The sequence below is a fragment of the Moschus berezovskii genome, chromosome 12, assembly GCF_049115385.1.
Source record: "Moschus berezovskii isolate FMDL1 chromosome 12, NW_MosBer_1.0, whole genome shotgun sequence".
Lineage (NCBI taxonomy): Eukaryota > Metazoa > Chordata > Mammalia > Artiodactyla > Moschidae > Moschus > Moschus berezovskii.
In genome coordinates this window covers 271,426-343,514 of record NC_142471.1, presented here as the reverse complement: position 1 = coordinate 343,514, position 72,089 = coordinate 271,426, and the positions used below count along the sequence as shown (strand labels likewise).

Here is a 72,089-nt window from a genome sequence, read left to right as displayed (position 1 = left end):
GTTTGGCTCCATGGACTATTGCCTGCCAGGCTCCTCTGTCTGTGGAATTTTCCAGGCAAGAATACTGGAGTGGGTTGCCATTTCCTACTCCTATGTCTTCCCGACCCAGGGAGGGAGCCCACATCTCTTGTGTCTTCTGCATTGGCAGGCGGGTTCTTTACCACTAGCACCACCCACTTGCAATCCCATAGTCAAGCCCTTTTCTCAGCATTGGCCCCCTCTCTGGGGCCAAGTTCTTAGCTTCAAACTGAGCCCCATTATGGACACAGTACTGTCTTTTTCATGTCCCTTCCGTATCAGAGGCCACCCCAAACTCCCCCTCCCTCCCCTTATCAAGGCCCCCACACGCCAGCAGGGCTGTTTTCATGCAGTTCTGCAGACTTGTGAGCTAAGGATTTAGAATAAGGAGGTGAGGACCGGCTGCCCCTCAGCAGGGCGGGCCGGCAGGTGGAGACGAGGCGCCTGTGGCACCTCAGTCAGCTGAAGTGGCAGTGGCAGCAGAGCAGCAGCCCAGGGCCGAGCAGGTGAGAACAAGTGAGTTAAGTGTTTTGATTCTGCCCCTGGATGGCGGGCCCTGGAGCAGGGCTTCAGGTGTGGAAGATAGAGGGTCTCCAATGCCTGGACCCCCACCTTCTAGAGATCAGGGTTGAGATGTGGCTTTGAACTTAGAACACTGGTGTTCAAAGCTGGTTCCCACCACTTGGTTAGGGATTCAAAACAAGCCTCCATTTTCTCATCTGTAAAATGGGAACATTGTCCCTCTTGGGGTGGGTAGGGGGGTGAATGAGGCGACAGGTAGAGCACAGGGGCCGGATGGGCTGGGAGTGCTCCCAGACTCGCTGCTGTGGCTGCAATGACCACTGTATTCCGGGGCAGGGTCAGCAAGCTGTTCCTGACAGCCCTATAAAGGGCCCTGTTAGGCTTTGAGGGACCTGGGGTCTGCTTCAGCAATAGGTGGTCCAGGCTCTCACCCCTGATCACTGACATACAGCTTATCAGATATAATTGGTTCAGAACAGTGTTAGTTTTAGGAGCCCAGTATCACGATTTGATGTGTGTACATGCTGTGAAATGATCACAAGAAGTGCAGTTACCATCCACCACCACTCGCAGCTACACATTTTCTTGTGATGAGATCTGTGCTCTCTTAGCAACTTTCACATACACAGCGCAGTGGTGTTGACCACAGTCCCCTTGCTGCACACACAGCCCCAGGGATCGTGTGTCTTAGAGCTGGAAGTGTGCACCTGTTGGCCATCTTCACCTGCTTCACCCGCCCCCTCAACACCCGCCTCTGGCTCCCCACACCCTGTTCTGTTTCTCAGTCTGATTTCTTTTTTCAATTCCACATACAAGTGAGACTACCTGTCTTTCTCTGTCTAATTTATTTCACTGAGCATAACGCCCGCCAGGTCCATCCATGTTGCTGCAAATCCTTTTTTATCAGTTCAGTTGCTCAGTCGTGTCCGACTCTCCGCGACCCCATGAATCACAGCACGCCAGGCCTCCCTGTCCATCACCAACTCCCAAAGTTCACTCAAACTCATGTCCACAGAGTCGGTGATGCCATCCAGCCATCTCATCCTCGGTCGTCCCCTTCTCCTCCCGCCCCCAACCTTTCCCAGCATCAGAGTCTTTTCCAGTGAGTCAATAGCTGGTCGTTAAAAGTCGGATACAATTGAGCGACTTCACTTTCACTTTTCACTTTCATGCATTGGAGAAGGAAATGGCAACCCACTCCTGTGTTTTTGCCTGGAGAATCCCAGGGATGGGGGAGCCTGGTGGGCTGCCGTCTATGGGGTCGCACAGAGTCGGACACGCCTGAAGCGACTTAGCAGCAGCAGCAGCAAGATCCATTGTACGTGTGTATATATGATATATACCTCAGTAAGATCCATTGTATATGTGTACATTTGATATATATCTGAGTAAAATCCATTGTGTATGTGTATATATGGTATATATCTGTATAAGATCCATTGCATATGTGTGCGTATGGTATATATCACATTTCTTCACCCATTCATCTGTCGATGTAAGTGTAGTTTGTGTCCATGTTATGAAACACACGTTTTGTTCCCAGTGCACAGTGAACCAAAACAAACTGAAACCTAAAGTTTGAAGCAGAGAAAGGGTCTACATCTGTACAGAGAACTGGTAACAGGGCCAGGAGGGCAAGCAAACGCAAGGTGTTCTGCAGCACCTCAACTCAGCCTCCTGCTCCCCTTGTCACCCCCGCCCCCATGGGAGTCCTTCCAGGGCCCACTATTTTGTGTGTGTGTATTTTTTTACTGCATCACAGGGCTTGTGGGATCTTAGTCCCTGGACCGAGGATCGAACCCTGGCCCCTGACAGAGAAAACGTCTTGTCCTAACCCCTGGATGCCAGGGAATTCCCCCAGGGCCCACTTTTCACGTACAAACCAACCTCTTTAACTAGGCTCACACTCTGAACCACTGTCCACCTGCCCTGCTACCCAAGGTCAGGTTGTAGGACACTTGGGGTCCCCTAACCCCAGAGCCAATGAAGTTGCTTAGCCCAGCCAGCCTTCAGCCTGCTCACCCTGCCTGCCATTCCATCTTCAGCAACGCAATGAAGGCTTCCTCTGTCCACAACTCCAGCTCCTCCGCCTCCTGACCTCCCCACACTCCCTGTGTGGTGAAGCCCCTCTTCCAGGACTGTGAGGAGAGACTTTCATTTCAATGGCAGTTGTTTCCTGATCAGTTAGCCTTACTGACCCTCAAAGTTTCTACTAAATATTTTATTTTACACCAGCCTATGAGACACTTTGTAGACATAGTAAACAAATGAACAAGTGAACCATGCACCTTTTTACAAAATCAAGTACAAAATATTAAGATGTATTAGAATTCCTTTTCCCATAGAATCACAGGCTCCATCAGCGTGGAGGGCATATAAAGATCACGTGGTTAGGACCAAACTCCTACGAGGTCCTAACTACCCATCTCCCTAAACTGAGGGCTCAGGTCCAGGCATGACCGAGAACCACTCTCTGCCTTTGAGTGGAAATTGGTTGGTTTTTCAAATTAAGCTTTTACAGTTGTCAGCTTAGCAGGAAAGTTCTTGGTTCCAAACTCCTGTTTCTGCCAATAATCAAATTACACCACACGTGAGAAGGCCTGTTCCCCGAGTTATTTGGTTAGAATCCGCAGATGGTAACAGGGAAATGTCACTGTTTCAAAACAAGCTGTGTCTCTGGGAAAGAGTGGGGTGGTGCCCCTGGAATGTATCCCTTCTGAATCCTTTAGTCATTAGATTCCCAAAGAAGCACCCAGAAGGGAGAGTGGGCTGGAGCTGAGCTGGGCTGTGCCCCCCAGACGTGAGGGGGGGAACACCAGACAGCTGTGGTCCTGGGAGCAGCCTGACCCTGAGAGCCACAGGAAAGGTCCCCTCCAAGCCTGCTGTCCAGCCTAGGGTAAGGCTCAGCAGCTGTAACTCAGGGCCCACGGCTGAGGGGCAAAGGGAAGCTGGCCCTCTTCACGCTGGGTCAGGAGGCGGACAGTCCAAGGCTGGTCTGGAGCCTCCTGTCCCTGATGCTCTTCGATCCAGAGGAGTTGCTTTGTCCACAGGACAGAGTGAGCTCCAACCTCAGAGCTGTCGTTTCCAGATCAGGACAGAGGGAGAAGCAGAAAGGGCCTGCTTCGCTCTCCTAGGACACAGTCTAAAGCTTGTGCAAATCACTCCCATCCCCTCTGGAGGGAGAGCCTGGTCACACAAGCATCCTTGCTGCAGAGGAGGTGGGAATTCTGTAGTCTTGGGCGGCCAGTGTCCAGATAAAGGAGGGTGTCCGGTGCTCTGGGAGTGGACAAGGTACTGGGAGCCCTTGGATGCCTCAGCCCACTGCCTCTAATGCTCCCTCCCACCACCCGACCCATCTCTACCCTGAGCTCATATTGTATGAAATTGTCCATTAGACAAACTGCATGAAGGAAATAATTCAGAAACCAGTTGAAAATCATGGGCAAGGGGGTGCTTTTCCTGAGTTTTGCTGACAAATCGCTGGCGGGGCTCCATCACTGACACTGAGGCTTTCTCCCCACCCCACTTTCACAGGGCCCTCTGGGCACCGGCAGCCCAAGACATCTTGGTGAGTGGAAGGAGACTGTGTCCCGCCCTGCTCATGGATGCCCTGCTCTTTAATACAAAACCCATACCTCCCTGTGGGACTGTGATGGACAAATAGAGTGACCAGAGGCAACTGTGGCCCAGTCAGCCCCAGCCCACACCTCACAGAAGAGAAGACAGTCTGTGAGTGATCACAAAGTTCCATCATCAGAGTCAACTACTTTCCAGCCCTGAGGTGGGGATGTTTCAGTTTGGAGACACAGGGCACAGAGCACCGGTGTGGATGGTCCTGGAAGCAAAAGGGCTGGCCTAGGCCCCTCTCCCCAGCCTGGCTCCTGACCTCTGTCCTGTGTGTGCCTGACACTCCAGCCTCCTCCTGCCAGATTGCCTGCTCTCCAGTCCCTGTGGTCACACCCACACATCAGGACAACTCCCCCCATCATGTGGAAAGGGAGAGTCAGGAAACGCAGCTGCACAGGGACTTGATGACACTGCACACAGGCTTTCACGGGACTTTATCCTGTTTATGGGCATCTCAGTCATGATTAACACAGGCCCCAGAGACCAAAAGTTTCCCTCAGCCCTTCTGAAGATGTTGGGTAATGTCAGTGGAGGGACGTCGTACACTCTTTCTGCATTTCGGCCCTGCAGCGCAGCAGTTGTTGCCGTTGGGAGTCGTTGTCCCAGTTCTCTAAATGCAACTAATGTCTTTGCATTTAGTTGTTCTGATTTACTTCTAGTACCACATGACTGCACGCTTCCTAGAGTGGAAAATACCCAGCCTCAATTCTGTGCAGGGAGGATGCAAAACTGGAGGGAGCACCAAGTTTATCAACAGAAATTGGAAGAACCAAGGAGTTGACAAGAGCTCTCCCCCTTCCCCTCTCACATGGAGGACAGCAGAGAGGGGTAGGGAGACACGTCCAGGAGAGGCAGTTCAGTCTCTGCAGTTTCAGGTGAGAGCAGAGGGGTGGGCCTGCAGCCAGGCGGGCCCTCTTCTGGTCACCCAGGCCGCTTCAGACCGTGCTCTGAGCTGGCCGGAGTTTTGGATACGATGCTTCTGAAGTCCGTGGAGGTATGGGATACCCTCCTGATTCGAATCTTGTCAGAGGATTCAACCCCTTGACCACTGCCAGGGAGTGCAACCTGACCTTTCTTCTTGGGTCATCCATGGACTTTTCCTGGACTCCGTTTGTTACGCCGCCTCTTGCTGGGCAGACTATTATAAATCTGCATATTTTCAGGCAAACCTGCTCTTTCTGGCTGTGGCCAGAGGAAAGTGTCTGGGGACACACTCTCAGGCTGCCCAGTGTGGGAGGAGCTCCTGGTGTTGGACTCACCCAGGGGCAGCTGCTTCCCTCTGGGACTTCAGTCCTGCTGCTGGTGCTGCTGATGGAGCAAAGGCCTCAGGGCCACACGGGGCGCTGGGCTGGGGATGGCGGGCCTCTGCTCCAGGCTGGGTGGAGACCGGCAGGCTCCCTGGTGTTCCGCCCTGACACCTGGTCCTCCTGCAGTTGTATATTTTCTCCCTACTTGAGCCACGTGGTGTGAGTGTGGACACCTCAGGCCTTGGAGAAGGCTCAAGTTATGGCTGCTGAAGTCAGTGGGAGGGGAGGGCCTGGCAGTGATGGAGCAGCCCTCCACCTTGTGTTCCCCTGAGGTCAGTGGGAGGGGAGGGCCTGGCAGTGATGGAGCAGCCCTCCACCTTGTGTTCCCCTGAGCCCGCAGTGCAGTGCCTGCTGCCTGTTCCCTGAGTCATGGATCAGGTCCCACCTCGCCACCAGAGTCCTCACCACTGTCCCCACTGGGCCTTCTCTCAGGGTGACACACAGAATGGCCGGAGTGGCTCCTTCTGCCCAGGTTCACCCGTGGATGCCTCAGCAGTCATTTAAGGTGCTTTTGTCACTGGGGTTGAGGACCATTCCGTTCAGTTCAGTTCAGTCGCTCAGTTGTGTCCGACTCTCCGCGACCCCATGAATCACAGCACGCCAGGCCTCCCTGTCCATCACCAACTCCCGGAGTTCACTCAAACCCCTGTCCACAGAGTCGGTGATGCCATCCAGCCATCTCATTCTCCGTCGTCCCCTTCTCCTCCCGCCCCCAACCTTTCCCAGCATCAGAGTCTTTTCCAGTGAGTCAACTCGCCGCATGAGGTGGCCAAAGTATTGCAGTTTCAGCTTTAGCATCAGTCCCTCCAATGAGGACCATACTTTTTAGCAAATTCCTCCTCTGATGACAGACACAGGGGAACGGGGTGTTGCCCTACGGGGATTCACAGCCACAGCTCTGAGAAGTCCTGTCCCCAAAGGGCAGAGTCCCGGTCACCATGGAGTAGAAATCTACTCCCAGACTCCACACATCCACCACAGGGCAGTCGGAGCCCTGTCCCAGGAAGAGTTCTCAGGCAGCGTCAGTGCAGCTGCCATAGAAAGTGTTGAGCTTCCCACTCTCATCACACTCATTGCTGAGGCCAAAGTCTGTACTTTTCACGGACTACTTGGTGTCAAAGAGGAGGTTCCCTGGCTTCAGGTCCCAATGCAGGACGTGCCTCTGGTGGCCATGCTTCAGGGCAGAGACCAGCTGTCCGAGCGGGCCTTGGGTGTCAGCCTCTGTCATGCCCTCACGGTCCTCCAAATGGCTGCACGTGTCCCCCTCACTGAGGCCCTGCATCTCCTGGAACAAGGTCTCCTCAGTGTTGATTACTTCAAGCACTTTGACGATGTTTTCAGGGTTTAGAGCCTTCATACTGTTCACTTCCCGGAAGAGTCCTGGAGGCTGGAGGAGCTCTGCTGACTCTGCCTAATGACCTTTAAGGCAAACTCTGTCCCAGTCAGAACGTACTGGGCCCACTTTCGCAAATCAACCTTTACCAATAATGTAAAGAATCGCAGTTCTCAATAGAAGCCTTGTTCCTTGAGACGGCTGTGAGGCCCAGCATCATGGTGATCTGCTGACTACACTGACGGCCAGCACTAACTAGCAATGCTAACTGTATTAACTATGCTAACTATACTCCTGCAGCAGGGAGTCCTCCAGGTTGGAGTGAAAAACCCTGAAGAAACTGTGATGAATTCATATTTGGTAAAAGTAGATAGGCAGGCAATTAGAAAAGCTAGTGCTCTTGCCTAGAAAATCCCATGGACGGAGGAGCCTGGTGGGCTGCAGTCTGTGGGGTCGCTAAGGGTCGGACACGACTGAGCGACTTCACTTTCACTTTCCACTTTCACACATTGGAGAAGGAAATGGCAACCCACTCCAGTGTTCTTGCCTGGAGAATCCCAGGGACGGGGGACCCTGGTGGGCTTCTGTCTACAGGGTCACAAAGAGACGGACACGACTGAAGTGACGCAGCAGCGCAGCAGCAGCATCCTCAGGACTTCCCTGGTGGTCCAGTGATTAAGAATCTCTGCTGCTAACTCGAGAGGACTAGGTTGAAACTGGTCTAGTCAGGGAACCAGATCCCACACGCCACAACTAAGACCCAGTGCAGCCAAACTAAAAAAGAAAGCTAGTCCTATTTTAACTTTGGTTTGCAGCTCCACTTTTTGTTTTCTCTTTGATGACATTAAAGTTTAAGAATTTGTCTGCTTTTGGACATGATCTAAAAAGATTTAATTTTGTAACATTGGTAACTGAAAGGGGGTGGAGTCAGAGCTGTATAGGAACAGATTTTTTGTTACTGAAATTAAACTTAAACTGAATTCAGTTCAGTTCAGTTCAGTTCAGTCACTCAGTCGTGTCCGACTCTCCGTGACCCCATGAATCACAGCACGCCAGGCCTCCCTGTCCATCACCAACTCCCGGAGTTCACTCAAACTCATGTCCACAGAGTCGGTGATGCCATCCAGCCATCTCATTCTCTGTCGTCCCCTTCTCCTCCCGCCCCCAACCTTTCCCAGCATCAGAGTCTTTTCCAGTGAGTCAATTCGTCGCATGAGGTGGCCAAAGTATTGGAGTTTCAGCTTTAGCATCAGTCCTTCCAATGAATACCCAGGACTGATCTCCTTTAGAATGGACTGGTTGGATCTCCTTGCAGTCCAAGGGACTCTCAAGAGTCTTCTCCAACACCACAGTTCAAAAGCATCAATTCTTTGGCAATCAGCTTTCTTCACAGTCCAACTCTCACATCCATACATGACCACGGGAAAAACCATAGCCTTGACTAGACGGACCTTTGTTGACAAAGTAATGTCTCTGCTTTTTAATATACTGTCAAGGTTGGTCATAACTTTCCTTCCAAGGAGTAAGCGTCTTTTAATTTCATGGCTGCAATCAGCATCCGCAGTGATTTTGGCGCCCCCCAAAATAAAGTCTGACATTGTTTCCACTCTGTCCCCATCTATTTCCCATGAAGTGATGGGACCAGATGCCATGATCTTTGTTTTCTGAATGTTGAGCTTCAAGCCAAACTTTTCTGAATTAGAGTGTTGTAATTTCAGGATGTTATTTGCAATTACATGGTAATGACAAAATAGTTACCAAATATCCACAAAAGGAAATGAGAATGGAATTAAAATGTTTCACTACAAAAAATTAACTGCAAAAGAAGGTGATCTTGCAGGACATGAGGGACAAAAAAAGTCATAAGGCATACAGAAAAAGAGCCAGATGACAATTACTGATTACTCCTTCAGACAATTACTCCTTCAGTATAAGTAATTACATGTAAATGGATTGAACTCTCCACTTAAAAGATTGGCAGAAAGGATAAAAATACATGATGCAACTATTTGCTATCTATAAGAGACTTTAGAACCAAAGACAGAAAAATGTTGAACAGCAAGGGATAGTAAAAGATGTGCTGTGCTAAGTCATTTCAGCCGTATCCAACTCTTTGTGACCTTATGGACGGTAACCCACCAGGCTTCTCTGTCCGTGGGATTCTCCAGGCAAGACTACTGGAGTGGGTTGCCGTGCCCTCCTCCAGGATATGTTCCTGACCCAGGGATTGAACCTACATCACTTATGTTTCCTGCTTTGGCAGGTGGGTTCTTTACCACTAGCGCCACCTGCGAAGGGATAGTCCATGAAAACAGTAACCAAAAGAGAGCAGCTGTGCTGTACTAATATCAGACAACATAGACTTTAAATCAGAAAAGTTACAAGAGACAAGGATTAGGAGGTTCAATACAGCAAGAAGACAAAATCGCAACCATTTACACACCCAGTGACACCATCAAAACACGTGAATTAGAAACGGATAGAACTGAGGGGAGACATAGTTCTACACAATAGTTGGAACCTCCAATACCCTACTCTCAGCAATGAATAAACAACCAGACAAGATGAATGTATAGGTAGAGAATGTGAACAGCACAATCAGCCAATTAGGTCTAACAGACAAACACTCCTGCAGACACCCGTTCTTCTCAAGGGCTTGTGGGGCCTTCTCCAGGACAGACCATAGATTAGGCCACAATTAAGTCTCAGTAGATTTTACAAGGTAAATCTCATAAAAATAGCTTCTCTAACCACAGTGGCATAAAGTTAGAAATCAGTAACAGAAGGAAAAGTGGAAAATTCACAAATTTGTAAAAATTTATTTTTTTTTATTTCAATTGGAGGCTAATTACAGTACTGTATTGGTTTTGCCATACACTGACATGAATCTGCCCCGGGTGGCCCTTGTGGCAAAGAAGAAAGCACAGGGGAAATCAGAAAGTGCACAGAGATGAAGGAAAATGAAACAATACATTCCGAGAATCAGGAGAGTAGTGCTAAGGGGAAACTTATAGCTTTAAACACATTATAAAAATCTCAGTAACCTCATGCAATTAAGGGAACTAGAAAAAGAACAAACTAAATGCAAAGCTGGCAGAAGGAGGCTAATAAAGATTAAAGCAGAGACAAAATAGAGACTAGAAAAAAACAAAATCAACAAAACCCAAAGTTGGTTCTTTGGAAAAATTAACAAAGTAGACAAACCATTAGCTAGACTAAGAAAAAAGGGAAGACATTATTAAAACCAAAAATGAACATGGGGGCATAAAAATCATTATGCATGCTATGCTAAGTCGCTTCAGTTGTGTCCGACTCTATGTGACCCCATAGATGGCAGCCCATCAGGCTCCCCTGTCCCTGGGATTCTCCAGGCAAGAACACTGGAGTGGGTTGCCATTTCCTTCTCCAATGCATGAAAGTGAAAAGTGAAAGAAGTCGCTCGGTCGTGTCTGACTCTTAACGACCTCATGGACTACAGCCTACCAGGCTCCTCTGCCCGTGGGATTTTCCAGGCAAGAGTACTGGAGTGGGCTGCCATTGCCTTCTCTGAAAAAGCATTATAGAGTACTGTAAGTAATTGTTCCCTAACAAATGGGATAACTAGATAAAGTGGACAAATTCATAGAACTACAAACCCTCCCAAGACTGAGTCACAAAGAAATAAGAGAATCTGAATAAACTCATAATTAGTCAGGTGATTGAATCACAAAATTCTCTACAGAAAAACTTTTGGGTCCAATTGGGGGTGGGTCTGAAAGCAACACTGGCCTCATAGGAGGTGGTGAATCCTACCAGACATTAAGAAAAGAAGGAACACCAATTCTCCTCAAAATCAGTCAAAAGATTCAGGAGATAGAACACTGCCTAATTCCTCCTATGAGGCCAGTTGGTCATCAAAGGAAATTGAAAAATATCCAGCAGAGGGGTTCTTTGCCCAGTGACTTGATCTGGTTCCTGTAAGATCTTAGTACTTCGCTTTAGTCCCAGCCCTTGATTTCATAGGGGAGTAGGGGAGTTGAAGGTTGACTCAAACACTGTAGGCTGGTGATTTAATCAGTCGGCTCATGTGCTGAAACCCCAGGAGGACAGAGTTTGGAGAGCTTCCGGGTTGGTGAAGTTTGAAAATTTGGAGAGTGGAGCCCTCAGGGGGCACAGAAGCTCTGTACCATCTCCCCACATCCTGACTCCAGCGCCTCTTCCATCCACTGCTCCTGAGTTATAACCTTTTAAAATGACTGCTGATACAGTTGAGCACACTGGTTCCCTGAGTTCTGTGAGCTGCTCTAGCAAATTAATCAACCCAGGGAGAGTCGTGGGAGCCTGGTTTATTGCCTGTTGGTCAGAAGTACAGGTAACAACCTAGGCTTGCAGTTGGCATCTCAAGTGGAGGCTGGTTAATGGGACAGAGCCCTTAAATATTTACAGGTAGACAGTGTTGTGGCTGAGTTGAATTGTGGGATAGCCAGCAGGTGTGTAAGAGCTGCTGGGCATAGAGAACATCCCCCATACCACGCACACACAAACACACACACACAAACCAAAATTGAGTACTCTAACCATTACCCTGTAGTTCACAGTGTGAAACAGACCCTGTTGAGTGCTTAGGACACAAGCACTCTTCAATATGTCTGCTGCTCCATTAAAAAATTGAAAAAAAAAAATGATGGCAGGAAAGGTGAAAGTGAGATCGATGCTATGAAAGAAGCCATGAAGTGATAACTGCTGAAGTTGTGTACGTGGGAAGGGGGGGTCATTATACTGCTTTGCCCTCTTTTGTGTATATTCAAAGTTTTCCATAAGAAAAAGTGAAAAAACAAAATAAAAAAAAACCCACAAGAATATGTGAATGTGGTACCTGCATCATTGGACTCCTGCTGAGTCAGGTGGTGAGTGGGGCATGGGATAAACCATGGCTACTCCGAGGTGGGCTCACAGGGCTGGACGCACTGTCCAGCCCCTCAGCCAGGACACAGATATGGGTTCAAATCATACCCATCTTCATGATCACGCACCCTTTCTTGGGTGAGAGACCTCCCCCCAGAGAATCTGATCAAAGCCAGGATCCTCACTCGTGGTCATCATGGACATGCTCAACTGCATCTCCAGTCAGGGGGCCCGTGTGCACTGGCCACGCAGGAAGCATGGGGTGGGCGGGGGTGGGCATTTGGGACAGCTCACTCTGACTTCACAGCCTTTGGGTGCCCAGCTTGCTGTCTTTTATCCCTCTGGGGATGTGCTGGCTTGGGGAAACAGCTGGCCAGTGTTCTCCTCAAGGTCAAGAAGATAAATAGCACAGGAGATATGCTATGTTTCCTGATGTGCTCTGTTGAGAGAAATGAGGTTCGGTGTAATCAGCGTAGGGATGGGAGAAAAGGGAGAGATTCGTCAGAGGGTAAAAGTTGCAGTCTGTAGGCTGAGTCTAGAGAGGCAGCGCACAGCAGGATGACTGTAGTTAATGAGCCTGCATTGTGCGGGGGAAACTCGCCAGGAGAGTAGACCTGAGGTGCTCAGACCACACCAAAAAGGGGCAATTACCTGAGCACATGGACAGGTTAGTTAGTGCGCCTGTACTGATCATTCCACTATGTACATAGACACTAAAACATACTGTGCTGCAGTACACCTGAAATTCTTGGACCCAGGGTGGTCAGTGGCAGCAATGAGGCCAAGTTGACCTCTATTCCTGGGTATACTCCAACACCAGCTCCAGCCTTCCCCAGACGCTCTTCCTGGCAACTCCAGCAGGGCCTCTGCCTCAGCCCCTGGGTGGCACGTTGACCAACATCCAATGGCCATTGAAACTTTACGCACTCACTGAGGACCAGTGGTGGGACAACCAGGGCATGTGAAGTCAAGTGAGTCTTAGGAAGCATTACTATGAACAAAGATAGTGGAGGTGATGGAATTCCAGCTGAGCTATTTCAAATCCTAAAAGATGATGCTGTGAAAGTGCTGCACTCGGTATGCCAGCAAATTTAGAAAACTCAGCAGTGGCCCTAGGACTTATAAACCGGTCAGTTTTCATTCCAATCCCAAAGAAAGGCAATGCCAAAGAAAATTCAAACTACTGCACAAATGGACTCATTTCACATGCTAGCAAGGTAATACTCAAACTCCTTCAAACTAGGTTTCAACAACACATGAACCAAGTACTTCTAGATGTACAAGCTGGATTTAGAAAAGGCAGAGGAAGCAGAGATCAAATTGCCAACATCCTCTGGATAATAGAAAAAGTAAGGGAATTCGAAAAAAAAAATCTGCTTCATTGACTATGCTAAAGGCTTTAGTTGTGTGGATCACAACAAACTGGAAAATTCTTAGAGAGACGGGAATAACAGACCACTTTGCCTACCTCCTGAGAAACCTGTATGCAGGTCAAGAAGCAACAGTTATAACCAGACATGGAACAATGGACTGGTTCCAAATTGGGAAAGGAATATGTCAAATATTGTCACCTGCTTATTTAACTTATTTGCAGAGTACATCATACAAAATGCCAGTTTGAGTAAACTCAGGGAGAGAGTGAAAGACAGGGAAGCCTGGTGTGCTACAGTCTATGGGGTTGCAAAGAGTAGGACATGACTTAGCAATAGTCAGTTCTAAAGCTGGAATGAAGATTTCTGGGAGAACTATCAACAACCTCAGTTATGCAGATGATACCACCCTTATGGCAGAAAGCGAAGAGGAACTAAAGAGCCTCTTGATGAAGGTGAGAGAGTGAAAAAGTTGGTTTAAAACTCAACATTCAAAAAACTAAGATCATGGCATCTGGTCCCACCACTTCATGGCAAATAGATGGGGAAACAGTGGAAGCAGTAACAGATTTCATTTTCTCAGGCTCCAAATTCACTGAGGATGGTGACTACAGCCACAAAATTAAAAGACGCTTGCTCCTTGGAAGGAAAGCTATGACAAACCTAGACAGCATATTAAAAAACCAGAGACATAACTTTGCCAACAAAGGTCTGGTCTAGTAAAAGCTATGGCTTTTCCAGTAGTCATGTATGGATGTGAGTTGGACCATAAAGAAGACTGAGCACTGAAGAATTGATGCTTCTGAACTGTAGTGCTGGAGGAGACTCTCAAGAGTCCCTTGGACAGTAGGGAGATCAAAGCAGTCAATCCTAAAGGAACTCAACCCTGAATATTCATTGGAAGGACTGAAGTTGAAGTCCAATAGTTTGGCCACCTGATGCAAGGAGCCAACACATTGGAAAAACCCCTGATGCTGAGAAACACATAAAGCAAGAGGAGAAGAGGGCAATAGAGGATGAGATGGTTGGATGGCATCACTGACTCAATGGACATGAGTTTGAGTAAGCTCAGGGAGATAGTGAAGGACAGGGAAGCCTGGTGTGCTACAGTCTATGGGATCACAAAGGATAGGACGCGACTTAGAGACTGAACAACAACTCCTGAAATTCACACAATTTTCATTAAACACAAAGGAGATGAGATCTGTGACGTGAGTGGCCAGCAGTTCACCTGAATGCTGCGACTTCAACAATGGCAGAAATGATTGTCCTGCCAGGGTCAGGCCCAACTTGCCATAGGACAGTTGGCTCTTGCTTCCTCACTTTTGGAAACCAGCCCCCAACCTGTGAAGAAGCCCAACAGACATGGAGGAGGATGAGGCCCTGCCACCAGCCCAGATGAGCCCTGGACAGCAGCCACCATGAGTGAGACATCAACTGAGGTCCCCTGTGGCAGTGAGGGGCCATCCCCCAGCCCTGCCCAAAGCATGTAGTCCAGCCTGAATATATGATGCTTGTTTAAAACCACTGTGTTTATGGGTGGTTGATTTCACAAAAGCAGGTACAGGAACACAGCCTCCCCCTTGCCCCACGTCTGCTTCAAGCCCTCCAGCTCCCCTCACCCCATTACAGATGGAATGTTCATGTCCCCCAGATTCACTGGGTCCCAATCCCCACTGTAGTGGTGTTTGGGGATGGGAGACCTGTAAGGAGATGCAAAAGTTGAATGATGTCCTAAGGGTGGGACTTAACCCAGTAGGGCTGGAGTCCTTACATAAGAGGAGGGCACTCCAAGCCTCCCTCCACCATGTGAGGACACAGTGAGGGGGTGGCCACTGCCAGGCAGGAGGATAATCCACACCAGACCATGACACTGCTGGACTGTGACGTGGGACTTCCAGTCTCTAGAGCTGTGGGAAGACACCCTTCTGTTGTTCAAGTCGCCCAGGCTGTGGCCTGTGTGGTGGCAGCCACAGCACATAAACCACACAGCCCTCCAGCCTTGAAGACTCACACACTCTTCCTCCTACCCGGATATTTCCTGCAGCTCACACTCAACAACTGTGGTCCTGTCTCAGGGAAGTGTTGGGAGGTGGGGTCATCAGACAGGCCTCCCTCCATATTCACCCTTCTCAATGCAGCCTGCCCACCCCCTCCTTCAGCACGGGTCAGTCCACAGCTGCAGCTTTGATTTCTTTGAGTAAAGGTTTGATAAATGCTCCCCTCCTCGCAGGTCTGCATGGGACCTGGCACACAGACATGCCCCATTGTTAGAAAAGACACTAAACTTGACTTTGGAAGTAAAGCACTCTTTGACCCAGTCTACTCCTGGTGTAAACACCAGTGAAACATGGGACATGGCTTGGCTGGGTGTCCCAGAACCCTGAGCTAGAACAGGCCTTTGTGTCTCATCAGGAGAGTAGATGCATGTGGCCTGTCCACACGAGGGACACTGAGTAGCCTCAGGAACACTTGACTGACCATTTGGAGCAGCAAGGAGCAGGCAGCCAGTCCCCAAAGTGGGGAGGTGTCATAGTCCATCTGAATGAGGTAACACAGAAAAACCCAGTGCCTTGGCTGAGAGGTGCCTGCATGGGAATCAGACTATGAGACTGAGTAGGGACAAGATTGTCACAAATGTCAGGGTGCCATCACCCCGGGGAAAGGGCTGTTTTCAGGAGGGATGCACTGAAAATGCCCAATTACTGACTTGGTATGAATACCCCTGTCTACACTGTGGTGGAGCTTTGAACTGTATACAACATGTATGCACACACGTGTAGAGATAATTTTTTTTCTGTATTCTGTGTGTGCATAACAAGTTTTAATGGAAAAATGAACAATTGTTCAACAAAGTGGTGAACTGTTATTTTTAAAAGGAGGACAGAGCCCGAAATTTGCTCCTCAAACTCCCAGGTCCCTCATCACTCACGATGAACCTGGGCTCCCCTGATAGTACCCACCTACCTTGATCTCACCAGTAGCAAAGGCGTGACCAGCAGGTAGATCCCAGCTACCTGAGTGTAGAAAACTAAGATTATGGCATCTGGTCCCATCACTTCATGGCAAATAGATGGGGAAGCAGTGGAAACAGTGGCTGACTTTATTTTGGGGGGCTCCAAAATAACCGCAGATGATGACTGCAGCCATGAAATTAAAAGACGTTTACTCCTTGGAAGGAAAGTTATGACCAACCTAGACTGTATTAAAAAGCAGAGACATTACTTTGTCAACAAAGGTCCATCTAGTCAAGGCTATGGTTTTTCCAGTAGTCATGTATGGATGTGAGAGTTGGACTATAAAGAAAGCTGAAGGCCGTAGAATTGATGCTTTTGAACTGTGGTGTTGGAGAAGACTCTTGAGAGTCCCTTGGACTTCAAGGAGATCAAAGCAGGCCATCCTAAAAAATATCAGTCCTGGGTGTTCATTGGAAGGACTGATGTTGAAGCTGAAACTCCAATACTTTGGCCACCTGTTGCGAAGAGCTGACTCATTTGAAAAGATCCTGATGTTGGGAAAGATTGAAGGCAGGAGGAGAAGGGGACAACAGAGGATGAGTTGGCTGAATGGCATCACCCACTCAATGGACATGAGTTTGGGTAAACTCCGGGAGTTGGTGATGGACAGGGAGGCCTGGCATGCTGCAGTTCATGGGGTCACAAAGAGTCGAACACGACTGAGTGACTGAACTGAACTGAACTGACCTGAGTGTAAACCCCATTTGTAGAAGGACCAAGGACTCCTTGCCCAGCAATTCCAGGTGGGCAGCAATTCCAGCAAGGCCTTAGCACCTGGACTCTAGCAGGTGATGGAGACTGGGATGGCCCACAGACCCTGTGCTCTCTGCCTGCAACAAGGCCAGACCAGGCCCCAGTCAGCTGGAGACTCCACAACCATTCTTAAGACAGTTCTCAGGACAGGAAACGCAGGCTCCTCCTCCAGCTCCCCCAGTTCAGCGTCTGTTCACTTATTTAAACCACCATATTGATAAACAACTGACATAGAAAAAGCTGTACACATTAAATATAAATGCCCCAATGACTCTGGAGATAAGTATACGTCTGTGAAAACATCACCAATCTATGCCATAAATATACCCATCATGTCTGAGTTTCCTCCCCCTCTTTATTTATTTGTGGTAAGAACACTTAGCCGAGAGATCTACCCTCTAGGCCAAGTTTTGAGTATATAATATGGTTTTATTAACTATAGGCACGCTGTCATGTGTATCTCTAGTACACCTGACACTATGTACCCTTTGACCATCACCTCTCCTTTTCCCCCACCTCTCTAACTCCTGGCAACCACCCTTCTACTCTCTTCTAAGGGGTCTAGCTATTTTATACTCCTCATATAAGTGGTACTATGTAGTATTTTCCTTCTGTTTCTGGCTTACTTCACTTAGCATAATGTCCTCTAGATTCATCCATGTAGTGGCAAATGGCAGGATTTCATTCTTTTTTTTTAAAGGCTGAGTAATATCCCTTTTTATGTATATACCACACTTTCTTTAGCATTCTTTGGGTAATGCACATTTAAATTGCTTCCATGTTTTGGCTATTTAAACAATGCTGCAATGAACAGGGAGTGCGGATACAACTTTGAGATCCTGATTTCAATCTCTTTGTGTATAAACACAGAAGTGGGGTTGCTGGATCATATGGTAGCTCTATTGCTAACATTTTGTCTGGCTTTTGTGTCAGGATTCATAAAATGAGTTTGGAAGTGTTCTTTCTTCCATTCTTGGAACAGTTTGGTATTAATTCTTCTTTCAATTTTTGGTAGAATTGCCTACGAAAATCTGACCCTGAGTTTATCTTTGTTGAGAAGTGCTTGGTTCGATCTCTTATTTATTACTAGTCTTGGTTTTCTAATCGATTTTTACTTGGTTCCATCTTGGTAGGTTGTATGTTTCTAGGATTTATCCATTTCTTCTATGTTGTACAATTTCTTGATATATAATTGCTCACAATGGCTTGTAATAATTTATTTCTGTGGCATCTTATAGTGTCTTCTATTATTTGTGATTTTATTAAAATTTTCTCTCTTTTTTATTAATCTTGCTAAGAGTTTGTCAATTGTTTTATCTTTTCAGAAATCACCTCTTAGTTTAATCTGTTTTTTCTACTGCTTTTGTATTTTCTAATTTTATTTATTTATGCTTTCACCTTTATTTTTCTTTCCTTCTTCTAACTTTGGGCTTGGTTTATTTTTTTGTACTTCCTTGTGTAAATTTAGGTTATTTGAGGTTTGCTTTTGTGATGGTAGGTATTTATTGGTGTCTCTTGGTACTTTCTATTTGTCTCAAGATATTTTCTAATTTCCCAAAGTTTCTTTTTTGATCCAAAGTTATTCAAAAGGGTGTTGCTTCACTACCATTTTTCTAGACTATATATATATGTGTTACTATGCAATATTTGTTTTTCTCTTCCTGACTTACTTCACTGTATATAATGGGCTCAAGATTCATCCACCACAGCTCAACTGACTCGCATTCATTCCTTTTTACGACTGAGTAATATTCCATTGTATAGGTACCACAACTTCTTTATCCATTCATCTGTCAATAGACATCTGGGAAGAGAAAAGAAGAAGACTCTCCTTATGCTATAATTTTGGTTTGGCTCAATGTTTTTATAATAAGCATGTGTCATATTTGCAATTTAAAATAATGTTAAAATATATTAATGTTTAAGTTTATTAAAATAAGTTTAATAAAAATTATTTTCATATATTTATGAATTTCCCCATTTTCCTTCTCTTACTGATTTGCAATTTAATTTCATTGTGATTAGAAAAGATATTTGGGGTTATTTCAAGCACCTTAAATTTGTTAAGACCTGTTTTTTGATCTATAATGTGATTTATTCTGGAGAATCTATGTGTGCTTGAGAAGAAGGTGCATTCTGCTGCTGTTGGATGTTCAATATTTATCTGTTTGGTTCATTGGTTTACCAGTGATGTTCAACTCTGCTGTTTCCTTATTGATTTTTCTCTGGATGTTCTATGCACTGTCAAAAGTGAAGTATTGAACTCTCCTACTATTATTGTATGGCCATATATTTCTGCCTTTAGATTTGTAGATGTTTGCTTTATATATTTAGGAACTCTGATGTTGGATGCATATTTATTTTTACTTATAGCTATTTTTGAAAGTATTTTTAAAATTCTAGACTAAATAATTTATGATTTTTTTGATTTACACATTTACAGCCAAGTGATAAAGAATATATTCTTTCCATCACAAAGAAGGTTACTACAAGATATTGAAATAGTTTTCTATACTATACAGTAGGTCCTTGTTGTTTATCTACTTTATATATAATACTGCATATATATATATATATGTTGATTTCAAATATAAGTATTTGTCTTTCACTATCTGACTTATTTCTCTTAGCATAATGCCCTCCAAGTCCATCCATGTTACTGCAAATGGAAAAAAAATCATTCTTATTTATGGCTGAGCAGCATTCCAACGTGTACATATGCCACATCTTCTTTGTCCATCCATCTCTTGTGGACACTTAGGTTGGTTCAACTGCTTGACAATTAAATAATGCTACTGTGCAGTCAGACCTCTCCAACATGACCCGTCTGTCTTCTGAAAGAATGTGGTCCACTGGAGAAGGGAATGGCAAACCACTTCAGTATACTTGCCTTGAGAACCCCATGAACAGTATCAAAAGGCAAAATGATAGGATACTGAATGAGGAATTCCCCAGGTCGATAGATGCCCAGTATGCTACTGGAGATTAGTGGAGAAATAACTCCAGAAAGAATGAAGGGATGGAGCCAAAGCAAAAACAATACCCAGTTGTGGATGTGACTGGTGATAGAAGCAAGATCTGATGCTATAAAGAGCAATATTGCATAGGAACCTGGAATGTTAGGTCCATGAATCAAGGCAGATTGGAAGTGGTCAAACAAGAGATGACAAGAGTGAACATAGACATTCTAGGAATCAGTGAACTAAAATGGACTGGAATGGGTGAATTTAACTCAGATGACCATTATATCTACTACTGTGGGCAGGAATCCCTTAGAAGAAATGGAGTAGCCATCATGGTCAACAAAAGAGTCCAAAATGCAGTACTTGGATGCAATCTTAAAAACGACAGAATGATTTCTGTTCGTTTCCAAGGCAAACCATTCAATATTACAGTAATCCAAGTCTATGCCCCAACCAGTAACGCTGAAGAAGCCGAAGTTGAACGGTTCTATGAAGACGTACAAGACCTTTTAGAACTAACACCCAAAAAAGATGTCCTTTCCATTATAGGGAACTGGAATGCAAAAGTAGGAAGTCAAGAAACACCTGGAATAACAGGCAAATTTGGCCTTGGAGCACGAAATGAAGCAGGGCAAAGGCTAATAGAGTTTTGTCAAGAGAACGCACTGGTCATAGCAAACACCCTCTTCCAACAACACAAGAGAAGACTCTACACATGGACATCACCAGATGGTCAACACCGAAATCAGATTGACTATATTCTTTGCAGGCAAAGATGGAGAAGCTGTATACAGTTAGCAAAAACAAGACCAGGAGCTGACTGTGGCTCAGATCATGAACTCCTTATTGCGAAGTTCAGACTTAAATTGAAGAAAGTGGGGAAAATCACTAGACCATTCAGATATGACCTAAATCAAATCCCTTATGATTATATAGTGGAAGTGAGAAATAGATTTAAGGGACTCGATCTGATAGATAGAGTGCCTGATGAACTCTGGACAGAGGTTCGTGACATTGTACAGGAGACAGGGACCAAGATCATCCCCATGGAAAAGAAATGCAAAAGAGTGAAATGGCTGTCTGAGGAGGCCTTACAAATAGCTGCGAAAAGAAGAGAAGTGAAAAGCAAAGGAGAAAAGGAAAGATATAAGCATCTGAATGCAGAGTTCCAAAGAATAGCAAGGAGAGATAAGAAAGCCTTCCTCAGCGATCAATGCAAAGAAATAGAGGAAAACAACAAAATAGGAAAAACAAGAGATCTTTTCAAGAAAGTTAGAGATATCAAGGGAACATTTCATGCAAAGATGGGCTTGATAAAGGACAGAAATGGTATGGACATAACAGAAGCAGAAGATATTAAGAAGAGGTGGCAAGAATACACAGAACTGTACAAAAAAGATCTTCACGACCAAGATAATCACGATGGTGTGATCATTCACCTGGAACCAGACATCTTGGAATGTGAAGTCAAGTGGGCCTTAGAGAACATCATGACGAACAAAGCTAGTGGAGGTGATGGAATTCCAGTGGAGCTATTTCAAATCCTGAAAGATGATGCTGTGAAAGTGCTGCACTCAATATGCCAGAAAATTTGGAAAACTCAGCAGTGTCCACAGGACTGGAAAAGGTCAGTCTTCATTCCAATCCCAAAGAAAGGCAATGCCAAAGAATGCTCAAGCTACTGCACAGTTGCACTCATCTCACACGCTAGTATAGTCATGCTCAAAATTCTCCAAGCCAGGCTTCAGCAATATGTGAACCGTGAACTTCAAGATGTTCAAGCAGGTTTTAGAAAAGGCAGAGGAACCAGAGATCAAATTGCCAACATCCGCTGGATCATGGAGAAAGCAAGGGAGTTCCAGAAAAACATCTATTTCTGCTTCATTGACTATGCCGAAGCCTTTGACTGTGTGGATCACAATAAACTGTGGAACATTCTGAAAGAGATGGGAATCCCAGACCACCTGACCTGCCTCTTGAGAAAGCTGTATGCAGGTCAGGAAGCAACAGTTAGAACTGGACATAGAACAACAGACTGGTTCCAAATAGAAAAAGGAGAACGTCAAGGTTGTATATTGTCACCCTGTTTATTTAACTTATATGCAGAGTACATCATGAGGAACGCTGGGCTGGAAGAAGCACAAGCTGGAATCAAGATTGCTGGGAGAAATATCAATAACCTCAGATATGCAGATGACACCACCCTTATGGCAGAAAGTGAATAGGAACACAAAGGCCTCTTGATGAAAGTGAAAGAGGAGAGTGAAAAGTTTGGTTTGAAGTTCAACATTCAGAAGACGAAGATAATGGCATCTGGTCCCATCACTTCATGGGAAATAGATGGGGAGAGAGTGGAAACAGTGTCAGACTTTATTTTGGGGGGCTCCAAAATCACTGCGGATGCTGATTGCAGCCATGAAATTAAAAGACACTTACTCCTTAGAAGGAAAGTTATGACCAACCTAGATAGCATATTAAAAAGCAGAGACATTACTATGTCAACCAAGGTCCATCTAGTCAAAGCTATGGTTTTTCCCGTGGTCATGTATGGATGTGAGAGTTGGACTGTGAAGAAAGCTGATCGCCGAAGAATTGATGCTTTTGAACTGTGGTGCTGGAGAAGCACCTTGAGAGTCCCTTGGACTGCAAGGAGATCCAACCAGTGCATTCTAAAGGAGATCAATCCTGGGTGTTCATTGGAAGGACTGATGCTAAAGCTGAAACTCCAATACTTTGGCCACCTCATGCGACAAGTTGACTCACTGGAAAAGAGTCTGATGCTAGGAGGGATTTGGGGTGGGAGGAGACGGGGGCGACAGAGAATGAGATGGCTGGATGGCATCACCGACTCGATGGACATGAGTTTGAGTGATGTCCGGGAGTTGGTGATGGACAAGGAGGCCTGGCGTGCTGTGACTCATGGGGTAGCAAAGAGTCGGACACGAGTGAGCGACTGAACTGACTGAACTGAACTGTGTAGTCAGAGAAGAAAAAGAAATAAAAGGAATGCAGATTGGAAAAAAAGAAGTAAAGTTCTTACTGTTTTCTGATGACATGATACTATACATAGTAAACTCTAAAGAAGGTATCAGAAAATTACTACAGCTTATCAGTGAATTTAGCAAAGTTGCAGGATACAAAATTAATACACAAAAGTCACTTGTATTTCTATATACTAACAATGAAAAATCAGAAAGAGAAATTAAGGAATCCATCCCATTTACCATTGCAACAAGAATAATTAAAAATGTCTTGGAATAAACTCACCTAAGGAGACAAAAGAACTGTACACAGAAAATTATAAGACATTGATGAAAGAAATCAAAGACGACATAAACAGATGGGGAGATACTCCATGTCCCTGGGTAGAAGAATCAATATCGTGAAAATGACTGTACTACCAAATGCAATGTACAGATTCAATGTGATCCCTATCAAATTACCAGTGGCACTTTTCACAGAACTAGAACAAAAAATTTCACAATTCATATGGAAACACTAAAGACCCTGGATAGCCAAAGCAGTCTTGAGAAAGAAGAATGGAACTGGAGGAATCAGCCTTCCTGACTTCAGATTATACCACAAAGCTACAGTCATCAAGACCGTATGGTACTGGAACAAAAACAAATATAGACCATTGGAACAAGATAGAAAGCCCAGAAATAAACTCATGCACCTATGGGTACCTTATTTTTGAGAAAGGAGGCAAGAATATACAATGGGGCAAAGACAGCCTCTTCAATAAATAGTGGGAAAACTGGACAGCTACATGTAAAAGAATGAAATTAGAACACTTCTTAACACCAAACACAAAGATAAACTGAAACTGGATTAAAGACCTAAACATAAGAACAGAAACTATAAAACTTAGAGGAGGGGAGCACGGGAAGATGGCAGAGGAATACGACGGGGTGACCACTTTCTCCCCCACAAAATCAGCAAAAGAACATTTGAATGCTGAGTAAATCCCACAAAACAACTTCTGAATACCGGCAGAGGACATCAGGCCCCCAGAAAAGCAGCCCATAGTCGTCGAAAGGAGGTAGGAAATAGTATAAAAGATAAAAAGAGAGACAAAAGAGGGAGGGACAGAGATCCGTCCTGGGAAGGGAGGCTTAAAAAAAAAAAGAGAGAAGTTTCCAAACACCTGGAAACACTGGCGAGTGGAACCTTAGAGGGCCGCATAACTGGGAGACAAAAGACGTAAATAATTAAAACTCACAGACTAAGTGCCCAGAGGAACTCTCACCGGAGAAGCGGCAGAGACACCTCCGCCCCCCACTAGCAGGCGGGGGCTGGGCAGGGAGGCGCAGTGGCGGCTCCTACAGGGAGAACCGGGCTTGAACGCCCCAGGGCAAACTGAGGGCGCGAACGTAAAATAGCAAAGCAGAAGCTGCAGCTAAAAGGCAAAAAGGCTGAGAAAAGCCCCAACCCAGGACTCCGCCAGCCCCACCCACAGAACAAAGCACTGAGCAGAGCAGGCTGGCAGTGGGCGGCCCAGCCCCCAGCCCCCGCCGGGACAGGCAGGGAGGACAGCCAGCGCTGGAAGGGGCAGCTGCGGCCCCAGAGAGGTTTCCCATACCAAGATGCAGGCAGACTTCCTTGCTGGCCAGGACTTCTTGGGTTCGGGCCAGTCGATATCCACCTGAGAAACTGCGCTGGTTGTACTCCCAGAAAACCGAGCAGCAGGGACCGGGAAGGCAATAAGTCGCAGCAACCGTGGTCGCCAAACGCCTGGTCACCTGAGCTGCTCGGACCAGGGAAGGCACAAAACGCAGGCCCAGCCAAGTCTGTGCCTTTATGGAGTACCTGAGGACCTGAACCTGAGCCACTCAGACCTGGGAAGTGCATGCAACCTAGCGCTGGCCACAGACAGCTCCCGGCAGAGCAACCTAGAGCCTAAGCAGCATAAACAGGGAAAGCACACATGCCTCGAGCGGGAGCGTTCCCAGTATAGCCGAGACACTGCGAGCACTCCCCACAGGTGCCAGGGATATTTGTTAGCTGCGTTCCTCCCTCCCCACAGCAGGAATGAACAGGTGAGCCGGGGGGAAAAAAAGTGTCCACCACCGCATCCTGGTGTCAGGATGGGAATTAGACACTGAGGAGACCAGAAAACAGAAGAGCTTTTTCAACAGAAGGAACTGCCTTGGAAGTAACAGAGGGAGAAGCCTTGAGCCTACTGCAAGAATAAGACTGAAAACCAGAGGCAGAGGCTTAAGTCCAAACCCTGAGAACACCAGAGATCTCCTGTTCCAGAGAACATAAATTGATAGGTACTCATCAAATGCTTCCATACATACACTGAAACCAGGCACCACCCAAGGGTCAACAAGTTTTAGTGAAAGACGTACTATGCAAACTATCCAGCAACACAGGAGAATAGCACTGAGCTTCAATATACAGGCTGCCCAAAGCCACTCCAAACCCACTGACATCTCAAACTCATTACTAGACACTTCATTGCATTCCAGAGAGAAGAAATCCAGCTCCACCCACCAGAACATCGACACAAGCTTCCCTAACCAGGGAACCTTGACAAGTCACCCATCCAACCCCACACACAACGAGGTAACTACATAATAAAGAGAACTCTACAAACTGCCAGAAGACGGAAAGGCCACCCCAAACACAGCAATATAAGCAAGATGAAGAGGCAGAGAAATACACAGCAAGTAAAGGAACAGGATAAATGCCCACCAACACAAACAAAAGAGGAAGACATAGGGAACCTACCTGATAAAGAATTTCTAATTTTAATTGTGAAAAATATGATTCAAAATCTGGAAAGCAAAACGGAGTTACAGATAAATAAACTGGAGAAAAGGATTGAGAAGATGCAAGAAATGTTTAATAAGGAATTAGAGGAAATAAAAAAGAGTCAATATACAATGAATAATGCAATAGATGAGATCAGAAACACTCTGGAGGGAACAAACAGTAGAATAATGGAGGCAGAAGACAGGATAAATGAGCTAGAAGATAGAACTGTGGAAATAAATGAAACAGAGATGGAAAAAGAAAAAAGAATTAAAAGAAATGAGGACAATATTAGAGACATATGGGACAACATTAAATGCCCCAACATTCGAATCATAGGAGTCCCAGAAGAAGAAGACCAAAAGAAAGACCATGAGAGAATACTTGAGGAGATAATAGTTGAAAATTTCCCTAAAATGGGGAAGGAAATAATCACCCAAGTCCAAGAAACACAGAGAGTCCCTAACAAGATAAACCCAAGGCAAAATACTCCAAGTCACATATTTATCAAATTAACAAAGATCAAACACAAAGAACAAATATTAAAAGCAGCAAGAGAAAAACAACAAATAACACACAAGGGGATCCCCATAAGGATAACAGCTGATCTTTCAGCAGAAATTCTTCAGGCCAGGAGGGAATGGCAAGACATACTTAAAGTGATGAAAGAAAGTAACCTACAGCCCAGATTACTATACCCAGCAAGGATCTCATTCAAATATGAAGGAGAAATCAAAAGCTTTACAGACAAGCAAAAGCTGAGAGAATTCAGCATCACCAAACCAGTTCTCCAACAAATACTAAAGGATCTTCTCTAGACAAGAAATACAGAAAGGGTATATAAACTCGAACCCAAAACAATAAAGAAAATGGCAATGGGATCATACTTATCAATAATCACCTTAAACGTAAATGGGTTGAATGCCCCAACCAAAAGACAAAGGCTGGCTGAATGGATACAAAAACAGGACCCCCATATATGTTGTCTACAAGAGACCCACCTCAAAACAAGGGACACATACAGACTGAAAGTGAAGGGCTGGAAAAAGATATTCCACACAAATAGAGACCAAAAGGAAGCAGGAGTAGCAATACTCATATCAGATAAAATAGATTTTAAAACAAAGGCTGTGAAAAGAGACAAAGAAGGAAACTACATAATGATCAAAGGATCAATCCAAGAAGAAGATATAACAATTATAAATATTTATGCACCCAACATAGGAGCACCGAAATATGTAAGACAATTACTAACAAGTATGAAAGGGGAAATTAACAATAACACAATAATTGTGGGAGACTTTAATACCCCACTTACATCTATGGATAGATCAACTAAACAGAAAATTAACAAGGAAACACAAACTTTAAATGATACAATAGACCAGTTAGACCTGATAGATATCTATAGGACATTTCACCCCAAAACAATGAATTTCACCTTTTTCTCAAGCGCACACGGAACCTTTTCCAGGATAGATCACATCCTGGGCCATAAATCTAGCCTTGGTAAATTCAAAAAAATTGAAATCACTCCAAGCACCTTTTCTGACCACAATGCAGTAAGATTAGATCTCAATTACAGGAGAAAAACTATTAAAAATGCCAACATATGGAAGCTAAACAACACGCTGCTGAATAATGAACAAATCATAGAAGAAATCAAAAGAGAAATCAAAATATGCATAGAAATGAATGAAAATGAAAACACAACAACCCAAAACCTCTGGGACACTGTAAAAGCAGTGCTAAGGGGGAAGTTCATAGCAATACAGGCACACCTCACGAAACAAGAAAAAAGTCAACTAAATAACCTAACTCTACATCTAAAGAAACTAGAAAAGGGAGAAATGAAGAACCCCAGGGTTAGTAAAAGGAAAGAAATCGTAAAAATTAGGGCAGAGATAAATGCCAAAGAAACAAAAGAGACCATAGCAAAAATCAACAAAGCCAAAAGCTGGTTCTTTGAGAAGGTAAATAAAATTGACAAACCACTATCCAGACTCATCAAGAAACATTAGAAATGAAAATGGAGAGATCACAACCGACAATACAGAAATACAAAGGATTATTAGAGAATACTATCAGCAATTATATGGCAATAAAATGAATAACTTGGAAGAAATGGACAAATTCCTAGAAAAGTACACCTTGCCAAAACTGAACCAGGAAGAAATAGAACATCTGAACAGACCCATCACAAGCACGGAACTAGAGGAAGTAATCAGAAATCTTCCAGCAAACAAAAGCCCAGGTTCAGACGGCTTCACAGCTGAATTCTACCAAAAATTTAGAGAAGAGCTAACACCTATTCTACTCAAACTCTTCCAGAAAATTGCTGAGGAAGGGAAACTTCCAAACTCATTCTATGAGGCCACCATCACCCTAATCCCAAAACCTGGTAAAGATCCCACAAAAAAAGAAAACTACAGGCCAATATCACTGATGAACATAGATGCAAAAATCCTTAACAAAATTCTAGCAATCAGAATCCAGCAACACATTAAGAAGATCATACATCATGACCAAGTGGGCTTTATCCCAGGAATGCAAGGATTCTTCAATATCCGCAAATCAATCAACGTAATACACCACATTAACAAACTGAAAAATAAAAATCATATGATTATCTCAATAGATGCAGAGAAAGCCTTTGACAAAATACAACATCCATTTATTTTAAAAACCCTCCAGAAAGTGGGAATAGAAGGCACATATCTCAACATAATAAAAACTATATATGACAAACCCACAGCAAACATTATCCTCAATGGTGAAAAACTGAAAGCATTTCCCCTAAAGTCAGGAACAAGACAAGGGTGCCCACTCTCACCACTACTATTCAACATAGTTCTGGAAGTTTTGGCTACAGCAATCAGAGCAGAAAAAGACATAAAAGGAATACAAATTGGAAAAGAAGAAGTAAAACTTTCACTATTTGCTGATGACATGATCCCCTACACAGAAAACTGTAAAGACTCTACCAGAAAACTACTAGAGCTAATCAATGAATACAGTAAAGTTGCAGGATATAAAATCAACACACAGAAATCCCTTGCATTCATATACACTAATAATGAGAAAATAGAGAAATTAAGGAAACTATTCCATTCACTGTCGCAACGAAAAGAATTAAATACTTAGGAATATATCTACCTAAGGAAACAAAAGACTTGTACATAGAAAACTATAAAACACTAGTGAAAGTTATCAAAGAGGACACTAATAGATGGAGAAATATACCGTGTTCGTGGATTGGAAGAATAAATATTGTGAAAATGAGTATACTACCCAAAGTAATTTATACATTCAATGCAATCCCTATCAAGCTACCAACGATATTTTTCACAGAACTAGATCAAATAATCTCACAACTTGTATAGAAATACAAAAAACCTCGAATAGCCAAAGCAATCTTGAAGAAGTAGAATGGAACTGGAGGAGTTAACCTGCCGGACTTCAGGCTCTACAACAAAGCCACAGTCATCAAGACAGTATGGTACTGGCATAAAACAGAAATATAGATCAATGGAACAAAATAGAAAGCCCAGAGATAAATCCAGGCACCTGGGGCTTCCCGGGTGGCTCAGAGGTTAAAGCATCTGCCTCCAATGCGGGAGACCTGGGTTCGATCCCTGGGTCGGGAAGATCCCCTGGAGAAGGAAATGGTAACCCACTCCAGTATTCTTGCCTGGAGAATCCCATGGACAGAGAAGCCTGGTAGGCTACAGTCCACGGGGTCGCAAAGAGTTGGACATGACTGAGCGACCTCACTTTCACTTTATGGACACCTTAACTTCGACAAAGGAGGCAAGAATATAAAATGCAGAAAAGACAGTCTCTTTAACAAGTGGTGCTGGGAAAACTGGTCAGCCACTTGTACAAGAATGAAACTAGAACACTTCCTAACACCATACACCAAAATAAACTCAAAATGGATTAGAGAGCTAAATGTAAGACCAGAAACTATAAAACTCCTAGAGGAGAACATAGGCAAAACACTCTCCGACATAAATCACAGCAGGATGCTGCAAGACCCACCTCCCAGAATATTGGAAATAAAAGCAAAAATAAACAAATGGGACCTAATTAAAATCAAAAGCTTCTGCACAGCAAAGGAAACTATAAGCAAGGTGAAAAGACAGCCTTCAGAATGGGAGAAAATAACAGCAAATGAAGCAACTGATAAAGGATTAATCTCCAAAATATACAAGCAGCTCCTGCAGCTCAATTCCAGAAAAATAAGTGACCCAATAAAAAAAATGGGCCAAAGAACTAAACAGACATTTCTCCAAAGAAGACATAAAGATGGCTAACAAACACATGAAAAAATGCTCAACATCCCTCATAATCAGAGAAATGCAAATCAAAACCACAATGAGATACCATTTCACACCAGTCAGAATGGCTGCTATCCAAAAGTCCACATGCAATAAATGCTGGAGAGGGTGTGGAGAAAAGGGAACCCTCTTACACTGTTGGTGGGAATGCAAACTAGTACAGCCACTATGGAGAACAGTGTGGAGATGCCTCAAAAAACCGGAAATAGAACTGCCATATGATCCAGCAATCACACTCCTGGGCAAACACACTGAGGAAACCAGAACTGAAAGAGACACATGTACTCCAATGTTCATCGCAGCACTGTTTATAATAGCGAGGAAATGGAAGCAACCTAGATGTCCATCTGCAGGCCAATGGATAAGAAAGCTTTGGTGCATATACACAATGGAGTATTTTTCAGCCATCAAAAAGATTGCATTTGAATCAGTTTTAATGAGGTGGATGAAATTGGAGCCTGTTATACAGAGTGAAGTAAGCCAGAAAGAACTGCAATACTTTGCCCACCTCATGCGACGAGTTGACTCACTGGAAAAAACTCTGATGCTGGGAAAGGTTGGGGGTGGGAGGAGAAGGGGACGACAGAGAATGAGATGGCTGGATGGCATCACCGACTCTGTGGACATGAGTTTGAGTGAACTAAGGGAGTTGGTGATGAACAGGGAGGCCTGGCGTGCTGTGATTCATGGGGTCGTGGAGAGTCAGACACGACTGAGCAACTGAACTGAACTGAACTGAACGCATATATATGGAATTTAGAAAGATGGTAACCTTAACCCTGTATACGACACTGCAAAAGAGACATAGGTATATAGAACAGTCTTTGGGACTCTGTGGGAGAGGGTGAAGGTGGGATGATTGGGGAGAAAGGCACTGTAGTATGTATATTATCATATGTGAAATGAATCACCAGTCCAGGTTCGAGGCATGATACTGGATGCTTGGGGCTGGTGCACGGGGATGACCTGGAGGGAGGATATGGGGAAGAGGGAGGTGGGAGGGGGGTTAAGAAAGGGAACACATGTACACCCGGGGTGGATTCGTGTCAATGTATGGCAAAACCAACCAATATATTAATGTAAGGCAAGTTGCCTCCAATAAAATAAATTTTTAAAAAAACTTAGAGGAAAACATAGGCAGAACAATTGATGACACAGATCAAAGCAAGAAGTTCTATGACCCACCTCCTAGAGTAATGGGCATAAAAACAAAAGTAAACAAGTGGAATCTGATTAAACTTAAAATCTTCGGGCGGCCCTAAGATGGCAGAGGAATAGGATGCGAAGACCACTTTCTCCCCCACAAATTCGTTGAAAGAACATTTTCACGCTGAGCAAACTCCACAAAACAACTTCTGAATTGTTGAACTACTTCAGAGGACATCAGGCACCCAGAAAGGCAGCTCATTGTCTTCAAAAGGAGGTTCAATTCAGTTCAGTTCAGTCACTCAGTCGTGTCCGACTCTCGGTGACCCATGAATCACAGCACGCCAGGCCTCCCTGTCCATCACCAACTCCCGGAGTTCACTGAAACTCATGTCCACAGAGTCGGTGATGCCATCCAGCCATCTCATTCTCTGTCGTCCCCTTCTCCTCCCGCCCCTAACCTTTCCCAGCATCAGAGTCTTTTCCAGTGAGTCCACTCGTCGCATGAAGTGGCCAAAGTATTAGAGTTTCAGCTTTAGCATCAGTCCTTCCAATGAACACCCAGGACTGATCTCCTTTAGAATGGACAGGTTGGATCTCCTTGCAGTCCAAGGGACTCTCAAGAGTCTTCTCCAACACCACAGTTCAAAAGCATCGATTCTTCGGCGATCAGCTTTCTTCACAGTCCAACTCTCACATCCATACATGACCACTGGAAAAACCATAGACTTGACTAGACGGACCTTTGTTGGCAAAGTACTGTCTCTGGTTTTTAATATAATATCTAGGTTGGTCATAACTTTCCTTCCAAGGAGTAAGAGTCTTTTAATTTCCTGGCTGCAATCATCATCTGCAGTGATTTTGGAGCCCCAAAAAATAAAGTCTGACAATGTTTCCACTGTCTCCCCATCTATTTCCCATGAAGTGATGGGACCAGATGCCATGATCTTTGTTTTCTGAATGTTGAGCTTCAAGCCAAACTTTTCACTCTCCTCTTTCACTTTCATCAAGAGGCCTTTGAGTTCCTCTTCACTTTCTGCCATAAGGGTGGTGTCATCTGCATATCTGAGGTTATTGATATTTCTCCCAGCAATCTTGATTCCAGCTTGTGCTTCTTCCTGCCCAGATTTCCTCATGATGTACTCTGCATATAAGTTAAATAAGCAAGGTGACAATATACAGCCTTGACGTACTCCTTTTCCTGTTTGGAACCAGTCTGTTGTTCCATGTACAGTTCTGACTGTTGCTTCCTGACCTGCATACAGGTTTCTCAAGAGGCAGGTCAGGTGGTCTGGGATTCCCATCTCTTTCAGAATGTTCCACAGTTTATTGTGATCCACACAGTCAAAGGCTTTGGCATAGTCAATGAAGCAGAAATATATGTTTTTCTGGAACCCTATGCTTTCTCCATGATTCAGCGGATGTTGGCAATTTGATCTCTGGTGCCTCTGCCTTTTCTAAAACCTGCTTGAACATCTGGGAGTTGATGGCTTACATATTGCTGAAGCCTGGCTTGGAGAATTTTGAGCATGACTTTACTAGAGTGTGAGATTAGTGCAATTGTGCGGTAGTATGAGCATTTTTTGGATTTGCCTTTCTTTGGGATTGGAATGAAGCCTGACCTTTTCCACTCATGTGACCACTGCTGAGTTTTCCAAATTTGCTGGCATATTGAGTGCAGCACTATCACAGCATCATTTTTCAAGATTTGAAATAGCTCCACTGGAATTCCATCACCTCCACTAGTTTTGAACTAGTGTGATAAAAGAATGCAGACAGACAACTAGTAAATCCGAAAAAGCAATACTGATCACAATAAGAAGTTCAACAAAGCCCCAGACCGAGCCCCTGACCCCAACCCCCACGACGGTCGTCTGGTTTCCTGGAAGGCGAATGTGGAGGGGCTCGCCAGCCCGCAGAGGCAATCCGGGTCTGCAGCGGGAGTCCGGGCGCCGGCCACCCAGGCCGGGAGGGGAGGGGCTGGAAGGCATGCGACCCGCTCTGAGCGCGGTGGGATGCCAGGGGCCCGAGGTGGGTGGGGCTTGCGGGGGTGGGGGCGGGGGAGGGGCCCGGGGGCTGAAGGAGAGGGGAGGAAAAAAAGCCTACAGCACCCGGTATTCCCAGGCGGTCTCCCATCCAAGTACTAACCAGGCCCGACCCTGCTTAGCTTCCGAGATCAGACGAGATCGGGCGCGTTCAGGGTGGTATGGCCGTAGACGGAGGCGGCTGCCGCCAGGCGCCCTAAGAAGCCTGCGCTGCGCCTGCCTTGCGCTCTGACCCGCCGGTCGGGCCAGCCGCTCACAGCTCTCCACGGAGCGCGCGCTGCACGCGGGCCTCACCCCCCGCGACCGGACTCCGGGCCGGCCGAGGCCGCCCCGCCCCCACGCACACCCCCACCCCCGGCCAGCACCCGCCCGGCCCGGCCCGGGGGCCCACAGGGCTTCAGGGACCCGGAGCGGCCAGCGGGGCGTGCGGGACAGGGGCGTGGGGTGGGGTGGGGGTGTGGGCTGTGGGATGTCTCGTCGCCATCCCACCCTGGGACCCTCCACTCCCGCCCCAGCCCGGCGGCTGCCGCCCCCGCCCCAACCCCCATCGCCTTCGCTGCTCAGGGCCAAGTGCCCCGGAGGTCTCTGGCTCCGCGGCCCGAGGTCCTCCGAGCCTCCTGCGGGCCTAGGCGCGCAGCCCAGCCGTGGCCCTGAGCGCCCATCCTGCCCTGCACCTGCCCCGTGCCAAACCCCACCGGGAGCCCCCAGCGCGCTTGACCGGAGCGCCTCAGCCCCGCCCCTTCGCCCTCCCCAGGCCCGCGTCGCCCCGCACCCGCCGCCCGCCAAGCCCACCACGACCTTCCCGAGAGAGCAGACGAGCCACAGGCAGACACACGGACAGACACACAGACCCTCCTCGCACGCACCCACGCCAAGTGAGACAGCCGGCCGGCGCAAGTTCCTCAGCCAGAGCCACAGCCACAGCCACAACCACAGCCACAGCACCCGTGAGAGGCCGGCGCCAGAGGAAGGCTAGGGACGGGAGGCCGGAGTCAGGAGAGACAGAGAAAGAGAGACGGAGCTACGGAGACAGACGCCAGACGGCCAGAGGCAGATGCAGACAGACTGACAGACACGCGCGCAGGCACACACCGGGAGGCACCAACGGTGACAGGGAGCCACGGAGCGACGGACAGAGAGGCGGAAGACGGGAGACAGACACCCTGGCGGAGAGAGGATGGCATCCGACCCGAGACAGACACCCTGGCCCAGACCCTGACACACCCCAGAGAGAGGCCGCGCGGAAGCAGTGCTTCCCCAGGGGAGGGGGCGGGCCCCGGCTGGACGCGGTGCCCTGGGGCTGGCGGTCACCCGTGGGTCCCCAAGACTTCCTCGCAGCCTAGGTCTCAGAGGTCCCCTTGGCCTTGGCTACCTAAGGCGAGACCCAGCCCCCGCCCCCAGGCCAGAGGTTGCGAGTGGGAGAGGGTGTGTGTGAGTGTTCGGTGGGCGAGGGTGGGGTGGGTCGACTGGGGCCCGGGTGGATCCCCGGAAGGGAGGGGGGAGGGTGTGGGGGCCGGGGGTTGGGAAGCCCGTGTGGTCCTCTAGGTGTCTCTCTCTCCCTCATTGTCCGTCTGTCTCCGTTACCTGTGGTTTCGGGCTCTTGAACCGTGTAGGCGGCGGGGTGTGTCTGCGTGTGGGTGCGGGTGTGTGTGTGTGGGGGGGGGTGTGGGTGTGTGGGGGTGGGTGTGTGTGTGTGTGACGCGCGCGCCAGCGCTAGTGCGGGAGTCTGCGCGGTCGCCTGCAAGGATGGGGCTGGGGGGCTGGGGGTGGGGCTGGGGCTGGGGCTGGGGCGCGGCCGCGCCCGGGATTGCCTGAGGCCTGCCAAGGAGCCCCAGACCGAGCCCGCGCCCCCCAACCCCCCACGACGGGTCTTCTGGTTTCCTGGAAGGCGAATGTGGAGGGGCTCGCCGGCCCCGCGGAGGCAATCCCGGTCTGCAGCGGGAGTCGGGGCGCCGGCCACCCAGGCCGGGAGGGGAGGGGCTGGAAGGCATGCGACCCGCTCTGAGCTCGGTGGGATGCCAGGGGCCCGAGGCAGGTGGGGCTCGCGGGGGTGGGGGCGGGGGAGGGGCCCGGGGGCTGAAGGAGAGGGGAGGAAAAAAAGCCTACAGCACCCGGTATTCCCAGGCGGTCTCCCATCCAAGTACTAACCAGGGCCGACCCTGCTTAGCTTACGAGATCGCGCACGGAAGACTGAAATCAAAGCAGACTATGTAACACTTGAGATTTTAGAAAAGGATCCACAGAATCCCGATGATTCAAATAGAGCTTTAGACCGAAGCCCAGGAGAACCAGGCAATCATCTGGATATCCGATCCTCAAGAGAGGACGTTTGTCTTATCAAACGAGGGCAGCTCAGAGATGCAGAGTTCAGTGCTGCCCTGCTTCACCAGACATCGTGTCCACGGGTTCCAGAGCCAGGATGAGAGTGTGCACCAGCTTGTCTGTATCCTGGTCCAGCTCTTTCTTTGCATGTACAAGACAGACTCTCCCTTTTTGCTCCAGATGTTGGCCCTCTTTCTGCACCAACGAGACTCGCAAGTTCTAATGGGCTGCCTTTGAGAGAGCGATTAGTCCGCATTTTAAACAATGACATCTGGTGGGACTCGTCCGAGAATGTTTTTGATAATTGAGGTCCTCCTGACCCATTTCTGTCACTGGAATGTGAAGTAGCTGCAGGCACTTTTCTTCAGCCCCATCATCCATGCTGGGAAGGGATCCATTCATGAGAAAGGACCTCATCAGTAAACCTGTATGAAGCCCCAAGATTACTTCCTGCAGGGAATTTTCCCAGCTTTTCATCCCCTAGTAGCACAGAGGAATATGCACCCACCAGGGGAGTGTCTTTGTATTTTTGCCCAAGCGTGGCTTCTGAGGTGTGAGTTGTCTATGGCTGAGTTAGCCTTCCAGAGAGTCTCCTTGTGAAAGTTCACGCCAGGGTAATCGTGTTAATAATGTTTCTATCACTCTTCTCAAGACATTTAAAGTTCTTTTTTCATTTAACAGCTGTTGTTTAAGTAGTTGTACATTTGTTCAAAGTGAAGCTTGATGGAATTATACCTCTTAGGGTAGTATTTTGTAAGTAGTGGAATGGTTTTATAAATTAGAATCTTATGAATGAGATATTTCCATCTTATTGTTCTCTGTAGGTAGTGGAAGATTTGATTTTGATTTGACTAACCAGTCCACCAGAACATCAGCTAGAGTAGGCACTTTGCATGAGCAGCTATGCACATTTAAAATTTCAAAGCCTGTTTTTCTCTGCTAAGAACTCGGTTTTCAGTATAGCATTGAGAAAAATTGGAGGGTTGTTTGAAGTTGACTAAAGTTTTCATTGGGGTTGAAAAGTAATAAAGAATGAATAAAGTGGTGGCACAAAATGTCTTTTTGTTTTAGGGATGCAGCCGGGGTGAAAGAGGGTTAAGTGCTCATATATCTAAGGAGAGGGACCATTTGGTTACTTCCATGTCCTGACTACTGTAAATAGTGCTGCAATGAATATTGGGGTGCATGAGTCTTTTTGCATTGTGGTTTTGTCTGGCTATATGCCCAGGAGTAGGATTGCTGGATCATATGGTAGTTGTACTTTTAGCTTTTTAAGGAACCTCCATACTGTTCTTCACGGTGGTTACACTAACTTACATTTCCATCAATGGTGTAAAAGAGGGTTTAAAGGGTTTAAAGAGGGTTCCCTTTCCTCCACACCCTCTCCTAAATGTCCATCAGCATACGACTGGATAAAGTAGATGTGGTGCATGTATACAGTGGGATATTTCTTAGCCATAAAAGGGATGAAACTGTGTCATTTGCAGGGACTGCATGGACCTGGAGACTGTCATACAGGGTGAAGTGCGTGAGAAGGAGAAAATCAACTGTCGTGTATCAGTGCTTGTGTGTGGGATCCAGAAACACGGTGCAGGTGGTCTCGTTTGCAAAGCAGAAGTGGAGACCAAGGGGCAATGGGGCACGAGATGAATTGGGAGAATGGGACTGACATGTGTACGCTACTGATACTGTGTATAAAGTAGGTAACTCATGTGCACCCACCGTAGGGCACAGGGAACTGCACTCGGTGCTCTGTGGTGATGGAAATGGTGAAGAGACCCCTAAAGGAGAAGGTATATGTAAGCATACAGCTGATTCGCTTTGCTGTAGAGCAGAAAGGAGCACAGCATTGTAGAACAACTATACTATAATAAAAATTATTTTTAAAAAAAAAGAGGGGCAGACCAGCCATGCAGTCCTTCCTGAAGGGAGTTCCAAAGAACAAATTTCATCCCACGTGGCCCATCACTCCTGTTCTATATGCATTGGAGGGTGGAGGAATTAGTGGGTCTTACTAGGCTTCTCTGGGGAGAGCTGAAGGGGGGTCTGTTTCTCCCTATTCACACCCGCTGTGTGTTCCTGTGTGCTAAGTTGCTTCAGTCATGTTTAACTCTTTGCAACCCCATGGACTATAGCCTGCCAGGTTCCTCTGTCCATGGGACTCTCCTGGCATGAGTACTCGAGTGGATAGCCATTACCTTCTCCAGGGGATTTTTCTGACCCAGACATCAAAACCCCATCTCTTATGTCTCCTGCACTGGCTTGTGGGTTCTTTACCACTAGCACCACCTGGGAAACGCATTCGCATCTCCTTCACGAGGCCAAGCAAGGGGATTCTCAATAACTCCTGGAGGCATGTCCTGTGTTGGAGGATACAGCAGCTGGGGTCAGGTTCACACCTAGACAGAGGCTGGTTACAGCTTTCCATCAGGTCAGGGCACTGAGAGGACAAGGGCAGGAGCAAGGAGCGCTTTCCGCTGTCTTTGGAACAATGGTGGTCCTTGGAAAGCAACTGGGCTTGTGTGTAATCTCAAGCTTCTGCCCAGGAGACATCCCTGACAGTCCAGTGGTTAAGACTTCACCTTCTAATGCCTGGGGTAGGGGTTCAATCCCTGGTCGAGGAGCCAAGATCCCACATGCCCTGTGGCCAGAAAAACCAAAATGTAAAACAGAAACAACATTGTAACAAATTCAATCAAGACTTTAAAAATGGTTCGTGTAAAAAAATATAAATAAAGCATCTGCTTGGGGGATCAGCCTGTGCCAAAGTGGCAACCCAGAAGCCAGAGTCTGTGCTTTACTGGAACAATGGGAGACCCCCTCACATGAGGAATCCACCCCCAAGAAAGACTAAAGAGAAGGGACTACAAAGAGGAAGAGCTACTGTGTGTGAGTGCTAAGTCTCTTCAGTCATGTCTGACTGTTTGCAACCCCATGGGCTGCAGCCCACCACGCTCCTCTGACCATGGGATTCTTCTGGCAAGAATGCTGGAGTGTGTTGCCATACTCTCCTTCAGGGGATCTTCCTGACCCAGGGATCAAACCCACGTCTCTTCCATCTCCAGGATTAGCAGGTGGGTTCTTTTCCACTAGCACCACCTGGGAAGCCCAAGAGCTACTAGCATTGAAAGGTTGTTGCTGAACCACAAAAGATGCCGGGATTCTTGGCCTCCAGAGGAGAAGAATTCAATCCAGGGCCAGAGATGAGGCTTGATCACTCAGAGCATTTGTGTAATAAAGTTTTATTAAAGTATAAAAGAGATAGAGAAAGCTTCTGACATAGACATCAGAAGGGGGCTTAAAGAGTGCCCCCTTGCTAGTCTTTAGTCGGATGTTATATAGGTACTAGCAGTCTGCTAATTAGAGAAAGGAAATGTCTCAAAACTCAGAGAATGACACCAGGCCCCTCACCCACAACATGCATTGAGATAATACTGGCATCAGGTGAGTCATCCCAGGCCATGAAACGATTGACATGAATCTTGAAGAAAGGCAGATTTCCAAACAAATATATAGTTTCATTAACATAGATTAGGATAACAATGTATGAGTATAACATACTGGTTTGTCAAGTCAGTTCGGAGCCTTTAGGTGGAACTGACTTGAAGGCAGAGTCTAGGGTAAATACATAGTACATGAACATACCTTAAGACAAACATTTCCATAATAAAAATGCATTGGTTAGCTCAAGGTTTGAGAAAAGTTAAGTTCTGGTGGAACCAGGTGTCATTATGGCAACACAGAATTAATTTTAAGAGAAACCTCTTTTTAAGTTTGTATAGAGAAGGGGAAAAAACATAACACTGGTTTGTTTCCTCCTGCTGCTTAAGAGAGAGAGAAAAAATGTCTGACACTTGCAGCTTATTTCCTCCGTTTGGAGACCCCTGGCCTTCCTGCCTGTTACCCTCTCAGTATCTGGATATCTGGTGCCCAGAAAAGGCTCTGACCACAGGTTGATATCAGTCAAGGAAGACTTTTCACACACCACACTCCCTTTAGCTTTCCTCTTTTTCGTGCTCCCATCCTGAGCAGGCAAGTGGGGAAGGAAGAAAAAATATAAAAATCTCCCCTCACCTCCACTGCCTCCCAATCCACATCGCAGGTTTCTAAACTCAGATTACATCAAGAGTTTTAAATTAAATGGGACTGAAGTTTTCATTCCAATTTTATTAAACATTTTAATACCCCCAAAATGAGACTGTGATTTATTCTTAATACTTTAAAAGTGATTGAAATGGCTGTAGGATTGGCTTCAAATATCATCTAGTTGAGAAACAGAAATGTTAAGGAAAAGACTGTTTCAATATTTTACTCCCGCTTGGTTTGGATTGTTAAATATTCTTATTATGGTAGTAGTGAACATCTTTGGACATGGACCTTGATTCTTCTTTGAAGCATTTCCTGAAGATAAATGCCCAGATGTGGGGTAATTGCTCAAAGGTTATGAAATCATTATGGCTTCAGATAAGCAATACTAAACTGACAACCCATAAGTTTACCAAAGTAAACTGCTACTGGCAATGTAGGAAAACAAATTTTATGCCAAATTTTACTGTACCATGTCACCCTTGTGAGATGAGGTCCAGGTCAGGGTCACAATAATAGAGAGGACGAAGTAGAACAGTACTCAGAACTCAGTTTCTCTTTGCACCTATGACCATATATATAGGGGAAAATTGCAAATATTTATACAGATTTTGTTTTGCAAAGGCAAAGATGTGATTACATAGTACATATTTATATCACTTGGTTGTTAGTATTTTCCAATATCAATATACAAAGTTCTGTCTTATTCTGTTGATGGATGTCCCAATTTCTTTTAACAAAACAGTAATATATGCTAAAAAGAAAATGTCAGGGGAAAGCCACATTACATTTCTCATAATTAATTGATTAATTTTTACAAACACTAGTCTTTTTTTCTTGCTGCCTCTTTTCTTTATTGTTGCATTCTATAATACACGTTATTTTCAAGGTACTGCGTTATACACTGTAGGATTCACTCATTTAATATACAGATACTGTACATACAGTCACCAATGAAACAAACATAGCATCTGCCTTCTGGAGGAGTTTCCAACCTAGTGGAAACTTTCAGTTTCTACTTTGCCTTCTGAGGATAAGCTTAATCAGTTCAGTTCAGTCGCTCAGTCGTGTCCGACTCTTTGCAACCCCATGAATCACAGCACGCCAGGCCTCCCTGTCCATCACCAACTCCCGGAGCCCACTCAAACTCATGTCCATTGAATCGGTGATGCCATCCAGCCATCTCATTCTTTGTCATCCCCGTCTCCTCCCACCCCCAATCCCTCCCAGCATCAGAGTCTTTTCCAGTGAGTCAACTCGTCACATGAGGTGGCCAAAGTATTGGAGTTTCAGCTTTAGCATCAGTCTTTCCAATGAACACCCAGGATTGATCTCCTTTAGAATGGACTGGTTGGATCTCCTTGCAGTCCAAGGGACTCTCAAGAGTCTTCTCCAGCATCACAGTTCAAAAGCATCAATTCTTCGGCGATCAGCTTTCTTCACAGTCCAACTCTCTCATCCATACATGACCACAGGAAAAACCATAGCCTTGACTAGATGGACCTTTGTTGGCAAAGTACTGTCTCTGCTTTTTAATATGCTATCTAGGTTGGTCATAACTTTCCTTCCAAGGAGTAAGCGTCTTCTAATTTCCTGGCTGCAATCAGCATCTGCAGTGATTTTGGAACCCCCAAAAATAAAGTCTGACACTGTTTCCACTGTCTCCCCATCTGTTTCCCGTGAAGTGATGGGACCAGATGCCATGATCTTTGTTTTCTGAATGTTGAGCTTCAAGCCAAACTTTTCACTCTCCTCTTTCACTTTCATCAAGAGGCCTTTGTGTTCCTCTTCACTTTCTGCCATAAGGGTGGTGTCATCTGCATATCTGAGGTTATTGATATTTCTCCCAGCAATCTTGATTCCAGCTTGTGCTTCTTCCATCCCAGAGTTCCTCATGATGTACTCTGCATATAAGTTAAATAAACAGGATGAGAATATACAACCTTGATGTACTTCTTTTCCTATTTGGAACCAGTGTGTTGTTCCATGTCCAGTTCTAACTGTTGCTTCCTGACCTGCATACAGGTTTCTCAAGAGGCAGATCAGGTGGTCTGGTATTCCCATCTCTTTCAGAATGTTCCACAGTTTATTGTGATCCATACAGTCAAAGGCTTCAGCATAGTCAATGAAGCAGAAATAGATGTTTTTCTGGAACTCTCTTGCTTTCTCCATGATCCAGCAGATGTTGGCGATTTGATCTCTGGTTCCTCTTCCTTTTCTAAAACCTGCTTGAACATCTGGAAGTTCATGGTTCACATATTGCTGAAGCCTGGCTTGGAGAATTTTGAGCATGACTTTACTAGCGTGTGAAATGTATGCAACTGTGCGGTAGTTTGAGCATTCTTTGGCATTCCCTTTCTTTGGGATTGGAATGAAGACTGACCTTTTCCAGTCCTGTGGCCACTGCTGAATTTTCCAAATTTTCTGGCATATTGAGTGCACCACTTTCACAGCATCATATTTCAGGATTTGAAATAGCTCAACTGGAGTTCCATCACCTCCACTAGCTTTGTTCGTAGGGATGGTCTCTAAGGCCCACTTGACTTCACATTCCAAGATGTCTGGTTCCAGGTGAGTGATCACGCCATTGTGATTATCTTCGTTGTGAAGATCTTTTTTGTACAGTTCTTCTGTGTATTCTTAATACTTAACCCCAAATGCATGTTATATCCAATAAAGTTTGCTAGAACGTTGGCTACTAAGTAATAGTGATCTTCCTAGTCGCTGACACAAAGTGAGACATTTAAGCAGTAATTGTAACACAAGTTACAACTGCTGAGGAGATGCAACTGGAGGCACAGTTTGGGAGATGGAGAGCATTTTTCCTATCAGTTCAGTTCAGTTCAGTCGCTCAGTCATGACCAACTCTTTAAGTTCTCTTTAAAGAGATACTTCATAATGTAGAGAACTATGTTCTCCACATTATCTCATTAGTCAGCAAAAACTGAATTTCAAAGCACTGTTTTCTATCATGTATTTCAATATAGGTGATGATGTAATGCCAAACGCAATTCAGGAAAATAAGTTCTCTCAGGAGAACAGAGCCCATGGGTAAGGCACACAGCTTTCTGACTTGACCCACTGCCATAATTTAGAGGGTCTAGAGTCTACACTCCAGAATGTATATGTGTATGTATATATATATATATATATACACACACACATATATAATATACATACATATGTATACACGTACATATACATCCTTATACATAGGTATGCATAATAGATATATGTATATATATATTGCCATTATGGTTTATCCCAGGAGATTGGATATAGTTCCCTGTGCTGTACAGTAGGACCTTGTTGTTTAATCCACCCTGTATGTAATAGGATCCCACTGATCCCAAACTCCCACCCTGTCCCTCCTCCACCCTGCTCCCCCTTGGCAACCGCAAGTCCGTTCTCTATGTCTGTGAGTCTGTTTATGTTTCGTAGATAAGTTCACTTGTATCATATTTAAAATTTTTATCTATGTATTTTTGCTGCTGCTGGGTCTTTGTTGCTTTGCACGGGCTTTCTCTAGCTGCAGCAAACGGGGACGACTCTTCATTGTGGTGTGTGCGCTTCTCGCCGTGGTGGCTTCTCTTGTTGGGGAGCACAGGCTCTAGGTGCGTGGGCTTAGTTGTGCCACAGCATGCGGAGTCTTCCTGGACCAGGGATCCAACTCACACCCTCTGCATTGGCAGGTGGATTCTTATCCACTGTGCCACCAGCGAAGACCTGAGAAATATTTTATGTCCCACATATAAGCAATATCATGATGTTTGTCTTTGTCTGACTTAGTATGATCATCTCTAGGTCTGCAAATGAGATGCGTATTATTAATATTCTTATTTTTTAGGTGAGGAAACTGAGTTAGGGAAGGTAAGTCACTTTACTTCAAACAGTGAATTAGTAGCAGGGCTTGGATTGGATCCAGGTGCAAAGTCTAATCTAAAATTTGTATTTTTAACCACAATATTAAAGGATTTAGTGACAGGCTGAGAAATCTCAGGATACAGACTCTTTTGGTTTCACAAATAACAGGTACCCAGAAAACCATCACAGAATCCAGTGTCCAAACTCAGAGCTATGTCTATGAACTCCTTCCCTTCACTTTATGGGGTTTCTCTGATTTCTATCAGGGCTTTCCTGATAGCTCAGTTGGTAAAGAATCCACCTGTAATGCAGGGGACCCTGGTTAGATTCTGAGATTGGGAAGATCCACTGGAGAAAGGATAGGCTACCCACTCCAGTATTCTTAGGCTTCCCTTGTGGTTCAGCTGGTAAAGAATCCAACTGCAATGCAGGATACGTGGATTCGATCCCTGGGTTGAGAAGATCCCCTGAGAAAAGGAATGGCTATGCACTCCAGTATTCTGGCTTGGAGAATTCCATGGACTGTATAGTTCATGGGGTTGCAAAGAGTCAGACTCAACTGAGTGACTTTCACTTTTTTTCTGATTTCTAAGATGTAAGGATTAAGGACGTGGTGGGCTGTTTTCCAGGCGTATCTTTGGGCCAAAGTATGTCTGCTGGGCAGCCTCCTAGGCCCTCCGATGGGCTCTGTTCTCCCAGGTTTCCGCATTTGAATGCCTCCCACCCCTGGTTTCCCTCCCTGGTGGTCCAGCAGTGGTGACTCCCACCCTTCGTTTTCCTCCCTGGTGGTCCAGCAGTGGTGACTCCCACCCCTCGTTTTCCTCCCTGGTGGTCCAGCAGTGGTGACTCCCACCCCCGGTCTCCCTCCCTGGTGGTCCAGCAGTGGTGACTTCCACACCTGCTTTCTCTAATTCCTGTTCTGATTCAATGAAGTACAGATATTGTTTTGGGATCTCTTGTTTAGTTTCTTTCATCCATATCCTTTCCTCGATGACCCGACTTTCCTATTTTCCTTTTTCCTGTTGGTCAGTTTCCGACATTTTGAGCATTTATGTTTACACTATCCACATCTATGTTAAATTTACATGAAATGACCCTTGTCATCTACACTTGAAGAAATGGGCTATTTGTCAACATACCACTTGCCAAGGTTTTGTTTTTCCTACAACTGCCTTCTCTTGATGGGACATTTATGAGCTTCTTTTCAAATACTGAGATCTGAAGACTTGCCTGAATTTTCTCCAGTATTGTGTTTCCCGGCATCATCTGGAGTTTTCTGTATCCTTTGGTAGTTCGGTTCTACACAGGCAGAATTTGGGCACCAAAAGGGATGCCTTTTCTCGTACTTTAAGCTAATAACTATTTTTCCAACCACATTTGCTCACAGAATCGAAACTATTGTCAAAATCCATTAGCTGAGTGCTGAGATCCCTGATGACTTAAACTTTGATGGAGTGAGAAATTAATCCATTTCTGCCTGGAAGGTTTCTGTTAGTGCTACCAGATGAAGGAGCCTCACCAGAGCTTCTAATCGATAAACAGCAGGAATGGGCAGCCGGACAAAGCCATCTCTGGTGGGACTCCGGGCCATCAGAGAGCATGAGGGCTTCTGGGGTTGGTGTTGGCACGCTTGTCCCCCCTTTCAGGAAAGGACACTCTTACAATACTTCATTTGTAGGTGTCTGTCTAAGGGTGGGGTCCCTGAGACAGAGACGTGAGTGAGCTTTGAGAGAGTGCTCTTCAGGAATAACCTGCTGGGGAGCAGAGGAAGGGGATGGGAAGGGGATGGGAAGGGGAATGAGTGGAACAAGTCAGTGGCAACAGTCTCACTTGCCGTTGGTCCATGGTGCTCGGGAGCGGACACAGTGCCCTGGGACTGCCGCAGCTTGAAGGAAGGGGCTGGGCTTTTTTTAATTAGTTAATTTATTCATCTTTGGCCGCACTGGGTCTTGATTGCTTCGAGGGGGCTTTCTCTCTCTGCGGTGCACGGCCTTCTCACTGTGGTAGCTTCTCGTGTTGTGGAGCGCAGGCTCTTGTGTGAAGGCTCAGTGGTTGCGGCACAAGAGTTCAGTTGCCCCGTGGTAAGTGGGCTCTTCCTGGACCAGGGATCAAAACCGTGTCCCCTGCATTGGCAGGCAGATTCTTAACCACTAGACCACCAGGGATGCTCTGGACTATTTTTTTTTTTTTTTGGAACTCCTTATCAGTTACCTGCTACTGCCCTCTCCCCGTCTATCAACTTCTAGGCATCCTCTGCCCACCTGATGATCTTCAGCCAAGTATTAATATAATCCCCGGCAAAGCTGCTTAGATGAGCTATTATCTGCTATACTTGCAGCCACTGGGGACTGGACACATCAGCTGGTCAAGGGTGTTGGCTGTTGTGGTTCCCAGGGGCACCCGCTTCCTGGACTGATGATGACTCCCAGCCACGTCCTCACATGGCGGAGAGAAAGGGAGGTCCCACCCTCATGACCTGTCTAACCTAATTACCTCCCAAAGTCCTTACTCCCTGACAACGTTACATCAAGATTCAGGGCTTCAGTGTATGAACCGGGTGAGGGACACAGACATTCAGTCCATAACAGCAGGAAGATGGAAGGAAGGACAGAGTCAGCACCAGTGGATGCCTGCTCTTGGCTCACCAGGTATAACTGTGTCATGTGGCCACACACGAGTGGCTACATGAGCTACAAGAGTGGCTGAGAAAACGAGATTTTGCATTTCTGGTCTCAACAATAGAGGTAGGGAGGGGACCATGAGGCTGACATTGGAGGCTGGGCCAGATCCCTAGCAGTATCTCTGTGGAGCCTTTACTTGTTGACACTGTTTTCTGAGGAGCTGCTTATTGATGACTAAACGTGGGCAACCTTGCTAGTTTCCTTAAAAAGAAACGAGAGATGCTAATGAGCTTTGGGGAACTTGCTGTCCAGGGAGGGAAGTCGATCAGTAGGTCAAAACCTCTATTCAGTGTGACAGAGGCTATGAGAAAGGCCTGGCTCCTCCACACTGTCCCACAGAACAGGAGGCCCAGAGGATGGACTCGGTCAGTTGACTTGAGAGAGGCAGTTGGTTCATCACATACTGAAGTAATATTCTTGGTGTCGAATGTGACTGGGGTGAGGAGTATGTGGGAATTGGAGGGGATCCGTCACCTTGCAGGTTTGGAGAATGGGTGGCGGTTAGATCAAGTTTATTGCGGCATGTGGAGTCCAAGTGCACTTACAGAACAGTTGACAGGAGCTGTCCAGCCTGCAGCTGGAAAACCAATGGCTAACATCAACTCAGCTCTCACTCTGGGTCAAGTTCTGGGAGTCAAGCTCTTCACATTGACGAGCTCCCCTAACTCTCACAGCATGACTGGTCCCTAGTACATCCTTCCCATTTTACAGAGGAAGAAACTGAGGCTTAGGAAGAGTAACTCATCTAAGGTTACACAGCCCTAAGTGACGGCACCCAGTGTGTGAGCCTGTGTGCTAAGTCACTTCAGTCATGTCCAATTCTGCAATCCTATGGACTGTAGCCCAGCAGGTTCCTCTGTCCATGGGATTCTCCAGGCAAGAATACTGGAGAGGGTTGCCATGCCCTCCTCCAGGGGATCTTCCTGACCCGGGGATCCAACCGACGTCTCCAGAGTCTCCTGCAGTGGCAGGTGGGTTCTTTACCACTAGCACCACCTGGGAAAGCCCGATGACACCCAGATCTGAGCCCAAATGGTCTGATTCCAGTGTCTGCTCTTAACTCTTGATTAATTCAGCAGACATCTCCTGAGCATCAGTTATGTGTCAGACGCTGTTCTAGGTGCAGGGGATACAGTGTATAAGACAGACAAAATTGTGGCCCCTATGGAGCTTATCTTTAAGTGTAAGTAGCAAATACAATATTGTATAATACATGAATCTTATTATAACATAATAAAATCAATAAGAATATTTATTTTAAAATAAACCACCATTTTATAAACTGCATGTAGTAATAATGTCACTATGTAGCAAGTCTTTACTTTAGTGGTAATGCTGCTTGCAGCACCCTGCCTCCTGGCATAACTGGGGCCCAGGGTGGAGTTTGGGAAGCACAGGATGGGTCCTGGGGCCAACATGGGGATGGAGCTGACACTTCTGTGCTGGTCCTACAGCATGAAAACTTGGGATGCCTGTTTCCAGAAGGGACATCCTGGCTGGCTGGTGCTTCCTTTTTGTTTGTCTGTTTGTTTTTCCAGCCTCACACAGCTTATGAGATCTTAGTTCCCCACCAGGAGTTGAACCCAGGCCCTCAGCAGTGAGAATGCAGAGTCTTAACCACTGGACCACCAGGGAAATCCCCCCATGAATGGTGCTGGTTTTGATGAGAGCTTTGTCCTGGGAGGATCAGAGATAAGTGTACATAAGACAACCAAGCCATGGAGTGCAGCAGGACAGGGCAAGACTGAACTCAAGGTCAGACATTACAGTGGCAGCTCTGGGACAAAACTCAGGTGTTTTATCAGAAATCTAGCACGCGGCTAAAGATACTCAGCGTGGGTCTGAGTCTGAAACCATCTGCCTCTTTCTGTTTTCTTTCCAACCGCAGGGTCATGATCAGAGATAGGCCTTTATATGGCAAGTTCTGTTTTGTTAATTCCATGAAGTTAGATCTCATTTTAGACTTTAGAGAGCCAAGCTATAGAGTCATACCATAAATCTTATGACAGAGGGATGGAACAGCTTTGAAGAAAAGGAACTGTAACCTACTGTACAGCCAAGGAAAATAACATAGCTACAAAGTTCTATGCCCATAACACTTTGTATTTAGGGGTCAGGTCTGTTCAGGAAGTTAAGGGAATTATTTAAATCATGCACTGAGTTTGCTATCAAATAGGAGCAAGTAGAAGAATTAAAGCGGGAAAAAAGGTAAAACAGCTGACTAAAGTGAAAAGGAGAGAAATTTATTGAGCAGAGTGACTGAGATCTTAGAGTGTCGTCTGGACAGATATGAAATGAAAAATGAGATCGTGTTCTTTTTTATCTTTGTGCAAAAACTGGAAAACTGTTACTGGCTTTGTGTTGAGGTTTCACCCATTTTGCTGCTTTCGGGACACTGCTTTGCTTAAACACTTGTTCGTGGCTGCATTGTTTTCTCCCCCCCCCTGTGGTGTTCAAAAGAATAAACATTTTCTTACAGATTAAGGAAAACTTCCTTCTTTCTAGAAAAAATAAAATAGTATTTTTTAAAAAAGAAAATGAGATCTTAGAGGCTGGATGAGACCTATCTAAGAATGGACAGGAGAAGCATTCATGCAACCCCCTTCCTAATGAAGAGGTTGCTGTGTGTCTGCTCCAAGGTCAGAGACGGTCACTCATCCCAGGGAGGAGATGGGACTCGTTTCCCCAGCAGTCCTTGACTTTGGGACACGATTGAGGGGCGCCTCTGTAAAGCTGCAGGGTGCCCTCCCGATGAGAACCCTGGGTAAGCTCCCTCGCGGACTGAGACTCCTGCACAGTGTTTGCACAGGTGTGAGTGACGAGGACCGAGAAGACGGAATCCTCAGGCGCTGAAGCGTGCATCGGAAACTGGCACTGTTATCATCCTCGCAGGTGGGAAAGCAGGAATTGCCTGTGCCGGGTGGGAGCTTCCTAGGGAAATTTATGGAACTGGGGTTTCCCTACAGGGAGAGGCACAGAGCATGTAAGACATCCTCCAGAGGAGCCAGGCAAGATGAAAATAAACCAGGTCAGTCCTGAATCCGTTATTGATCTGAGGAGGGCATGCCTCCTGAGTGGGTTTGAATAACTCAGGAAAGTGAAGCTAGATAAGATTTGTTTGAACATTATATGCTTGGAAAACGATTGACTCCCTAACTTGGTATCACATACTCTGAGGGATCCAGAGAGACAAACCCAAGAGGAAGAAGTTAGAAAGACAAGTGTCTGGGTCAGAAAAGCACTATGAAAGCAAACAGAAAGAAAGCGCCAGGCCAGCAGAAAGATATGGTTCTACTCCCCATAGGGAAGGTGAGGGATCCTTTAAGAAGCAGGTTAAGCTGCTATCATCTCAGCTGTAGCGTTGGGAACAGGGGGATGCAGACACCAGAGGCCTGTCACACTCAAGCAGGAAACAGATAGATGAGAAGGAAATATTAAAGGCCCAGAAATTTCAAAAGCAGAAAAAAGAGAGGGTCTTGAGGAGCATACCATACAAGATGCTCTTACTGGACCCTTGGATGCAGGCTTCAGAGCCACCCCTGAGCAGCATCCTGGGGATGCTCAGAGTGAAACTGGCCAGACTCATTGAGGTTGTGAAAATAACCAAGAGACCACCCAAATGAGAACAAACAGAGGCTGTTTCCAGAGTCTGCTATAGCAAGGGGATCGCCCATCATCACTTGTGTTTGCCAGCAGCTCAGGGAGGCAGGGGATGGGGGAGCTTTACAGTGAAAAATAGGGAAGACATCAAGAAGGCAGGAGGAGAGGGGATGACAGAGGATGAGATGGTTGGATGGCATCACCGACTCGATGGACATGAGTTTGAGCAAGCTCCAGGAACTGGTGATAAACAGGGAAGTCTGGCGTGCTGCAGTCCATGGGGTCGCAAAGAGTTGGATATGACTGAGTGAACGGAACTGAACAAGAGTGCTCTGACTGGAGGTTGAAGGCACAGGGAATCTGGAAGCGGGCTAACCAGAAGTGGAGCACCTTATGTTTCTACTCTGGGGAACAGAGTCGGCTTTCTCTGGTTGCTCATGAGTTGGAACTGCGAGCAAACATTTGGGAAGCTGGTGGTCGCTGACCAAGTCTTGGTTGTCTGGGATGATTGCTGCAGAGCTTCGTGATTTGTCTTCCTAGACTAATTGCTGCAGAAGTTATGGGTCAGAGTTCTATTTTCCTCTATTGTCTGGCCATTTGTCTGTTTGGTCTCTTAAGAGTGAAACTGTTGTAGAAAGCAGATTGTACGGACCTGCACATTTCCATAGTAGGAACCCCATGACTTGGATAGTAAATGGCTGACCACAAAAAATGTAGAGATTTCCTGGTTCTCAGCATTTTTCTGGCCTTGTACGTGGCCCTGGGCATGTACAGAAATGTGTACATGTGTGAAATCATCTGGACTTCCTGGGATGTTTTTTTCAGAGATCTTTACAGACTTTGCTTTTCCTTTTAAGTTTCTTTTCAGCTTGTTGTCTGTCCCAACTGTTATTGCCGCCTCAGGCAAGTGCAATATTAAACAATCGCTGCTGACTGTTTTTGATAAATACCCCTGAGGAGAAGGTTACTCACTCGGAGTAAGCGCTGAGTCAACTCCCATAAAGACTTGCTTAATGACAGTGTCCAGGGAACTGCAAGAGAGGTCAAATAATAACAATTCTCCAGAGTGCTGATTTGGGGAGGTCCAAGGCTATCTGCTTCCCCCAGTGGCTGCTAGTTTTCACTTTGATTGTGGAACTGTGGTTTTCAAGGTTACTGTGAAGCTGGATAGGGGAAGGGATGAGAAGAGAGCAAGTTAAAATGACACAATCCTGCCTATTTTTACCAAGATTTGGTTCTTTTCCTTGGTTGTTGCAAACCTTTTGTTAATTTCCAGGGTTTCGGAAAAGTTGACTTTCACAGTTTTGCTGATTCATTGCTTTTCTGGAGAAGCAGATTTTCAGAGGTCCTTACTCTCACATGTGATAGCTTTGGTGCTGCTTCCACTGAAACGCATGTGCTTGCCTTCCTTCCTCAAACCTGTAGCCATCCGTGTTCCAGGCTCTTTCCACCACCACCCCTTTCCAGACTATCTGGGTAAACTGTTAGACATTGCCCAAGAGTCAAGATTGATCCATCCCTTCACCATCTCTTTGTCCAGGCAAAGTGGATAATCAGATATACTACTTCAACTTTTGCCCAGGTAAGGATTCCTCGATATTTTTTTCACAATGTTTTAGAGAGAATCAGTAATATTTCTGTTTGACTTGTGCCACAATATTTTGTAGACCGTCTGTACACCAGACTTGAGTATTGTCTTCCTCAAATGTTCATAGGAAAGTTCCACAAGGCTGTAGGTATAGATTAAGAGAGAAAGGGCAATGCAGAAAGAGTGATTGCTATGGGCGTCTAAGCCAGTACAATGTACTACTGCTTTCAGGGCCTGGTTAAGCTCAGTCTTGGATAAGCCATTTTCATTTGATGATGGATGAATGCTATGTATACCCACCTTTATGGTTGGTGGTCAGATAATGACGGAAATTTAGTGATGGGAAGCTCAGACAACAAGGTCACTTGATACCCCATGCCAACAACTATTTCTCAAAATTAGGATAATTATAGGCAGAAGAATACATGGCATTACTCTGAATTCTATACGTATCTGCCCTAGAACGCTCCAATTAGGGTTTACCAGATGTCCCGTTGTTGTTGTTTAGTTGCAAAGTCATGTCTGACTTTTTGTGACTCTGTGGACTATAGCCTGCCAGGCTCCTCAGCCCATGAGATTTCCCAGGCAAGAATACTAGAGTGGGTTGCCATTTCCTTCTCCAGGGGATCTTCCCGACCCAGGGATCAAACCCAGGTCTCCTACATTGGCAGGTGGATTGTTTACCACTGAGCCACCTGGGAAGGCCAGATGTCCCATTCAGTTCAGTTCAGTTCAGTTCAGTTCAGTCGCTCAGTCGTGTCCAACTCTTTACGACCCCATGAATCACAGCACACCAGGCCTCCCTGTCCATCACCAACTCCCGGAGTTCACTCAAACTCATGTCCATAGAGTCGGTGATGCCATCCAGCCATCTCATTCTCTGTCGTCCCCTTCTCCTCCCGCCCTCAATCCTTCCCAGCATCAGAGTCTTTTCCAGTGAGCCAACTCGTCGCATGAGGTGGCCAAAGTATTGGAGTTTCAGCTTTAGCATCAGTCCTTCCAATGAACACCCAGGATTGATCTCCTTTAGAATGGACTGGTTGGATCTCCTTGCAGTCCAAGGGACTCTCAGGAGTCTTCCCCAGCACCACAGTTCAAAAGCATCAATTCTTCGGCGCTCAGCATTCTTCACAGTCCAACTCTCACATCCATACATGACCACTGGAAAAACCATAGCCTTGACTAGATGGACCTTTGTTGGCAAAGTACTGTCTCTGCTTTTTAATATACTATCTAGGTTGGTCATAACTTTCCTTCCAAGGAGTAAGCATCTTTTAATTTCATGGCTGCAATCAGCATCCGCAGTGATTTTGGAGCCCCCCAAAATAAAGTCTGACATTGTTTCCACTGTTTCCCCATCTATTTCCCATGAAGTGATGGGACCAGATGCCATGATCTTCGTTTTCTGAATGTTGAGCTTCAAGCCAACCTTTTCACTCTCCTCTTTCACATTCATCTAGAGGCCTTTGAGTTCCTCTTCACTTTCTGCCATAAGGGTGGTGTCATCTGCATATCTGAGGTTATTGATATTTCTCCCAGGAATCTTGATTCCAGCTTGTGCTTCTTCCAGCCCAGCGTTCCTCATGTCCCATTAAGCATCCCTATTTGCCACTGCATCTCAGGTACCTGGTGAAACGTTTGCAGAATGTTGGGCCCTTAAACCAAGTAGCAAGCGGTGGTCCAGTGGTTAAGACTTCGCCTTCCAGTGCAAGGGCTGCAGGTTTGATCCCTGGTCAGAGAACTAAGATCTCATAAGCCTCAGGGCCAGAAAACCAAAGCATAAAGCAGAAGCAATACTGTAAGAAATTCAATAAAGACTTTAAAAATAATGGTCCACATTAAACTTTAAAAAGATAAAGCAAGTAGCTAGGTGTCTTTCATTAACCCTTGTAGAGACCAACCCACATGATCAACACCTTGGGTTGGCAAACTGTGGCCTACAAGCCCAATCTGGTCACATCCATTTGTTTAAATATCCCCTATGACTATTTTCACGCTACACGCCTGGAGGTCTGAGTGTTTGTGACAAAGACCAGATGGCCCACAAAGCCTAGACTATTACCTGACTCTTTACAGGACTTGTTTGCTGGCCCCTAGCCTCTACCAGTGGCTCCTTTGCCCTCTGAATTCCATGTAGGTTCAGTCCTAGGAGCATGGCAGAGGTTGAAGGGAAGGAGGAGAGAGAGCTGGGGGTTTCATTCCTTTAGTTTCCTCTCTTTGCTGCCTCAAGTTCAGGACTAAACGTCTCAGGTCGTCTTGGGGCCCTCCTCCAGTCAGCCATTTCTGCCTCTGGGTTCTGGTAATGTCAGCCCATCCTGCCCCTTCTGGTCCAAGGAGGACACCTCCTCCCTGCTGTCCTATCCCTGGGGCCCTGTGCTGTCCCTCATGGTTTCTGAACCTTTGCCTGTCCTTATGCAATGGCCCTTTATTAAGCTCTCCTTCATTTAAGGACACCTTCTGCTCCTGAAACTCTGCCTGACACAGCAGATTTACAGTCCTCCCTTTGTAGACAAATATGTAACTCTGTCGTCCTAATTTTACAGAAGAAAGAAGATGCTGAAAATAATTGCACAAAGATGGTACCAGTAGGTATCTGTGCTTTGTGAAATCATCAAAGATTTGTATTATATCCTCTTTGCTTTTCCTTGACTTTATATGGTGATGAGAGATTACTTTTGTGCTAAGGAAAATGTTAAATAATATAATCAAGAAAAAAAAAAAAGCCCAAACTCTTTGGCTTGGACCAAACCCCACTGTGTCCTAAAGCTCCGGGGTCTGCGATGTCTTTTCCGGGAGGTCGTGTAGAGGATGGAGCGGCCGCCGCCTTTAGAATCTGCAGCTCCCCCTGCACTCAGCCTGCAGTGACAGAGACGGACGGGACACACACAGATGCAGTCCTGTGTGAAGGAGAGCTGCACGGCACAGACAGCCTGGAGCTAAAACTCCCCTCCAGGTCCTCCCCACCATTCTACACAGAAGGAGGAGCTTTCTCCCCTGAAGAAAGGAAGAGACATGAAGATTGATTACGTTCAGCTCCCAGCCAATCCCAGTCTCCAGCTGGTCTCGGGGATTCCTTACCCCAGTTGTTGAAAGCTAACTAATAACAAATAATCATGACGAAAAAGAGACCCCCTCAAAATAATGCATCTCCGCATACATACATTTTCTATATAGACCTACTGTCTTCTTGACTTAGTGCAGCAGCCCACTGATCTGACTGCTGCCCCTGCTCGCCCCATTAAAGGTGATCTGTTCCTGGAAGGTGCCGGTCTCGTTCTTCTTCTGAACCTTGCCTTCTCTAACACCCAGTGTGGGTGTGCATGGCACATACACACACATACACCACGTGCATGCACACCCACACACACATCACCACACACTCCAGATACTCACTATATACACATACACCCCACACACTGTATATGCGTACTTACCACATACACACACACATGCATACTATACACACACACCTACACACCACACACACACCACAGCACAAACACTATATGCACACACACCCCACATACAGACTATATATACAGACACACCACACACACGCTATATAACACACACCCAGCACACACACACACACACAAACATACACCCCTCCCACACACACCACATACACACCACCACCACACACACCCTACATACAGACACACACACACTCTATAACACACACCCTGCGCACACACACACACACACACCACATATACACCACAACACAAGCACTATATGCACACACACCCCACACACAGACTATATATACAGACACACCACACACACGCTATATAACACACACCCAGCACACACACACACACACACAAACATACACACCACCACCACACACACCCTACATACAGACACACACACACTATATAACACACACCCCGCGCACACACACACACACTCCAGATACCCCCTACATACAGACACACACTCTGTAACACACACCCCGCACACACACACACACCACATATACACCACAACACAAGCACTATATGCACACACACCCCACAGACATACTGTATATACATGCACACCACACACACACTACATAACACACACACACACAAACATACACCCCTCCCACACACACCACATACACACCACCACCACACACACCCTACATACAAACACCCCACAAACACACACACCATGTACACACACACCACACTCTCACACCCACCACTTTCACACACAAAGGACAGTTGCGTCGGCCCAGTGTACCTTTACTTCAGGGGCTGCCACATGTCCTGTCCAGTGTGACTAGTGTCTGCCATGCCTGCAGCTGATGGTCCTGGATTCGCGTTAAGCTGAAGAAGCAGGGTAATACTCTATTTGCAGAGTTCTTTGTCTGTGTAGCTTTCTCCTTGAGTATTGCACACTGAAAATTCTGTCTCCACCTTCCTAACCTCTGACATTTGTCTCTTCAACTCAGAGAGCTTGCCCGGTTCTGTTTCAGCTCTGCATCCCTACTGTGGTTTGGAAATTGCCTCAGGGCAGAATGATGGGGTAACCCTAGGTTACTCCTCCTTTGTTTCTTCTAGAGATCACAGTCCTGAACTGCCTGTTATCCGACATCTGAAAATACGTGTGTCCCATGTCCCTTTCTCCTCCCAAGATTTCCAGTTGTTTATTACAGAAGGGTCATTCTCGACTTTGTCACTCCCTTACCCTGACTGGCACACACAAGTTTTGAATACCTGCTTGCCCGAATGAGTGAATAACATAGAGAAATGGACTATGATTCGTGAGCAGGATCAAAAGATCTGCACCTTGGGGAGTGACGAAAGCCAGCAGACTCAGGGAACCTTGGGCAGGAGCTGAATTGTGAGGTGGCTTCAAGAAAGGCATCTGCTCCTCCAGGAAAGAGAGGTGGCTCAACATAGTCTTTCTTAAAAATATTTCCTCTATTTATTTATTTGGCTGTGCCAGGTCTCAGTTGCACCAAGTGGGATCTAGTTCCCTGACCAAGGATTGAATGTGGGCCTTCTGCACTGGGAGTGCAGAGTCATAGCCACTGGACCACCAGGGAAGTCCCAGCCCAACACAGTCTTGCTGTGGTTTTGTGTTGCAGAAAAAGCTTCTGAATTGGGCCCCGAGGGACCCGCATTCTATTCTTAGCTTTGCTACAAGCCAGCACTTCGAATGGTGCATGGAGCTATGCGATCCGCTTTAACCAATGAAATATTAGTGAAACCCATCAGTCACTTCCAGGTGGCATCTTTAAAGGCTGTGTGACATTTGTCACATTCTTCTTTTCGCTATATAATCATGTATCTAGAAGCTAGTGACCCAAGTTGGACATGTAGCGTGAACAAGAAATGAATTTTTTGCTTGGCTGAAATCTGGGAATTGTTTATCAGCCAAGCACAGCCAGTCACATCTGGACTCATGTAAACGCTGTCCGTGCGTTACTCAATTACGATTACAATTTAATACTTCCTAGAGTCTCTGAGTCGTAATCCTTACTGTGGATGAGGGGACCAAGGCACAAGGGGTTATGTAACTTTTCTCAATTCACAGCGTTGGCAAGTGGAGGAAATGAGTCAAAAATTCAACTCCAGGGAGTGGTCTGCAACACTCACCGCTCAACAGAACAGTCAACAAGGGTGGGGCGGAGGGAGAAAGGCGCCCGGGACCTGGTGACGGTGGGGGGGCCCAGGAGCCGCCGTGCGGGGCGGTTTTTCACAGTCTGTTGCAGTGCTTGGTTTCATCTCATTGCTTTTTCCTTTCACTTGCAAGCTTGGAGAGAGTCTGGAAGTGTCCCTGAATCTGCTTTTGACATTTTGTATTTCATGCCCATGAAGTTGTGCGGATTTTTAATTGTTGGTTGCTTTTTCAGAATAAATGAAGAAATTATATTCAAAGGGATTCCTGCATGCCACATGGAAAGCCTTTGATGATGTCTTGGCATTTGAGGAAATGAGCTTCTAAATGAATAAATAGCTATTGTATGTGATTGGACAGAATTTAAATGGCAACAAGGAAGGACCAAAAATAGCTATTCAGGTCTCCCCTGGCTCTGGGGTAATCCTTTGAATACTTAATTGGATTTTCCTTCAAGTGCCTATTCCCCCCGCCTCTTTTTTTCCTTCCTTTTTCCTTTATTGGAGTATCGCTGATTTACAGTGTTGTGTTAGTTTCTGGCGTACGGCAAAGTGACTCCATCATACATCTCTCTCTCTCTCCATATATATACATATACACACGCATATATATTTTCAGATTCTTTTCCATAATGTGTATTATTTTCCACTATGGTTTATCACCCGATATTGAGTGTAGTTCCCTGTGCTGTACAGTAGGTCTCTGTTGCTTATCTCTTTTATATAAAGTAGTGTGTGTCTGTCAGATGTCTTTCAGTATCTCCAGCAGTTTGAATGGAGCAAACTCATCAAGTCTACTCACGAATCATGATGTCAGTAGAGGGCATGGAGTCAGCTGAGGAGAAGGATCCAGGGAAGCCCCGGGAGTGGAGGGGGGACGGAAGTGGAAACCATCTGGGTCACTGGCCTCAGGGATGCCCCTCCTCTGAGCCCTGCTGGCACCCAGGGCTGTGCCTGTCATCTTGTATCAAAGCCGCACTAACTGCTCATGTCTGCTAGTCTCTCAATCCTTTCTCTGTCTCTAAGTTAACCCACAGCCCCGTATGGACGTGTTCTATACGTATTGTGATACATTTCCTAAGGTAGAACCCAATATGTGGAAAACAATGACTGTTTAATAATTATGGTTAACCAGAAAATGGGGATTTGTTGAGAAGGAGGATGAGAAATGCTTTATCCATCTCTTTCTGGAGGAGAAACTTGTCAGCTATCACCACCCCAAAGAAAGCCCTAGAAAAGCCTGTTGGTCAAAGAAAGCTGTGTGTTAGACATACTCCAGCCTCAATAGCATCTTAGTAGTACCTCATCGGAAGAACTGATGCTAAAGCTGAAACTCCAATCCTTTGGCCACCTCATGCGAAGAGTTGACTCACTGGAAAAGACTCTGATGCTGGGAGGGATTGGGGGCAGGAGGAGAAGGGGACAACAGAGGATGAGATGGCTGGATGGCATCACCGACTCAATGGACATGAGTTTGAGTGAACTCTGGGAGTTGGTGATGGACAGGGAGGCCTGGCGTGCTGTGATTCATGGGGTCGCAAAGAGTCGGACACGACTGAGCAACTGAACTGAGCTAAACTGAACTGAGTACCTCAGAGGGGACCTCAGGGAGGATATTTATTGCACTTTGGGTCTGGGTTCGATGATTTTAAGGAGAGTCTTACAAGGCAGAGAACTAATTAGTATTAGACAGAACTTATGACATAGTACTTTATGGAATATAGAGGTGAAGGTTTCGAGGTGCATATATTGGTGCATAAGCTGGTAGGGCTTTTTTCTGTTTGTTGTTAAAATTATGTATTTATTTGTCTGTGTTTGGCTGTGCTGGACCCTCGTTGCTGCATGGGCTTCTTCTAGTCGCAATGAGAGGGCTTCTCCCTGCAGTGACTTCTCTTGTTGTGCAGCACAGGCTCTGGGGTGCTTGCGCTTCCGTAGTTGTGGCACGTGGGCTTAGTTGCTCCACAGCACATGGGATCTTTCCGGATCAGGGATCGAACCCATGTCTCCTGCAGTGGCAGATGGATTCTTTACCACTGAGCCACCAGGGAAGCCCTAAGCAAGTAGTTTTAAAAGCAAAGTGTTTCATTGCTTTAGAGACTTATCTTCGAAGTGTAAGTATTTCTTAGATCAAGTGGCCAAATATTTTTCTGCCTGATCCCAGTGTGGTTAAGCACTGAGGGGGAAAAAAAGAAGTATGTTTGTACATAAATATTCCACAGGGAAGTTGTTAAGGAAGAGTGCTCAGTCCCAGGACTGTTAAGCACAAAGCCTGGAAAGTTGATTGGTTTTGGTTCTTGGGGTAGAACCAAAAGAACCTGGCCAGTATTTTGGAGACTCTAAACCTCAGCTGTTAGCAAACAGCTGATGTCTTTTCTCTAACCTTTCTCAAGTGAGGATCTGTACCCTTCACATGGTACCAATCATCAAAGTTTGACCTGAATTATTTAAATCCACTGGGGTTGAGGTAAGGTGATACTAGAATCCTCTGGCAAAGAAGACTTAGTTTTCTGCTTTTCACAATTACTGAGGTTTTCACAGTGTCAATGAGCGGAGTATCTTTCAATGGGTGAAGCAGTCTATTTTGTTTCTAGTCCATCAGAAATAAGTTGACATTTGCATTTGTGGTAGTTCCTTTTAAAAACGGATTGACCCTGCATGGTTGTGTAAATGGTTCTTACCAGCACAGTGGTGTGTCCCAAAGGAGTTAATGTGGTTGCTTCTTCATCTTGAGTAAGTCAGTCTGCTCCCTACACGTAGAGAAATAAAGACCTCTTTCCTAGAGAACACAGTGAGGATAGTGGATTATTTTGCTTTTTGACCTATTGGCCATGGCATTGTAGCCCAAAGATGGCATGAAATGAAGCTGAAAATCATCTGCTTAAATGTTGATAATTTTATGCACTAGTGATTTGTGAAATGCAGGAACAATAAGAAAACATTTCTGAGCCTATAGAAAGATAAATTATACAGTCAGCATCTGGAATTTAAATGACATGTTTTCCTCTTTGGATGCAAATAACAGTTAATGGTGACAAGGGCATCGCAATCCTAATGTAATTTCTCCTCTGGAAATATGTCTTGAAAATGATGAAGCTATTTTCAGTTCAAAAGGTAACTTAAAAGAATTAAGTTAAAGGATAACCAAACCCAAAACAAAACAAACTGAGAGAGAATTGTTTGCTTTGAAAAAGCCAGATCTTGTTCCCTTCCCTATTTGTTGTTAAGTTTTCTTAGGAATATCAGTGTTTTCTCTTCATAATAATTGAAATCATCATCATCATCATCATTTATGTCACTTGTTGAGTGAATACCATGATATGGGCATGGTGCTAGACTCTTTAATTTCATGTCAAAAACTCTATGAGGCAGGTATTATTACCCCCATTTTATAGGTGATAAATTTGAAGGTTAGAGAGATGGTGTCATTTTCACAGCACATTGTCTGCCTCAAAGACTCATGAGTCTTTCAGTGTTGGAGACAGGAGGCAACTCAGAAACCATCCTTGGTTTACAGACAAGGACACCAAGGCATAGAAAGGGGAAATGACCTGACGTAGAATCTTCCTGTGGGTTGTACATCGTGGGGGACCTTGTGATTGGATGTTCACCATCCACTCTAGCTCTACATTGGAAATTCCTCCCCCTCATCCATTATTGATTCGGGAATGGATGATTGTGGCCAGTGAAGTGTGAGGGTGAGCGTGCGGCAGGGCTTTCAGGAAGAATTTCATCAGTCCCTAGAGAACTCCGAGGAGAGAAGGGAGTCATCTTTCCATTAGCCCAAGAATGATGGCAGCCCCAGTCTGGTAGAGCAGAGCAGTAGCAGGCCCTTGTATTCCTGATGACCTTGATGGAACTCTGATTCAATTAAATTTGAAGTTCATCCAACCTCTAGACTGTGTAGTTATTTTAAAGGTCTAGGGACTTCCCTGGTGGTCCAGTGGTTAAGACTGCATTCCCAGTGTAGGGAGCCCGAGTTTGATCCCTGATCGGGGAACTAGATCCCACATGCCACAACTAAGACCTGGCACAGTTCAATCAGTCAATCAGTCAATCAATTAAAGGTCTGTATGGTTGTACAGTTATAATAAGTATAGAGTAATAATAAATTCCCTCGTTACTCAATTCAGTTTGAGTCAGAATTTCTACTTGCAGCCAAAAGGATATAAACATTCAGCTTGGAGTTATCCAGCTTCCTCTCTAGCTCTGAAATCTCTGTTTTACACACACACCAAGCTCAGTGAATTCAATGAGGAGAAAAGCAAATTATCTTACATGTAAGTTAAAACAAAGAATTTGGGAAATGAAGAAGCACAAAGTAGAGATACAGAATAAGATATACATTGATCCCCAGGCCATGGGTGGAGTAGATGAAGTTTCAAATTGGAAGATTGCTTGGAGATGGTCTCTCAGATATCTTTTTTTTTTTTTTTTTTTTTTTAAATGAAGTATAGGTGGTTTGGTGGCTCAGACCATAGAGCATCTGCCTGTGATGCAGGAGACCCAGGTTCGATCCCTGGGTCAGGAAGATCCCTTGGAGAAGGGAATGGCAACCCGCTCTAGTATTCTTGCCTGGAGAATCCTGTGGACAGAGGAGCCTGGCGGGCTATAGAACATGGTGTTGCAAAAAGTCAGACATGACTGAGCGATCAATACTATAGATGATTTACAATGTTGTGTTAACTTCTGATGTATGGCATATTGGCTGAGTTATATACATATATACATTCTTTTATTAATATTCTTCTACATTATGGTTTATCCCAGGAGATTAGATATAGTTTCCTGTGCTATACAGTCAGGCCTTGCTGTTTATCCATCCTATATATAATGGCTTGCATCTATGAACCCCAAATTCCCAGTCCTTTTCCTCCTCCCCCCACCTTGGCAACCACAAGTCTGTTTTCTATGTCTGTGAGTCTGTTTCTGTTTTGCAGGTAAGTTACTGTGTGTCGTGTTTGAGATTCCACATGTAAGTGATAGCATTCGGTATTCATCTTTCTCTTTCTGACTTTCTTCACTTGGTATGATAACCCGCAGTTGCATCTGTGTTTGCGGCAAATGGCATTATTTCTTTCTTCTTTATGGCTGAGTAGTATTCCATTGTATGTATGTACCACATCTTTTTCATTCATTCATCCCAAATACTAATTTTGAACAGAATCTCGAACATGGGAGTTGATCTGTGTCAACTGGATGCAGCTGTACTAGTGTACCACTCTATTCAGTACACTAGAATTTTAAAATGAAAATGAAGCTTCTAGAGCCATGATCGTTTTTGAACTGTGACTCCACTAAGTGGATAACAAAGACATGGATATCTGTGCCTCTGCAGGCAAGATATTATTGAGGGGTTTAGACTTGACCTGGGACTTCCCTGGTGGTCCGGTGGTCAAGAATCCCAGTGCAGGGGGCCTGGGCTCAATCCCTCGTCAGGGACTAGACCCCTCACACCACGACAAAGACCCTGCATGCCTCAACTAAGACCCAGCACAGCCAACTAGATAAATAAATATTAGTAAATAAAAATAAGTATTAGACTTGACCCACTTATTTTAGAAGTTTGAGACCTGTAGAGACATAAATATTCATCTGCTTCTTTTTGTCTCTCCAAACATGGCCTTTTCACACCAAAATAAAGTGTGTGAGTTTTGTCTGAGAAATATTGAATTCCTCTCCCATATGTGCCTCACTGTTACCTGCTTCCCGAGAGGTCAGAAGTTTCTAGCTAGAACAAGTATACCCACCCACTCACCTCCACCTGATTAGGAATCCAGGAGCAAGTGAGATTAGGGCTGGGGTTACCCTTTGGTGGGCCACTTAGCAGTGTTTTCTTGCTTTGTTTAAGAAAAATGGTCATATTCAGGGTAAGTGCCACCTGTAAGTTAATCATTTCCAGTGAGTGATAACAACCGCCTGTCACCGCATCAGTCAGGATTTGCTAGGTTTGCTCTAGTAACAGATAAGGTCAAAAATTTCTGTAGCTTAAAACAACAAAGTTCCTTTCCCACTCATCCAGCCTGTTAAAAGTGGGCTGGCTACAGTTTTGCTCATCATAATTGCTCAGGAGCCCAGGCTGATGAGGCCCCATGGCAATTTCCAGTTCTGGAGGCAAGGGAACATAAACGTGGCAGCTGACACACTGGCCCTTAAAGCTTCTGCTCAGAAGTAACACGTGTCACTTCTACTCATATTCTACTGGCCAGAGAAAATCCAGCAGACTAGGAAGTTTGCTCCTTCTGAAAAAAAGGGGCACTGATGTGTTTGAACTTAAATACAGCCTGCACAGTCTCTTTGGTCTCAAGAACATGAAAAGCCAGACTGGGCAATGCAGATTTACTTCACTCTGTATGACAGACTCTAGGTCCATCCACGTCTCTCCAGGATGACCCTGTTCGCTCTTGTTAGTGGTTGAGTAATATCCATTGTATCTGTGTACCGCATCTCCTTTGTCCATTCATCTGTCATCGGACATTTAGTTTGCTTTACCTGAGGCTGCTGCTGCTGCTAAGTCACTTCAGTCGTGCCCGACTCTGTGCGACCCCAGAGACGGCAGCGCACCAGGCTTCCCCATCCCTGGGATTCTCCAGGCAAGAACTCTGGAGTGGGTTGCCATTGCCTTCTCCTTGCTTTCCCTCGGTGTATTTTAAACAAAAGGCAGTGCTTTCTACACATGGTCTGCGTCTTGATTTGCTTTGGTTTCGCACAGCAGTCTCAGAAACTCTCGCCTGAGGAGCTGCCTTATTCGTCCAGACGGCTGAGTGGTGGTCAGCGTGCGGCATAGCAGAACTGCTGGAACCAGACCCCACTGGTGGGTTTAGCGTGCTCCCAGTCTTTGGCTAGTGCACACCTTGCTGCAGCGAATACCCAGTGATCTCACACACGTGTCTATGGGCTAAGTTCCTGTCACACTGCTGTCCTTGGAGGTTATTCCAGGCAGACTCCCGAGCGCTCGGGACAAGGGTCTTTTTTGCTCACAGTGCAGCCAGATCACGGATGTCTGGTGCTTTGGACCTTCTCCACACAGTGTGAATCGACCGCACGTGTACTCAGCTTTGCAAATTTGCTTTAGTCTCTCCTCCCTTTCCACCCACCAGGCCTGCCTCCAGGGTAGGGACCGCTTATCTACTCGACATTTTATCACTCTGTCCCTTTTTTAGCTCAGAGCACAGAGGGCGTTATCCCCACGGCATGGAGTGATGGGTAAGGGGTCCCCTTTGGAAGCACCCATCCACAGGGGTGACAGAGGTTGGCAGGCACCTGCCTGGCTACAGAGGTACCTGAAAACATTGATGGTTTTAGCTGAGGGGGCCTCGTCCGTCACCTCCACCATGTCCTCATCGTCAGAATACTCCTGGTAGATGTCGATGGCGTTATTCTGCTTGATACAGTGCTCCATGATCTGCGGGGGACACAGCGGGAGTCCTTAGTGGTAAAGGGAGGTCCTTTCAGCCTGACCAGGGCTGAGATGGAGTCTGTGAGGGATGGGAGACATCCCGCAGTCTTTCCCATCCTTCCAGGCCACGGATTTTCACTGGGGGCAATCTACCCTGCAAAAGGGTGGAAATTGGTTCCAATTGTTTTCAAATTGCTTCTTGGGGGTAAAATAATAACATCACCTTTTTTTTTGTACAAAGCACAGACATACATCTTGTGGTTGTTGTTCAGTTGCTGACTCTGCAACTCCATGGCCTGCAGCACGCCAGGCCTCCCAGATATACAGATAGTACGTGAATATATAGTACACCTTTGGTGTTACATTTTCACTGGGGTGGGGGAATGTCTCAAAAGGCTTGTTGAGAGACAGCAATGTAAAAAAAGGTGAAGAAACACAGTTCCAGCTAAACAGAATTAGTAGCCACTCTGTATATGGCATCCATCTCCTGTTTGCTCCATCCAGAAGGCCCTCCCCCATTATTCCAAATGTCCAACAAGGAAAAGCCCAAGCTCAAGGCCTCCTCCTCCAGGAAGACTCCCCTGATACCTTCAGCAGGAAATCAACTCTCCCTCCTTATGGGGTAAATAGCAAAGCATTTCTTCTCTCACAGCCTTCCTTTCAATGTTCGACTGTGTGGCACATGCGTGCTCAGTTGTGCCCCACTCTTTGAGACCCCATGGACTGTAGCCCAGCAGGCTCCTCTGCCCATGGGATTTTTTCAGGCAAGAACACTGGAGGGGATTGCCATTTCCTTCTCCAGCGGATCTTCCCGACCCAGGGATTGAACCTGCCTCTCCTGTGTCTCCTGCACTGGAGGGTAGATTCTTTACCTGCTGAGCCGCCTGGGAAGCCCCTGTTAATACTGTGATACCCCTGTTTTTGTCTTTGGCCTCCGGTGGCTCACAAACTCTTTAGGGTGGGACACATGTGAATTTCATTTTTGCAATCTCTAGGCTAGAAGCTCCATCCAAATGTGCTGAATGAATGAATGACCCCTATCGACAGGTAGCTGCTGGCTGGGGTTCCTTGGGGTCTCTTTGCCCAGAGGGTTTCCCACTTTCCCGATTCCTCCAATGCCTGTTCAGTCATTGGACCTCCCTGCCTTACGCCTGGGTCTGCTGTGTGGACCTGCCTACCTGCTCCCAGACCGAAGGTTCCATATGGGACGCAGTGTCCTGCCTCAAGGAGCTATAGCTGCTGAGCCTGACATGCAGTTGGGGCAGCAGTGATGGCTGAGACCCTGACCGAGCCGAAAGAAGCCTTCCTGAGCCCAGCTGCATGATGGCGTTGATGTAGTTCTCGTCCTTCTCCACCTTCTTCCAGAAGCGGATGGTCTGCTCCAGCTCCAGGGGGTTCACGTCCTTGGGCCAGCCGCCCTCGATGTGGTTGACCCCCCGGGTCTTCATCTCAAAGTGCTCTGTGTTGGCCTAAACAGAGTCACAGGTGATAAGACGCCCAGCCCTCCTGGAAGCACGTGGCCACTTCTGCAATCCAGAGACCTGGGGCTCCCAGGTCCCTGGGCTCTGAGCGCTCGGGAGGGACTCGGGAGGCACCCTTGACTGGAGCCACAACGTCTTCAGGTACCAGCAAGGAGCTTTCTGACCCCAGGTGGTCACGAATGTGCCAGCCTGTGGAGTTAGTAACAGCCACTTTGCCGTTGATGCCGGTGGCCGGGAGAAATCCAGCTGTGACCTCACCTCAACCCTAAAATCCCAGGGGAGCCCTCCCACCCATCTGCTCTGTGAGACCCCAAAGAACAAGGCGACTAGTCCTACCATTTGCAGTGAGACGGGAATCGAAACATAGAAACACCTGAGAGTTTGGGTTGCTTGCTCATTCTCTGCTGCAGCGAGGATGGCACAGATGCAGCTTTACCCTTTAGACTCACCTCTCTGCCTCCGTTTCAACCCCTCACCCCGCACCTTTTCAATTGTGATAAAACGCACGTGTGCTTCCCTGGTGGCTCAGACGGTAAAGAATCCGCCTGCCAATGCAGGAGACGCAGGAGACCCAGGTTCGATCCCTGGGTCAGGAAGATCCCCTGGAGAAGGGAATGGCTACCCCATTCCAGTGTTCTTGCCTGGAGAAGCCCATGGACAGAGGAGCCTGCTGGGCTACAGTCCATGGGGTCACAGAGTCAGACACGACTGTGCTACTAACACTTTCACAAAATACACATAACGTCACATCTACCATTTGGGGACCTGCCCGGTGGCCCAGTGGCTGAGCCTCTGCAGGCCCAATGCAGGCAGGGGGCCTGGGTTCAATCCCTGGTCTGCGAACTAGATCCTGCATGCCACAACTAAGACCCGGTGCAGCCAAATTAATGCTCAAATATTTTTAAAATAAAATCTACCATGAAGGGAGGTGAGGTGAAGTCACTCAGTCGTGTCCGACTCTTTGCGATCCCATGGACTGTAGCCTACCAGGCTCCTCTGTCCATGGGATTTTCCAGGCAAGAGTACTGGAGTGGGTTGCCATTTCCTTCTCCAGAGGATCTTTCCAACCCAGGGATCAAACCCGGGTCTCCCACACTATAGACACAGACACGTTACCATCTGAGCCACCAGGGAAAATCTACCATTCTGACCATTCCAAAAAACGCTCAAGTTAGTGGCATTAAGAACATTCACGATGTTGGTGCAATCATGAGTCCTATCTAGTTCGGAACTGTCTCATTACCCCAAATGGAGACTCCACACTCACTGAGCTCTCACTCACTTCCTTTTCCTTTATAAGCCATTTCTCACAAAAGCTAGACGTCTCAACAGGGTGGAGTCATTGGCATTGGAGACCCCAGTGAGGCACGGAATTCATGGCTGTCATCTTGTTTAGGAGGCTACCGTGAACAAGACTGCGCTGGTCCCAGCGACAGCAGCTCACCCTGGGGAAGCAAGAAAGTCCATGTGTTTGAACTGGAAGTTATTGGAAACACTCATCATATGTTTTGGCCAGATCACTGTGATTTTCATGCTGCTGATGTAGGAACATGACAGTCTAAGCTTCTCCCCGTAGTTGTTGACATAATCAGGAGCTGATCACCTGCTTCGGGCAGACCATGAGAAATCTGGGATTTTGAACAGCAACACGACCCTCAGTTCTCCTATCTTAGAGGCGCCTCTGACCGGAACTTGCTGTGGGACCTTTGCTTTCTCACAGGCTGGGCGGGCCCTGTGGGTGTGACTCCCTGGCCCCTCAGACACTTCTCCCAGCTGTTGTTGTTGTTCAGTCCCCCAGTCGTGTCTGACTCTTTGAGGCCACATGGACTGCAGCTCGCCAGGCCTCCCTGTGCCTCACCGTCTCCCGGAGTTTGCCCAAGTTCATGTTCACTGCATCGGTGATGCCGTCCAGCCATTTCATCCTCTGACGCCCTGTCCTCCTGCCCTCAGACTTTCCCAGCCTCAGGGACTTTTCCAGTGAGTCGTCTGTTCGTATCAGACGACCAAAACACTGGAGCTTCAGCATCAGTCCTTCCAGTGAATGTTCAGGGTTGATCTCCCTTAAGATTGACTGGTTTGATCTCCTTGCTGTCCAAGGGACTTTCAGGAGTCTTCTCCAGCACCACAGTTCACAAGCTGCACCGAATACCTAAAACAACTCTAGCAAGAGTCTTAGAGGGGAAGCCAGAGAGAGGACATCTTGATTTGCATTCGCCTGGCCCAAGGGGTGGTTGGTGCTGGGGCTTGTCCTGATCCTGAGCACCAAGGTGGGATTGGGCATGATTCTGCCCTCATACATCCAGCATCCGCACTGGTCCACTAACTGGCTTCCCATGGGAGGGGAGTCACGCAGTCCCACTTACCAGCCCTGACCCACAACCCTGCCAGACCACACCTCCACTGGCCCGGCCCTTGGCTCAGGGACCCACCTCATGTTCCGACATGCTGGTGGAGCACTGCATACCCGTTTGCACCAGGTTCCGCTCTATAAACTGCTTGGCCAGCTTGGGGTTGGGCGGGATGTCGATGTTCAGCTCTGCCTGGCGGTCGGAGAAGTTGCATTGTTTCCCAAACTCACTGAGCTTCTTCACGTACACGTACACAATCTCCATGGTACCGGCTGCTGCAGGGATGGGGGAGGGTATGTGGTGAGGGCCCCCAGCTGGCTACCTCTTGGTCTCCAGGAGCCCCACCACTGCGGGCAGCTCCGTGTTTCCTCTCTGGTTGTGGGGGGAAGGCTCCTAAGGGATTTGTCCAGATGCTGAGCTGTATTTGAAAAAATAATCTATGGAGTGATGACTACAGGCTAAGCGTTATCTTGCTTGGGTCTTACAGTTGCCCTCTAAAGTGGACAATGAGATCACCAATCCACTTTGGAGGACCCTGATATTCACAGGTACCCAGAATGCCTTGCCCAGGACCACACAGCCAACAAGTGTTGCCCCTGGTCTACCCGACTCCAAAGCTCTAACTCACCAAATGATACAGTTCTTGCTGAGCTAATATGATTATCCAGAGGCAAGGAAGAAATATTGATGGTGATTATATTGATCTAAATTCCCTGCCACACCCTGGACCTGGTAATGATTTCACTTACTTTGTCAGAAAACACTTGTTAAAACCGTGAACAGGGACTTCCTCAGTGGACCAGGGGTTAAGACTTCGGCTTCCAGTGCAGGGGTGTGGGTTTGGCCCCTGGTCGGGTAACTAGGATCCCACAACCAAAAACCCAAAACATAAAACAAGCAGTAGTGTAACACATTCAATAAAGACTTTAAAAATGGTCCACATTTAAAAAAAATAAAAACTGTGACTAGTCAAGACAGATGATATGCTGGCATAAGGACAGACACACAGATGAATGGAATGGAATTGAGAGCTCAGAAATAAACCTTTACATCTACGGTCAATTGATTTTCAATGAAGGTGCCAAGAACACAATGGGGAGAGGATGGTCTTTGAAACAAATGATGCTGGGGACGCTGTACATTCACAGGCAAAAGAATGACCCCAGGCTCCTACCTCACGCCATATGAAAAGACTCAAAATGACTCAAAATGGATCACAGAAGGGGGTGCAGGTTCAATCCCTGATCTGAGATCCCACAGTCAAAACAAACAAACGAAAATACAGTAGTGATTCTCAACTTTGGCTACACACTTAGAAACACCTGGAGGGCTCTGGAAAAAACACCACGATGCTCAGGTTGAACTGTAGACTAATTAAATCATAATCTCTCAGCATGCAGCCAAGGATGAGAACCACCAATTTAAAGTGAGGGCTCTTAATCTCACAATCAACGTTCTCAAATCCGGAATGTCCCTTCAAAACATAGAGATTCCCAGTCCCCCTCCTGCAAACATTGATCTATATGTCTGAGACGACACTTAGACCTTTGTACAGTCACCCCAGACGACTATTAGGACCAGATATGTGTCTGTCCTTCCTCCCCCGACTCCAGGGCTTCAAGGAACCAGACGGGTGGGTCCAGACTGCTGTCCCCTGAGCTGTAGGGCCAAGAGCTCTGCGGCAGCCTAGAAGCACGTGCCTGGGTGGCCTCAGGCCCTGGAGCAGCTGGGGCAGGGGGTGAGGGCGATGAGGGTGCAAGGTTAACTACTAGGTCACTTTGCATCCACAGGCGTTGTTTGTTGAAGATGGTACCATCCTCCTAACCACCTAGTTCTCAGCCCCAGAACAGCTCATCCTGCATCAGACTCGCAGGGAGCAGTATTTTTTGCTCTTTCCTGTGGTTTGGAAACGTTTCTACCCAGGAAGGGTAGAAGCAATGGCTTGGAGAGGAGAGGATGGGGACAGAAGCACAGAGGACAGCAGGTTGCCTAAGGGTTCATTTTTCATGGACAAGATAGAGCCTCGTGAAAAAGGTTGCACACCCAGGGAGCATCTCCCTGGCCACCAGCACACCGCTGAACGACAACAGGGCTGCACCTGCGCCCCCGCCCCTCCACCTCCCAACCCTCGTGCCCCAAGGACTGCCAGGCGCTGCTAACTACAGGCTGCTTATCTCTCCCTCTGTGAAGAGACAACTGCCATGAGACAGCCAGCTCCTCGGGGACACAAGGGATCTTAAGAGCATGAGGAAAGCCTAGGAAATAGCCTCTTTAGCCCAGATCATATTTTTAACAGCTTTGCTTTCCTTCTTGGTGCTTCCCAAGGCCAAGCCAGGAGCGAGAACAGAGGCATTGTTTTCTATCTGGAGGCAGACAGGAGGGACATTTACAGGCTGGCTGGGTGATGGGAAGACAGCTCATTCATTCAAGGACCCAGAGCGGGCTCTTTCTCACAAGCTGGTGGAGCATGAAGATGAATGGTGAGGTCAGAGCTGGGGGGGTGGTCTCAGGAGGTCTCTCCCCACCCTGGCGAGACAAGTCTCACAGGCTGGGCTGCGCCAAGCAGCGCCTGAGTAAGGCTGTCTGCAAAGGGGGCTTCCAGGGGAGGCAGGAGCCGCCTCACTGCCCTCTGGGGCTTTGGGGGAGGAGATGCCACCCGTGGGAACTTCAGTCCCACAAGCATCTCAAACACAAGACCACGTGGAATTAGAGACATGCTGATCTGAATGCCAAATATGCAACCACCTCCGACGTCCTGGGGCAGTCAGATCAGAACCTTCACCAAACATAAAGAGAACACTCGGCTTGTGCAGTGATAATGAGCGAAGTGATTCCTGGAAAGAACCTCCTTTAGCTTCAGGGAAAGGAGAGATGAGGGACTGGTGGGGGTGACTGAGAAGGTCAGTGTAGGAGCTTCACGGGCAGGAGAGTGGAGGGTGGCCGCCTTCCCCACCGCTGGACTCCTGGAGTTACAAAGGTGACCAGGCCTCTCCTTCTTGTCCCTGGGGCAGTCTCCAGTCTTTGTGCAGTGTCTGGCTGGACGAAGGACTGGAGGGGGAGGGACTTCCTGCCCTCTTTCTTCCGTCTATGCAACTTCTAGAACTTGCAGTCTTAAGGGACTCACTCGCCTTCAAAAGTGGCTGATTTCCCTGGGAATTCCTTCCTCTGCTCCACACTGGGGTCAACCTGGGATGAGCTCCAAGAGGTGGAGAATGAAGACAGCCAGAGGTGGGAGGAGGTCCCCAGACCTGGAGGGTGATGTGGGCCTGTGTTTCCCTGCTCTGCCCACTACAGCACTGTCCCCTTGAGCCAAGACTATGCTCTTTTTTTTTTTTTTTTGATGTGGTGCTAATAGTCACTGGGCTTCCCTAGAGACTCAGTGGTAAAGAATCCACCAGCCAATGCAAGGGATGTGGGTTAGATCCCTGGGTGAGGAAGATCCCCTGGAGAAGGAAAAGGCAACTCCAGTATTCTTGCCTGGAAAATCGCACGGACAGAGGTGTATGGCGGGCTACAGTCCATGGGTCACAAAACAGTCAGACACAATTTAGTGCCTAAACAACAACAACAACGAATATCCATTAATAATGACAGTCCATGAGAGTAACGATTCCTAATTAGAAGACTGTGGTCTTCTATTCACTCCCATCCCCAGTGCCTGGCACAGAGGGGGGCCCTCTCCTCCCTTTGTCACATGCGGAACGTGCGATGTGACCCCAATCTGCCAGGACACTCCCCTGCTCCTCCTCTTCTGATGTGAAAAAGTCCAGCAACCTCACGATGGAAGAGGGAAACACTGGTTTGAAAGCTGGGAGAAGAATGCACTTGTGTGGTTCAGGAGACCGTGAGAAACCGTGAACTTGTTGCAGGAAGAAGGAGCTAACCCTCCGTGTGACCTTCAGCACGATACCCAGAGGGCATCCGGATACCCACTGGGGGTTCAGGAACAGGTGCAACGTTGCAGAGGACCGGCCCCTGCAGAGGGGCTCAGTAACTCTAACGCCCTTCCCTCCGCTCTTAGCGGAA

The 72,089-nt window shown here is 46.5% G+C and overlaps 1 non-coding gene and 1 pseudogene across 1 annotated transcript; both read right to left on the bottom strand.

The window, feature by feature from the left end:
- Positions 1-33,139: 33,139 nt before the first annotated feature.
- LOC129556071 (5S ribosomal RNA) lies at positions 33,140-33,258 on the bottom strand. The gene has a single exon (XR_008685911.2). It is a non-coding gene; the product is annotated as a 5S ribosomal RNA (ribosomal RNA).
- A 23-nt stretch (positions 33,259-33,281) lies between these two features.
- LOC148775909 (uncharacterized) lies at positions 33,282-65,682 on the bottom strand (annotated as a pseudogene).
- Between the last annotated feature and the right edge of the window lie 6,407 nt (positions 65,683-72,089).